Source organism: Hyperolius riggenbachi, chromosome 12 (genome assembly GCF_040937935.1).
Source record: "Hyperolius riggenbachi isolate aHypRig1 chromosome 12, aHypRig1.pri, whole genome shotgun sequence".
NCBI classification, from domain to species: Eukaryota; Metazoa; Chordata; class Amphibia; order Anura; family Hyperoliidae; genus Hyperolius; species Hyperolius riggenbachi.
Genome location: NC_090657.1, coordinates 219,458,889 through 219,530,977, shown reverse-complemented (window position 1 = coordinate 219,530,977; position 72,089 = coordinate 219,458,889). Strand labels below are relative to the sequence as shown.

The 72,089-nt window shown below is 46.8% G+C and overlaps 2 protein-coding genes across 3 annotated transcripts in view; both read right to left on the bottom strand.

Annotated features, from left to right (window-relative positions):
• MAFG (MAF bZIP transcription factor G) overlaps window positions 1-23,457 on the bottom strand; it is a 25,107-nt gene extending 1,650 nt beyond the window's left edge. Inside the window, exons 1-3 of the mRNA XM_068263991.1 lie at window positions 23,123-23,457; window positions 8,071-8,134; window positions 1-1,718 (exon numbers count right to left, since the gene is read on the bottom strand). The exon at window positions 1-1,718 is cut by the window's left edge and continues 1,650 nt beyond it. Of these exons, the coding sequence (XP_068120092.1) occupies window positions 1,257-1,718; window positions 8,071-8,109 (501 nt within the window). The 5' untranslated portion in view covers window positions 8,110-8,134; window positions 23,123-23,457 and the 3' untranslated portion in view covers window positions 1-1,256. The remainder of the gene's footprint in view (window positions 1,719-8,070; window positions 8,135-23,122) is intronic.
• Window positions 23,458-29,574: 6,117 nt separating this feature from the next.
• On the bottom strand, window positions 29,575-71,528 carry PYCR1 (pyrroline-5-carboxylate reductase 1). 2 transcript variants are annotated; one of them, XM_068264402.1, is made up of 8 exons: window positions 71,446-71,528; window positions 63,837-63,968; window positions 61,569-61,639; window positions 49,918-50,097; window positions 45,085-45,306; window positions 40,821-40,913; window positions 33,968-34,131; window positions 29,575-29,906 (listed from the first exon to the last, which is right to left on the bottom strand). In XM_068264402.1, exons 2-8 carry the CDS (start codon window positions 63,901-63,903, stop codon window positions 29,744-29,746), a joined length of 960 nt encoding a protein of 319 aa, XP_068120503.1. In that variant the 5' UTR covers window positions 63,904-63,968; window positions 71,446-71,528; the 3' UTR covers window positions 29,575-29,743. The 2 variants fall into 2 exon arrangements, with proteins under 2 accessions (XP_068120503.1, XP_068120502.1); XM_068264401.1 differs by lacking the exon at window positions 71,446-71,528 and adding an exon at window positions 70,609-70,796.
• Window positions 71,529-72,089: the final 561 nt, after the last annotated feature.

Genomic DNA, 72,089 nt, shown 5'->3' with positions numbered 1-72,089 from the left:
GTGTGTGTGTGTGTGTGTACAGTGTGTGTGTGTGTGTGTGTACAGTGTGTGTGTGTGTGTGTGTGTGGTTTTAGCATGTTTTTGCGTGATAAAACAGTTATCACGCACAAAAAACACGCTTGCGCATTAACGTGAATTTTTCGTGCGTTAACGTTCGCGAGATAATATGAATTTCTCGTACGAACGTGGATTTTTGCGTGCGATAACTGTTAGCAGGCAAAATTTTGCGCGAAGCACTTTTCACAGCGTGCTAACAGTTTTGTGAATCAAGCCCCTAATGTTACCGGTGCGATGTGGTAAAGCATCGCTGAAATCAGCCTACATGTGAACCTGCGCCACGGTACGGCGATAGGGTCATACGCATAGCGCTCCTCCTGGCTAGTGACCCAAATGCAGATGGAGACCGTGTCTCACTCGTTGGGAGTTGCTTGAAGATCCGGCATGTCAGATCTTTAAATCGGACCTGAAGATACGTAAAAAAAATTCAGATTCACCTACCTGGCTGCTCCCAGCCCCTGCAGCTGTCCTGCCCCGCACCGGTAAGCAAAGACCCTCCGGTCCCCGCCGCAGCTCTGTTTTTCACCTCTGACTTACAAGTCGACGGCCACTGCACCTGCATTGCCCTGGCCGCGCCCATCCTTGTTCGCGCTCCCGTAGCTGGGAGTGTCCTGCACAGATGCAGTACAAGAAAATCTTTTAGTGCCTGCACAGGACACTCCCGGCAACTGGTGTGCAGACGAGGACACGAGCAGCCAGGGCTGCGCAGGCGCAGTGGTCGGTGACAGGCAAAACAGAAAGTGAGTCGTGGCGGGGGACCGGAGGACTGTTCCAGTGCGGCACAAGCACAGGCTGGCTGCAAGGGGCTCTGAGAAGCCCCAGGTAAGTGTCTCCTTCCAGACACTTTTATACATGAGGACCAGTGACTGTTCCAACAACGGAACCACGACTGGAAGCTGAAGATGGCTTTGTTGCCCCTCCTCTTTTTCCTGGCGCCGAATGGTCAGGCAGAGTGTGTAGAAGCCAGGATGTTGGAGGCGGGGTCAGGCCTAGGCATCGGATATCGCCTCCCCCTAGTTGTGAATCAAGAGACATCTTATCTTCCCCGCCACAGCACCTAGTTCATTCTCCTACAGATTATGTCATGGGGCACATGGTAGAATTGAATAGTTCCTTCTGTAGAGAGGGTAATCTTTGGGTACTTGTGCTTTGGGAATACACTCTGATGGGGGGGCAGGTCAGCCAGGATCCTCGCACCCCTAAGACCGCGCCTCTGTCTTGGATTTGACTATGGTTATGACGCTAGTGGCCCCCACTTTGCCAGAGATGAAAGGCCTGACGCCAGGAGTTAATGGGCCTCTTCCGGGGTTGACGGGGCTGATGGGGCTGCGTGCCACAGTCCTGGCAAAGTTCTGTAAGGCTTCGTACTTTGAGCGAAGGGAGTCCAGTTCCAGGCGCATGCTGGCGTTCTCCGAGGCCAGCTTCTCCACCTCCTGCTGCAGCTCCACCTTCTGCTTCTCCAGCTCCTCCTTCTGGGTGACGCGTTTCACTCTACAGCTGGCGGCATAGCCCCGGTTCTTTAGCGTGCGCCGGCGCTGCTTAAGTTGAATGATCTCCTCCTTGGACAGGCCGCGGAGATGCTGGTTCAGCTCGCGCACTGACATGGTGACCAGCTCGTCATCTGTAAGGCTTGTGCCATTCTCTCCTGGCTCCCTTTTTACCTGTACACAAAACAGTAATAAAACTATTAAGGGCCATTTCCAGAAAATAAAGAAAAAAAAACCAACCTCCTCAACACATAAATAGTAACCCCCCCCCCCCCTTTCCTTACCTAGAAGAAACTGATAAGGTGGCCATACATCAGCCAACTTGGCGGCCGATCGACCATCCCATTCTATTATTATAATCAGATTGGATGAAAATCAGTGCTGCTAAGAGCATGCCTGGCCAACACTGTGACCAATTTCAGGCCGAAATTGGTTGTGTGTATCGATTGGACATGATGCAAGATGTAGGGCCGACATATTCAATTGGGTGTACGGCGGTAACAGCGTGCCATATCAGGACGGCGACGGAGCCAGCGGCGGCCACCGCCGGGTGCTGCGAGGTGGTGGATGCAGCGTCACAAGGCCAATTCCCAAGAGATTTCATGCTGAATTCGATCAGGAATCGGCTTGTGGTGTATGGGCAGGCATCAGATCGCTCTCCGAGATTCATCTCTTGGTCGATTGGCCCTTACATCGTCTGATGTATAGGCACCTTTAATCACCAATCTTTAGCTAGAAACTGGTGCACAGCCACTCAGTTAAGGCAGGTGTGGAAAATAAGTATAGTACACATGCAGGAAGCGGTAACAACTTTACTGTACTGAAAACCGCATTCCAGACTAGAAAAGTAATGCAACTTGGGATTATTGTCAGGTTTGGAAAGTCATAGATGACTGCGATTGAAAATGGAAAACGTCATATTTCAAAAATATTACATTACAGAAAACATTTGTGGCACCCTGATATTTGTTTATACCACGTTTTTGACGAAAGTGCAATTTCACGTTAAAGAGGAACTCCAGTCTAAACAAACATACTGTCATTAAGTTACATTAGTTATGTTAATTAAAATAGATAGGTAATATAATCTCTTACCCACCCTGTTTTAAAAGAACAGGCAAATGTTTGATTTCATGAGGGCAGCCATCTTTTTGGTTGAAAGGAGGTGACAGTGAGCATGAGACACAGTTCCAACTGTCCTGTGTCCTGAACACCTCTCCCAGTTGCTAGGCAACGTGAACAACAACATAGGAAATCCCATCATGCTCTGCACAGCATCAGGGAAAAAAGCACGGGCTTTTTTGCTTTGATGGTTGGAGCTTAGCTAAAAATGCAGCTAAAAATTATGCTTTGGTAACAAAAACAAAGTTCTGATGCTGTGAAACTGTTAAAGAAACACCAAGCCTTTTCATTTCTGCCGAGTAGATTTTTAGTCCGGAGGTTCACTTTAAAGAAAAAAAAGTGATGACCTAATTATATTGAATCAGCCCCAAACTGTCCCTGATTAATTACACAGTTATACTGGTTATGTATATCTTAAAGAGGATCTGTACTATAAAAATATGCTTTCAGGGATACTTACCTCTGGATCCTAATGAGTCTTCCTCCGGTGTCCCGGCAATCTCCTGCTGCAGCCCCCCGAGTGCGGCAATGTAAATATTTACCTTCCGCGATCCTGCGCAGGCACACTCGTCGCTCTTAAGGCAGAAATAGTCGAACCCAATCAATCCGCTCTACTGCACAGGTGCGAGCCCTTTTGCGCCTGCGCAGTACAGCGGATAGGATCGGGCTCAGCTATTTCCGCGACGAAGAACTGCTACTGCGCCTGCGCTGGATCCCAGAGAGGTAAATATATCATCCCTTGTCAGGCTTGTCAAGGGAGGATTGCCGGAGGATACGAGGGAGCCAGCGCTGGATTGCCGGCAGCTACAGGAGTGGGGGAAGCCTTATTGGGACCCTGAGGCTTCCCCCTCCCGAGGTGAGTACCCCCCAGGGGATGTTTTTTTTTTATTACAGAGTCTCTTTAAGGCTCGTAAAAACAAGTACAACCTTTCCGCATGACCAACCTGACGACATGACTGACCACACAACCAAGCGATTGCACGAATTGTATTTTCCACGCCCCAACCTACTGAACAACCAACTCATATGCATACTGCGCATGCAAGCGAATGACAGACTGCACAATATGGCCGCAATCAAAACAAGTACAAGTCGTTCAAATGACCTGTACACACGTGGCTAACCGCAAGATATCAGCCTAATGCTGATCCCGCACTTCCCGCGTTCCCGCACTCGATTTCCCGCTCGATTCCCGTCGATTCGTTTATTTCCAACATGTCCAATGTGCATTTCGATGGATCGTTAGGTCGATTCGCATGTAAAGTATGCCAAATCGACCTAACGATCCATCGAAATGCACATCGGACATGTTGGAAATAAATAAATAGACGGGATACGAGCAGGAAATCGAGTGCGGGAACGCACCGTGTGTATCCAGCATAAGAGCCGTGTGAGTTGATCCCCCGTTTGGAACCCGGCAAATTGCCTGTTATCAGTCACACGTTCACACACCCAACTGTCGTCCAACAGACAACGTTTAGACAATAGTTGGGTGGTAAAGTTGCATGTGTGTACAAGCTTTTACCCCACATGAAATCTGAGATGTTGTCTTTCTAAGAATGGCTTGAGAGCAGCTGAATCAATCCAGCACATCCAACCACATCTGCGTGTCTGAGAACGGATTTCACAGTTTTGCCTTGCTGCAGCTCTGTTGTAGCAACTAGTCCTCCTTACTTAGGAACAGCCCTATAGCAATAGCTAATGAGGCACAGAAGCAAAGGAGCGGGGTGGTTTGAGTCTGCCCAGTGGTGTAGGGATCACCATAGCAGCCATAGTGACCGCTATGGGGCCCGGTGTGCATGGCTGGTAGCAAAGCAGGGATCTCCAACGGAGAGGTGCCGAGTAGCTTTAGCGGAACATTAGAAAAGTGACTCACCTCTTCAGGCTCCACAGGGGATCTACAGTCTCCAGGCATCCAGGGCAATCATAAAGGCAGGAATGCTTGGAGAAGGTAGATCATTGGTGGATCCTGGAGTGATGAGTCATTTCTCTCACGTGCTCTGCTCAAGCTACTCTGCATGGGAAGGAGGGAGAGGCAACATCTAGCTACCTAGACTAGGGTGTCCTTCTGCCCCCCGGCTACCTTATACTGGGAGGTGCTTCTACCTACCTACACTGGGGAAGGGGGGCTGCTATTGGCTACTTATACTGAGGGTACCTCTTCTACCTGTATTGATGGGGCTATCTCTCACTAGCTATACTGGGCGTGTACCTATACTATCCTGGGAGTAGTGGTGTCACTAGGGTTGATGTCACCCGGTGCGGCCGGTAACCCACTGTCACCCCTCTCTTCACTCCACTAAACCCCCCTCCCCCCGGGCCTTCCTCCATATACACTATCAATCCCACACCAGTAATGGGGAGGGGGGAGGGGAGGCCTTCCTTTGTACCCCCCAGGATAGAGAAGTGGATGTGCGTAATGCAGAGCAGGTTTTGCCATACCATATGGTCCATCCTCCACTCACAGCTGCCAGCCGGGTTCTCCTGTGATTACACAGCACATGCAGAAGAACCGGGAGGTGGAGACCCGGCTGCAGCTGCAGCAAGTGGAGAATGGACTGGATGGGAGACACGGCACGGTATGGCAAAACCGGCTCTGCATTACACACATCCTCTGCCCAAAGGAGGGGAGGGAGGAAAGAAGTTGTGCACTCCTCCAGGTCTGCATCCCTCCCCCTTCCGCAGGTCTCCTCTCCACTGCCTTAGTGTCACCCCTTCTGAGGTCACACCCTGGAGCGGTCCGCACCCCCGCATGCCCCTTGTGACAATACTGACTGGGAGGGCTATGTCTGGCTGCCTATACTGAGGCCTCTGTGGCTACCTATACTGAGGGGGCTACCTATAAAGGGGTGGGGGGGGGGCACTACTTCAGGATACCTATACTTGGGGGGGGGCTTGCCACCTATACTGGGGGGCTCCTGGAGCTACCCAATACTGTGGGCTAGAGTAAGGGATCAGAAATAGTTAGGCATCAGAAAGAGGTTAACATTGGGAGAGGTTAGGGGTAGCTGATGGCAAGGAGGAGGCTGCACTTTCCTCTGCACCCCACATCCAAAGTATTGCCCAATCCTGCAACTTCCAACTCTGCAACATCTCCAGGATCCGCTCCTACCTGTCCCCTGACCCCACCAAACACCTCATCCACACCCCCTTGTCATCTCCCGCCTAGACTATTGCAATTCTCTTTTGTCTGGTCCCCCTCTAACCGTATTGTCCCCCCTTCAATTGGTAATGAATGCGGCTGATAAACTCTTCTCATCGCAACGCCTCTACAAATCCCCTCTGTAAAGCCCTCCACTGGCTCCACATCTGCTTTAGGATCAATTTTAAAATCCTGTGCTTGGCCTACAAATCAGTGCACAAGACCTGCCCGACCTACATCTCTGATCTGGTCCACAGGCACATACCAGCCCGCCCCCTCCGATCCTCCAATGACCTGCGCCTAGTCTCAGTCCCATGCACGATACAGGACTTCACTAGGGCTGCCCCCACTATCTGGAACTCGCTCCCACCAGCCATCAGAATACCTTCAAACAAGCCCTCAAGACTCACCTTTTCATGCTCGCCTATCGCCCCCTGCATCAGCACCATAATAGGTTCTGCTGGGCACCCTCTCAACAGATGCACCTATTGTCTCCACTCCCACTCAGATTGTAGGCCTCTGGCAGGGCCCTCCCCCTTAGTGTTTCCAGCTTGATTACGGTATGCAGTTTCACTGTCTGACACTCCTCTTGTGGACTAGAACGGTCTCTATTTTGACCTAAAGCACTGTTATCAAATCATTTGTATGATCTTGTTTTGTTGTGAACTTCTTGTATGTCCCACCTTGTATGCTAACCCATTTATCTATTGTGCAGCGCTGCGGAACATGTTGGCGCTTTTAAAGTGACCCAGAGCCGAAGCATCCTCATGTATTTTACCACATATATCAGTGGGAACATTAGAGAAAACACCTACCCTGCTCTCTGTTTCATCCTTCACTGCTCAGCCTGCTTGTTATCAGCCCTGATAAAATCCCGACTGAGCATTCAGTCTGGCTCTGCTCAGGAATCATTACGGCTCAGTCTGTGTTCTCTCATGTCTTTTCAAGTCCAAGCCTGCCCCCTTCTGGCTCTGCTCAGGAATCATTATAGCAGAGTCATTATAGCAAAGCCAGACTGAATGCTCAGTCCGGGATTTTATCAGGTCTGATAAGAAGCAAGCTGTGCAGTGCAGAATGAAACAGAGAGCAGGATAGACGTTTTGTCAAATGTTCCCACTGATATATATGGTGAAATACATGAGGGTGCTTCGTCTCTGGTTCACTTTAAATACAATAAATAAAAATAAAGGAGAAAACTATTGGGGTGTGGGTGGCATTAGGAAAAAGGATAACTTTTTTTTTGGGGGGGGGGGAATAAGAGTTTTTAGGTTTAGTGGTTGGGAGCCAGAAGAGAGTACAGTAGAGTTACATAGTTACATAGTTATTTTGGTTGAAAAAAGACATACATCCATCGAGTTCAACCAGTATAAAGTACAACACCAGCCTGCTCCCTCACATATCCCTGTTGATCCAGAGGAAGGCTAAAAACCCTTACAAGGCATGGTCCAATTAGCCCCAAAAGGGAAAAATTCCTTCCCGACTCCAGATGGCAATCAGATAAAATCCCTGGATCAACATCATTAGGCATTACCTAGTAATTGTAGCCATAGATGTCTTTCAACGCAAGGAAAGCATCTAAGCCCCCTTTAAATGCAGGTATAGAGTTTGCCATAACCACTTCCTGTGGCAATACATTCCACATCTTAATCACGCTTACTGTAAAGAACCCTTTCCTAAATAAATGGTTAAAACGTTTTTCCTCCATGCGCAGATCATGTCCTCTAGTCCTTTGAGAAGGCCTAGGGACAAAAAGCTCATCTGCCAAGCTATTATATTGCCCTCTGATGTATTTATATACGCTAACTACCACCGTAAGGTAAGCAGTAGAGCACCATATATTAAAGCGGACCTGAACTCAGAACTTCCTCTCTGCTCTAAAAGATACGCAACAGCATTTGCAGAACCTTTACAGACCTGATAAAAATCCTGCAAGAAATATGCAGTGTGTCTACTTTCTGCTTTCACAAAAGCAAACATAGGGTTAACATCCTGTGTTTATCAATTAACTCTCTGCTGTGGCAGTCAGCTGACACAGGTAAGGGATCAAATTAAAACTTGTGGATTAGTCACAGATGAGGGGGGTTAGACAGGCTAAACTCTCTAAATACATACAGGGTGCATTTCTCCGTTTTCCTTCTGTCCTGTGCAAGAGTTCAGGTCCACGTTAATGATAATCAGTTTGCGTTGTCTTGGGCCAAATCTAACGGGCGACGGAAGCAAACGTAGCGCTCGTGGACACGGCTCTGGCCAACCTCCCCTTACCTTCAGAGCTTTGCTGTTTCCCTTGCAGAGAGTCGTCATGCCCTGGAAAGCGTGTGTCAGCAAACTACAGAGAGACAGGGAGAGAGAAAAGCCAATAGGTGACAATGAACTGCAAACACTCAGGGACAATCCGTTACCCCCCCCCCCCCTCTGTCTCTGCCCTGCACTCTCACCTAGTGCTGTCCATAAGCCTGAGGTCCTGATCACCACCCTCGCTGCCTGCAATAAGGTCTCTCTCTGACCACCAATAATCCCCGGGGATACCAACTTTAAAAATAAGCTGGGAGGGGAAGACAAGCTGGCAAGTCATGCTGAGTCAGCAGAGTCTGTATCTGAGAGCAGCACACAGTATCCTGTCTGTGTGTGCATATAAATATATATACTGTATATACACACATAAAGACACACACACCAGCATACATGCAGACGCATACAGGGGCTTAAGCGGTATTATACGGCACTGTGTCACTCAAAGATACTAAGGGCCTGATTCACAAAGCGGTGCAAAGTGTTTGCACGCCTGTGAAAAGCCCTTTATCACGCCTAAACTAAGGCGTGATAAGAAGTAACTCGCGCGAAATTCCCGTGTGCAATCGCGCAGTGCCCATTAAACCCTATGGGCGCCGCGCGCGCAAAACTTTGCAGCGGGACTTTGCGCGCGATCAAAAGCACAAAGCGGTGATAACTCTGCTATACAAAGGTTATCTGGGTTATCACCGCTTTGTGAATCAGGCCCTAAAACTCAAAAAAGAAAAATACCCCTGCAGGCGATACCTTTACCTAGAGCCAACTAAGGGCTTGCTCACACTGTGAGCTTTTTTTTTTTTTTTTTAAATCGCTAGCGTTCTTAAAAGCGCTCCAAGGCCTCTTTCACAGTGCGACGTTAAAGTCGCATGTTACAACAACATGTAACGCACAATAACTTACAGCAATGAAAAATCAATGGGCTGTTCACAGTGCACACGTTGCATTGGCGTCTAACGCTGCACGTTAAATGAAAGTGCTGCATGCTGTGCGTTATACGCGTTTTTAGCTGCGTTAGACTGTTTGCACATGCCCAGTAATGTTGTTTTTTTTTTAACGCATGCGCCATTTTCGTTCTATCACTGTGCGACGAAAACGGCGCACCAAACGCAGGGCTAAATAACCTCCAAGTTATAGTCTTTCAATGCGTTGCATTAGGGGCACGTTATGCGACCTTAAAGTCGCATCAAACGCAACGTCTTACTGTTTAACAGCCCTTAATGTGTTTGTGTAATGGTGCAAGTGTTCTCACATGAGCAATGAGCTTTCTTTCCAACTGCAAATGCGGGTTCTTCACCATTTTTTGAGCGTTTGCACTTCAAAGCAAGGTACAGGAAAATCCAAAAATCGCTTTAAAAGCGCTCGTAACAGCGATTTATTTTGTGAGCATTTTTTTAAAGCATGATTGCTTTAAAAGACACTGGGGTTGATTTACTTAAGTTAGTGCCACGTAACAGCGAGAGTTATCAGCTGCTACGCACGCTATAAAACTTCAGTGCCTTAATTATTGTCCTTGCACGCTGGGCACACTGTTGGCAGCGTAACATGCTTAATCTGGGAGCGGGCACTCTGCACACGCTCTGCTGCGGAATTGCAGCATAGGGAACGCTAATAACTAACGCAGCTACACTCCTCCCACCCTCATCACCAGCGGATCCAGACACATTAACCTCCCTGGCGGTAAGCCCAACCTCAGGTCAGGCTATGCCGCGCAGGAGGATATATCAGGCCCTGCTGGGCTGATTTGTATAATTTTTTTTTGGGTACACACAGCTAGCACTTTGCTAGCTGCGTGTACTTCCTGACTGCTGCCGCTCCGCACCGATTCCCCGCTACCTGCCGCACCGACCACTTGCGCAGCCTCGCCTATCAGCGCCAGGCAGCACTGAGGGGTGGATCGGGACTCCCGATGACGTCACAACGTTGATGACGTTAATGACGAGCGTCGCCATGGCGATGGGGAAGCCAAACAGGATATCCCGTTCTGAACGGTGTTTGCGCTGATGGGGGTGGGGGGATGCCGCTGCACAGCGGCTATCATGTAGCTAGCGCTAGGCTAGCTACATGATTAAAAAAATAAAATAAAATTGCGCTGCGCTGCCCTCTGGCGGTTTTAATAGACCGCCAGGGAGGTTAAAGGACCTGATCCCTGCACTCTGATTGGCCCAATAGGCTGCCAGGGCGGGAGGAGAGGAACTTTCCTTATTTGCAGTGAGGCAGCATAAGTTACTAGTGCTCGCTATGCTGCACTACCCGCAGCATAGCGTGCGCTCCTGTGATTACGCACCTACGCTGACAGTAGTGCGCGTAGCATGCAGCCCGCTGTGGAAATAGCACGAGTAACAGGAAGTTACTGACACTATTTTCTTTAGTGAATCCACCCCATTCAGTTCCAGGTCAAAGAGTGCACTTCCTGTCTGTCTGCACACTGAACATCGCAAATCTAAAAACAAAAATGCTTGCAAAAAAACAAAAGCTAACAAAAACACTTAGCACTTGCAAATTGTAGTGTGAACTAGGCCTAAGAGCTGGTTCACACTGCGAGAGCTTTTTCTGAGCACTTTGTGATGTGAAAAGCTCTTGCTAATGTAATGTGTGGGTGTGATCCCACTTGAGGGATAATATTTTATAAAAATCCTCCATAGCATTTCATTAGCAAGAGCTTTACAATCACTAGTACTAAAAAAGCTCTTGCAGTGTGAACCAGGCCTCCCTCATAGTATTTTTCAAACACAAGCTTTCAAAAGGTGTCAGTTCTCTTATTCAAAGGTGGCGCTATCCTCAAGCTAAATACGCAACTAACGGCGCAGGAAGACGGATCGCAGTAACATCCCCCAATGACGAGCATTCCACAACCCATATTCCTACCAGCTAATACACGTGACGTCACACAACAGCACATGAGCGTTCAAGTGATCGGGGTACTTTGAGGGGGGGTCGTCAGTGATCTTAAAAGATCCGTTGTGACGGTCGTTATCGCTGTGCGTCGCCATATGTCATTTGCGTAATTGCGCGTCTGTACCCACAACGCAAGAGGAAACGATCCCTCATAAAGTCGCCAGACAACAGAAAAATTGCGTAGTGGCTACGGGCCTTTAGGAGTGAAAATGTAATGCATGAAGAAGTCATCTGACTGTCCTTGAAATTTGCATGTGAAATATAATTACTGTGTATACTCGCGTATAAGCCTAATTTTTCAGCACAAAAAATGTGCTGAAAAGTTACCCCTTCGGCTTATATGCGAGTCAGTGGAGCAGAACGGATGGTGGAGCAGGTTTTGTTACTGGCAGAGGAGTGTAAGGATTGTGCACTAGTGAGCCTGCTCTTTCCAGCTGGCTCCCTGCTGTGTCTGTGCCCACATCCCCCGCAACATGGTGTGCAGAGTGTGCTGTTCAAGGCTACCTGTGTCTCCTGGCTTGTGGAGGGAAGCTTGCAAGTAATGTGTCAGGGGTGCAACCATTGGGGATTCTTTCTGTGTGGCAATCACTGTACCTCATATCTATGACACCATCTAGTGGTGTCTTGAGACACAGCTGTATCATTCTTAGGGCACTTTTGGCTACTGTGGAGGGGGGCTTATACACGAATAAATCACTTTTTCCTGGTTTCTGAGGGAAAAGTGGGTACCTCGGCTTATATGCGAGTATATACGGTATTTAGACAATTAATACCCACTTACAGAAATAGTTTTTTTTTTTCCTTACCCAGTTTAATGCCTGGTACACACAATGCAATTTCCTGTCGTTCGTCCAATCTGCTTCTGATAAAGGGATCAATTTTGTGCAGTACTGAATTAAAAAATTGATCCCTTTCTCGATTGGACATGCTGGAAATGATCAAACAACTGGAAATTTCCAGTCAATTTGAAGAGAAATGTGTGGCTGAATAGAGTACTGGTTAAGGGCACTGCCTTTGACATGGGAGACCAGGGTTTGAATCCTGGCTAGGGTCAGTACCTATTCAGTAAGGAGTTCAAGGCAAGACTCCCTAACACTGCAGAGGGGCCTATAGAGCGTGTCCCAGTGGCTGCAGCTCTTGAGTTCTTTGAGTCCGACAGGAGAAAAGCGCTATATAAATGTTCGGATTACCAGGCATTAGAGCAGTTTAAATCGATTGGAGGTGTGATCAGAATCATTGGAAAATTTCTAAAGCACAAACGACGGTGAAAGGCTTGTAAGGGATCAACAGTCACAATGTTCTTCTACATCGAGCGGGACAAAGCTAGATTTAGATTTATGCTGAGATCTGAGTTTGCGTGGAAGAGACTCTATCACTGCCCAATCGATCCCCAGTTGGAGGGATCAATCGATTACCATATTAGGCTGATATTGGTCAGCCTAACAACCCCCCTCTTATGCTGGGCATACACGGCTCGACGCTAGCTTATCAATCGAGCCGCTGATGGCTCGATTGATAATATCCGACGTGTCTGATCACCGCGGGGATCGATTCCGCGCTCGATACCCGCGGCCGGACAATAGCGGCGAATCGAGCGGAAGATAAAAAGTGCCGGCGGAGACGAGCGGGAATCGATCCGGGTGCAGCGAATCGGCCGCCGGAACGACCCGTGTATGCCCAGCATTAAAGGGGACCTGAACTCAGAACTTCCTCTCTGCTCTAAAAGATAGGCAACAGCATAATAACCTTTAAAGAAAAATATTTCTTTTGTTACAGCTAATACAAGTCCTGCAATACATCTGCAGCGTGCCTGCTTCCTGCTTTCATGGAAGCAGACATAATGTTAACATCCTGTGTATACCAGTTATCTCTCTGCTGTGTCAGTCAGCTGACACAGGGAGAGATCAAATTACCACTTGTGATTAAACACAAATGAGGGGGAATTAGACAAGCTAAACTCTCTAGATACATACAAGGTGCATTCTCTCTGTTTTCCTGCTGTCCACTTTAACGTGACATCCTTATGCAGATAAAGCTGAGGATAAGGAGGCGCTTAGAAAGCGTAAAGCATTTAGAAAGCAGCGTAAGTGTTGGCTCACCTCCAAACAGATGACACAGCAGTTATTGCCAGAAGTTTCTTAAAGCTGACACAGCAGTAGTGCTATGATAAACCTCTGACAAATAACAGCTGTGTCATCTATCTGGAGGCAAGTCAACACTTACACTGCTTATTATATTATTATAACCAACCTGAAGCCAGGAAACTATACTTACCTATGGGGGGAAGGCTCTGGATCCCACAGATCAGGGGTGCCCAATGCATCCATGGCGACGTACCATTTGATCGCAAAGGACTACTGGGTAGATCACGGTTGCGCATGCAGGCTCCGAGCGAGAATCGGCTCTGTTTTACTCACCTGTAAGCACCGCCGGGATGAGGACTGGGACAAGGTTCTCCAGCACCAGAGGCAGAGAACCAAAGGTGCGCTCTCCTCCCTCTGTCCAAAGCCCCCCCCCCCCCCAGCAGTGTGCGGCAGCGCGCTCAGTCATGCTCCCCCACTCCCCCGCAGGGGAGGCGGGGGAAGAGTGAGTGAGCGCGCTGCCACACACTGCTGGAAGGGGGCCAAGGACAGAGAGGGATAATATCGGTAGATGTCGGTCCCCCTCCCTGTGCCATCATAGCCTCGCGCTCAGAGGCTGGTGCCTGTCCAGCCTCTGCCTCGGCCTGGCTCCGGCCGGGATCATTCTTCAGCTCTGTCTTATCTCTATGACACCCTCTAGTGGCGTCTCTCATTCCCTGCTCAATTGAAGGGGTCAGAGATGAGACTATGCGTCAGTCAGGGCTGAAGAAGAATCCTGGCTGTACAGACTGGTAAGTAAAGCATTCTCTGCTGCTCTGTATATTGGGGGAGGGAGGTGGTATAGCACGGGGTTGTCACACACGCGCCCCACGTGCAATATGCCGATATGCCTGAATGCAGGAATAGGGCACTCAGTGTGGACAGGTAAAGTATAACTGCACAGGCACCCGAGAGGAGGGGGGGACATTAACCCATTCAGGTTCCGTCGTTTTCATGTGAGAAATGTTCACCTCCCATTCATTAGCCTATAACTTTATCACTACTTATCACAATGCACTGATCTATATCTTGTTTTTTCCGCCACCAATAAGGCTTTCTTTGGGGGGTACATTTTGCTAAGAGCCACTTTACTGTAAATGCATTTTAACAGGAAGAATAAGAAAAAAATGGAAAAATTCATTATTTCTCAGTTTTCAGCCATTATAGTTTTAAAATAATACATGCCTCCATAATTAAAACTCACGTATTGTATTTGCCCATATGTCCCGGTTATTACACCGTTAAAATTATGTCCCTATCACAATGTATGGCGACAATATTTTATTTGGAAATAAAGGTGCATTTTTTCCATTTTGCATCTATCACTATTTACAGGTTTAAAATAAAAAAAATATAGAAATATTTCATCTTTACATTGATATTTAAAAAGTTTAGACCCTTAGGTAAATATTTACATGTTTTTTTTATTTTTTTTATTGTAATGGTTTTTTTTTTTTATACTAAAAATTTTATTAGGGTACTTTTGGGAGGGTGGTAGGTAAACAATAGATTTATAATGTAAATGTGTGTTAATTCTCTGTTGTTTTTTTTTCCAGGTGTAGTATTACTTTTTGGCCACAAGATGGCGGCCATGAGTTTGTTTACATGACGTCACTCTAAGCGTAGCACGCGCTTAGAGTGACGCATCAGGAAGAAGACGGCCAGAAAAAGCTCAGCTTCCGAGAGAAGCTGTCGCTTTTTCAGCGGGGGAGAGGAATCAATGATCGGGCTCCGTAGCCCGATACATTGATTCCTTGGCTACCGAATCCGCGGCCGGGAGTGCGCGTGCACGCGCACGATCGGCCGCGGGGGCGCGCGGTAGCGCGCATGGTTCCTGGACGTAGAAACTACGTCCAGGAACCAAAATAGGTTAAACATTAGGGGGGATAGCGGCCGGGGGTTTCAGTCGATCACGATTATCGCCCGCCATTACCGAGTGTGATCGAGCATGCCTGCCTGAGATTTTCCAGCATGTCCAATCGATACATGCAACCAATTTCAGGCTGAAATTTGTTGAATTGTCGATCGGGCATGCACCGAGATTCAACAGATTTGATAATGATTATTATATCTGATGGTCGATTGGCTGCCAAGTCTACAGATATATGGCCACCTTAACTTTTTTTATAGCTCACTTTGATCGCTTTAACTTTTTTTAATAATTATTTTTATGGTTATTTTTGCTGGGTGACTCCTCCTCCTCAGTTCTACGCATCGCCCTTTGTTTGGAGGGAGACATTTACGTTATCACTGTAAAGGCAACTACACACATACAATCTTGATTACCACCTCCATGTAGTATGCGGGCCAACAGGGTTTGAATACTTTGTACAGATTGCATAGGTGAGCTCTCTAATTCTAGGTACACACCATACAATTTTCTGGCAGATCTACCTGCCAGATCAATTATTTCCAACATGTCCAATGTATCTGAATTTTGATCGATTTTTCAAATTTTTGATTGTTTTTCTGATCAATTTTCCAATCAATTTCCATGGCTGTAAACGGAAATCGATCGGAAAGACAATTGGAAAAAGGATCGACATTCAAATTAGACATGTGGACATGTTAGAAATAATCGATCTGGCAGGTAAATCTGCCATAAAATTGTATGGTGTGTACCTACCATTACTACATGGAAGGGGTAGAATTAAGGTGGCCACTAACGGTCCAATTTCTAATGAAAAAATAGTTCGAGCGATCAGAAATTCTGATCGGATGAAAAATCGTTCACTACACCATCACCTAACCAATCATTGCTTCCTATCTATCACGACCACCAAGAAAATCCAAATTCTGGTTCGGACGAAAATTCAATTTTTTATAATCGTTCATTATCGATTGTGCCCATCAACTGAGATTATTTACAACCAATCCGATCAGAATTTCTGATCGCTCAAATGATTTTTTGCTTTAAATTGGACCGTTAGTGGCCAGCTTAAGCCAATCAGGATGAGATGTGTGTACTTGGTTTTACACCGGCAAGGGACCAACACACCGGCAAGGGAAGGTAACAGGTGGCACCATTGTCTATTTATCTATGATTGACCATTACATGCGCGCTAATCTTCCGAGGTTGCCTGTTTATGGGCCCCGTATGTGAGTTATTGTTTTTATATCTACTGCCTTTTAAAGAAATTTTATCTAAATAAACGGGTTACGCTTAGATATTGCCGTTTTTGTTTTCCTATATAAATTCCTGAAACTTTACCTCCATATGTCCACTGGATCTTCATGATGCCTGATGTTCCCTGGACGTTATCTGTGACCTGAGCCATTTTACAACCTTATAATGTGGGTTGTTGGGAGCTGGTAAGCCTCTTCTTGTTTTGATGTTTGGCGGATACCTACCTCTGAGCATTTGATATATTGTGGTGAAGAATTTACCATTCCCTACATACAATGATTTTCTAAACCTGCGCTGACCTTTGATGTATAAGGGACCAACACACCTGACTGTGCACGGGTGGATTCTCACCACCTCCTTACACAGTGGTTACTAGCTGGAGACTCTGGTTTATTAGTACTCCCCCACATATTTGTTCTATTTCCATTTCAGCACATCTTACACTACTGTATACCGGCTCTCGGCCCTTCCCGTAAATAGATGTGGTAAGATTGTATGGTGTGTCCGCAGCTTGACTGTGAAAACCCAGTTATGGGTTGCGGGATCTTAGCTGTAGCGTTGAAGACCAGCACTAGACAGCTGGAAATACAACGTGTTGCCCTCTGGTGACATGGGGGGCCCACTTGAGCTCTCTCTAGTGACTCGACCAAAAACACTAGATAAACAAGGAGTCTCTCCTACGCAGATCTGCTGATGATAAAGGACTTCGAAAAATGCACACAGCTCACTGTTTCTCTGAACTATCTTTAGCCTGCTAAAAATAACCAAACAACAATAGTAACTGGATAATAATGAGGTAGTCCGTGAGAAGTATTGGTGTGGTGTATAGGCACCTATGCAGCATAAGTTCAGGCCTCAGGGGGTACTTACCTTACCTACTCTTTTTTCCTTTCTTTTTTTTCTCCTTCTCCTACTTTCTTCTTTTCCCTTCGATTTGCTTTATGTTGCACTTTTCTCCGTTACAACTCTGAAGAGAGTTGACTTGTTATCTTCCCTCGGACTTTTTTAGGCCTTGGCCTACTGAACACGTATGTGGTGACTTGTGTAAACTGATAATGGAGCTTGTCTAATTATTATGACATTATCTTGGTGTGAAAAGCCTCTGGAGTAGTATCACCAGGCTCTAATATAAGATCTAATGTGATGAATATAAATTACCCATCTTTTTTTTTTTTCTCATACGCATTGTGTGTACAGTCCATTTAAAATCTTGAACTCCCGTTCCTCCTATGGTCCCTTCGTTCCAGCGCTGGATCACCGGTTAGCAGACTCTGACCGATGGGTCAGAGACTGCCCACTGCCGCAGGTTTCGGAAGTCAGGCCTTGTTCACATTATAGGCGGTTTTGTAAAATTTTAAGCGCGGGCAATTTTCAAAATCGCCCTGAAAGCACGTGTGCAATGATTCTCTATGAGAGAGTTCATATCAGAGCGGTTCGTTTGCGATCCGCTTTGAAAAACGGTGCTTGGGCCAATTTTGAGGCGATTTGCCTCAATGGGAGGTATAGGAGAGACGCAAAATGCTCACAAAATCGCTTTGGCAAGCGATTGCGTGAGCGCTTTAAAAAAAACAAAAAAAAAACATTCTATGTGTTTTTCTGGATTTCTCGTGCACACTCACACATGCGCAAGCACGCTCCTCGCCCACACTCACACATGCGCAAGCACGCTCTCATGCACACTCACACATGCGCAAGCACGCTCTCGCGCACACACACATGCACAAGCACGCTCTCGCGCACACTCACATGCACAAGCACGCTCTCGCGCACACTCACATGCACAAGCACGCTCTCGTGCACACTCACACATGCGCAAGCACGCTCTCGTGCACACTCACACATGCGCAAGCACGCTCTTGTGCACACTCACACATGCGCAAGCACGCTCTCGTGCACACTCACACATGCAGAAGCACGCTCTTGCACACACTCACACATGCGCAAGCACGCTCTCGTGCACACTCACACATGCGCAAGCACACTCTCGTGCACACTCACACATGCGCAAGCACGCTCTTGCACACACACACACACACATGCGCAAGCACGCTCTCGTGCACACTCACACATGCGCAAGCACGCTCTCGTGCACACTCACACATGCGCAAGCACGCTCTTGCACACTCACACACGCGCAAGCACGCTCTTGCACACACTCACACATGCGCAAGCTCGCTCTCGCGCACACTTACACATGCGCAGTACAGAGCCTCCTGTCTTCAGGGACACTCGGGCTTCCGAAGACTTCCAAAGCTGGGGGATTTGAACTGGAAGACTCTATAGGACCAAAAGCCTTTCCTCTCCTTAGCTAAGAATTTGTCTTTGTTTTATTTTTATTTCGCTTCAGAATCTTTTTACACAATGCAAAGTCCTGCTGATCCTCTGCCCCTAAAAACGGCCATACATCTAGCGATTTTGGCAGCCGATCAACCAAGAGACAGATCTCTTTCTGATCGGAGAGAGATCTGTTGGCCGCCATAAGCCGCAGGTCAATTCCCAATCGATTTCAGCATTAATCTTCCAGCAATCAGCCTTGTGATGCCGCCCCCCGGCCGCTGTCCCCTAATGTTTTATGCAGTGCCTGTGCAGTTTTTTTTTCCATTCCACTTCAATAGTTTGGGATTGGCTGTTATATTCATTAAAAACCATCCAAACGACAATCCGTTTTAATCCCAGGTAGTAATTTGACAAAACAGGATAAACAGGAGATGAATGAATTCGCACATAGTGATGCTCATGTCATGGAGAAGCAGGTGATTTGTTTGATCACCTGATAGATTTGCAAGGCTCTGATTTGCTGTGATCACATCCTGCTTTACCACATGACCTTGTTGCTATGGGCAACAAGCACTGTAGCTGTGCTTGCTGCCCATAGCAACCAGTCACATGTCACCGAGAAGGCCAAATGCAGGGCACAGACCACCTCTGCTCATATTTGCCTGTGGGAGACTGAAATCAGGAATTAGGGTGTCTACAAACCACAAATAAGAACGTATAACAGGCAAATGCTTATCATGACCCACTAAATCTGTGCATACATCCAGCACGTTTTTCAACACACGTTTATTTGAAAGAGAAATTCCATTGTAATCCCTTCAATTTAGCTTTAGGATTAATGGCATTTCACAAGGCATTTCATACTGCTTACGTCATATACAGTACAATCTCATTATAGTAAACTCTGATACACTTCTGGCTATAGTGAACTTACTCAGGCCCCCTGTATGAATACACAATGTATGACCAATTCTTATACAGTAAACTTCTGACATAGTAAACTACTTTGCTAGGTCCCTTGGAGTTTACGATAAAGGGATTCTATTGTAATTCAATTCAAGTACTCAGCAGCACAAAATTGTCTGGACCAGAGTTTGCCAACACTGGAACATCCAAGCTTCCAGCCAGCCATTCAGTTTATACAGGTGGGGAAAACAAGCAACAATTGTTCCTGGTTAGTGACGGTCATGTCTAGGAGAACTCATGGAGAAGCATGTGAGCAGTTTGGTCAAGTGATATGTAAGTCAAATCTATCAGCTGATCATACAGATCACATGCTTCTCCAGTTATCCTAGACCTAGGCCATCCCTAATCCTGGTCTCTGTGGCCAATCACTCCTACAAGGAGAGGAATGCAACTGCTCTGTCTGTACTGAAAATCGGTGGAAGGTTGAGTTAAGCGGACCTGAATGCAGAACTTCCTCTCTGCTCTAAAAGATAAGCAACAGCATTATAACCTTGAGGCAGGGAACACACTTGTATTTCAGTTTTCTGCGCGCCTTTTTCTGCGTACGTTTTCTGCGTATGTTTTCTGCACACCAAGTTTGTTTCTATGCAGAAAAGTGTGCGTGTTTTTTTCACAGCAGCTGATGTAACTGATACAGAAAACTGACAAAATGTGCAGAATCAGGATGCAGAATGTCAGTTTTTTTTCTACACGTGAAAAACAAATTAAGAGTAAACTAGCCCATTGATTAACATGAGTTCTCAGTTTTTCTGTGCAGAAAACGCGTATGAAAACTGTCAAGTGTGTTCAATGCCTAAACATTTTTATTTAATTACAGCGGACAGAAATCCTGCAATACATCTGCGGTGTGTCTACTTCCTGCTTTCATGGACGCAGACATATTGTTAACCTCCCTGGCGGTTCATTTTTTTTTTTCAAATGGCCAAAAATCTTTTTTTTTTAATTTTTTTTTTTTGTTTCATGTAAAGCTACCAGAGTGGTAGCTACATGAAACACCACTAGAGGGCGCATGTGGCCCTCTAGTGCGATCGTCGCCGGCACTAATAGCAAACAGGGGAGCGCGTATATAACACGTTCCCGTTTGGCTTCTCCTGTCGCCATGGCGACGATCGGAATGACGTCATGGACGTCAGCCGACGTCCTGACGTCAGACACCTCCGATCCAGCCCATAGCGCTGCCCGGAACTCATTGGTCCAGGCAGCGCAGGGCTCTGGCGGGGGGGCCCTCTTTCGCCGCTGCGTGCGGGCGATCGCCGCAGAGCGGCGGCGATCAAGCTGTGCGCGCGGCTAGCAAAGTGCTGGCTGCGCGCACAGCACTTTGAATGGGGCGAATCGCCCCCAACAGAGCCGGAGAAATCCTCCTGCGCGGCATAGCCCGAGCTCAGCTCGGGCTTACCGCCAGGGAGGTTAACATCCTATGCAGAGATTCAGAGTGCATGCAGTATACCCTCAATAACTATATATTAGTGTCCTAAGTGTATAGAAGGGTAACATGAGGCAGAAGTAACAGGATGCAAGCTATGTAAGGCCCAGTGCACACCAAAAACCTCTAGCAGATCTGCAAAACGCTAGAGGTTTTTGAAGCAGATTTCAGAGCGATTCTAGGCATGTTTAGGATCCGTTCTCACTTGAGCGGGAATCAAGAGAATCCCACTCAAGGCAAGTCTTCTCACTGCCGCGTTTGCAGTTAGCGTTAACCGCAAAACGTGTTACACGCAGCGGTTTGCTGGCGATTAGCAATCACAATTAGCATGCATAGCACCGCTAATCGCGATCACTCTGAAAACGCTGCAGTGTCCAGTGATTTTTCCGCGTTAATCGCTGAAAAATCACTCTCGCAAAACGCCGGCAGTAATCGACAGCGTTTTTTGGGCTTTAGATATGAATGGGCCCTAAGGGCCTGAGCCCACTGACGCAGTTGTGTCCGCTTTTCAGTTAAACATCAATGTTAGAGATGCTGAAAAGTGGACAGAAGCGGCTACAGCTGCATCAGTGGGCTCAGGCCCTTAGAGAGATTTTCTAAACATACATTTTTTGGAGCGTTTTTGTGTAGCAGATTACAAATATTGTTACAGTAAAAGCTGTTACTGAACAGCTTCTGTAACAAAAACGCCTGGAAAACCGCTGTGATCTAGCGTTTTTCAGAGCGATTTTCCACTTTCCTATACTTTAACATTGAGGCAGAAACGCCTCAGAAATCTAAAAAATGCTGCAGCCCCGAGTTTGCAATGATTCTCTATGAGAGAGTTCACATCTGAGCAGTTTGTTTCCGATCCGCTCAGCGAAGCGCTGCCTGTACCATTTTTGAGGCGATTCCGCCTCAATGGAAGGTATAGGAAAACCGCAAAATGCTCACAAACTTGCATCAGGGAGTGAATTAAAAAAAACGCTTGGGAAAAGCGATTAGAAAAGCGTTTTTCACTAAAAGGCATCGCCCACCCAAGCGCCGGGAATCGGAAATAAAAATTGCATCAAAAATAAAACGCTAACGTGAACGCAACGTAATGGGAACGAGGCCTTAGGGAATGTAATGGGGGTACTAAGGGTATAGGAGGGATTTCGTTTATATATGCTATTTGGGGTGAGAATATTGGTGTACAGGAGGGTGTAGAATATTTTGGGAAAGGTGATGGGAGTACAGGTTATACAGGAGAGGGTAATAAGAGTTACAGGAGGGGTGCAGGTTCTCTAGGAGAAGGTGAGAGGTACAGGAGGGGTATGTATTATATTGGGAAAGGTGATGGGAGTGCAGGTTATATAGGAAAGGGTAACAGAGGTACAGGAGGGGCGCAGGTGCTATAGGATGGGGTGAGAGGTACAGGAGGGGTGTGTATTATATTGGAAAAGGTGATGGGAGTACAAGTTATATAGGAAAGGGTAACAGAGTTACAGGAGGGGTGCAGGTGCTATAGGATGGGGTGAGAGGTACAGGAGGGGTGCAGGTGCAATAGGATGGGGTGAGAGGTACAGGAGGGGTGTGTATTATATTGGGAAAGGTGATGGGAGTGCAGGTTATATAGGAAAGGGTAACAGAGTTACAGGAGGGGTGCAGGTGCCATAGGATGGAGTGAGAGGTACAGGAGGGGTGCAGGTGCCATAGGATGGGGTGAGAGGTACAGGAGGGATGCAGGTGCTATAGGATGGGGTGAGAGGTACAGGAGGGGTGTATATTATATTGGGAAAGGTGATGGGAGTGCAGGTTATATAGGAAAGGGTAACAGAGTTACAGGAGGGGTGCAGGTGCTATAGGATGGGGTGAGAGGTACAGGAGGGGTGTGTATTATATTGGGAAAGGTGATGGGAGTGCAGGTCATATAGGAGAGGGTAACAGAGTTACAGGAGGGGTGCAGGTGCTATAGGATGGGGTATTATTTTGGGAAAGGTGATGGGAGTGTAAGGTTATATAGGAGAGGGTAATAATAGGAACTGATAACAGAAGACATTATATTATAATATCCAGGCAGCTGACGGAGTCATGCAGGATATATGGGGAGGCAGCACAGGAGGGACACACATTGGAGAGGACACAATGACGTCACAGTTCCAGGGCTGATGAGATGATGCAGCCATTACACACAATGCAGATCATACACCCCCTCCCGCCACTCTGCCCCTCATATGCTGGACAGTGGACAAGCACCTGTCAATCACAGCTCCACCCCTTCTTCATGACCGCATCTCTTCTGTGACGTCACACTCCGGCGGTGGGCGGGGCCGTCAGGCCCGGGACAGGTACTAATGGGCGCGCTCACGACACGCGGCACAGGACCCCGGGGCACGGAAGCCGGTAAGCCCCGAGCCAGAATCCTCACGCCGGTGAAAACGTCACCGTTGTTTGGTCACGTGCGACAGGCGGAGTTGGTGACGTCACTGCAGAGTGGGCGCTCTGGCGACACCTAGTGGTTGGGCTGCGCTCTCTCAGCTATGTATACCTGTTGATGCTCTGCTTGCAATGATGTGTTTCCAAACTTTTTTTTCCCCACTTTTCTTACCACACAGCCATTGCATGGGCCATGGGGTCCCTAGGGACCCATTCACACTAGGGGCCCTTTTCCACTAGCAGTCGCAATCCCAAATGCCAGCAACTGCAATTTTTCATTTATTTTGTTACGCGATTGCGATTTTTCATTTACATTGCATTATCACTCTAAAAATCGCTCCAGGAAGCAATCACGATTTGTAAATCGAAACACTATAGTGGAAAATACTTTTCATAATTTCTATGCTAATGTAGCAACCCTATCGATTCAAAAATCACTAGCGATTTGCAATTCAGCTGTTGAGTGGAAAAAGGCCCTTTCCACTACACAGCTGAATCGCAAATCGCTAGTGATTTTATAATCGATAGGGTTGCTATTTTATCATAGAACTCATGAGAAGTATTTTCCACTATAGTGATTTGATTTGAAAATCGCAATCGCTAGCATTCGCGCTGAACACTAGTGATTGCGATTCAGCAAAGTAACAAATTTCCCTTGGCGTTTGCAATCACGATTTTGCTATGCACTGGACTGTATAGCATAATCGCAGCAAAAATCGCTCCGCGGCGCGATCACGTTTCAGTAAAAAACAAAATGCGGTGGTGGAAATTACCTACCACGATTCCTATGTTAAAACACAAACTGTAGCGATTTTAAATTTACTAGCGGTTTGCGACTTTGCGATTCAGCATCACAATCATCGCTAGGAATTACTAGCATTCGCACTAAACGCTAGCAATTGCAATTCAGCAAAAGTACAACATTTCCCGGCAATTTTCCAACGTTTGCGATCGTGATTTTGCTATGCTATGCACTGCATAGCAAAAATCACAGCAAAATTCGTTCCGTGGCGTGATCGCGATTTAGTAAAAAAACGAACTGCGGTAGTGGAGATTACCTACCGCGATTCCTGTTATTTAGCAAACTGTAGTGATTTCAAAGTCGTTAGCGATTTGCGATTTTGCGATTCAACAGTCACAAACAATGTAGTGGAAAAGGGCCCTGGAGGGATAAAGCAATGCAAATGAAAAATCGCAATCGCATAACAGAATTAATGAAAAATCGCAATCGCTGGCATTTGTGATTGCGATTGCTAGTGGAAAAGGGCCCATAATGCCTGATGGGTGTAGTAGTTGCTGATTAGTCCAAGTGTGTATTAACCAAATCACCTCCAAGGGTTTTTCCCCTTAAAAAAAAAAAAAACAGCAATTTTCACCCTGTCAGCGTGGGCACTGTGAACAGCCCATTGATTTTTCATTGCTGTGCGGTGGGCTGCGTTACAGGCTGCACTAACCTGCGCCTGTAACGTCCCACTGTGAAAGCAGCCTAACACACTGCCTACAGAATGTAACCTAAATTTATGTACCTTTACCAGGGGCGTAGCAATAGGGGGTGCAGAGACTGCGACCGCATTGGGGCCCTTGGGCCAGAGTGGCCCTCTCTCAACTGCAGTATTAGCTCTCTAATGGTCCTGTGCTCATGATAAATCACTTCTATACTTTGAATAGTGGAAACTGCTCCCCACCCCCTTCTCGCACCTCTGACACTGTAGTTGCCATTGGCAGGTTTTGGTGCGGCATATCAATTGTTATGTATAGAGTGCCATGTAAAACTTGCATCGGGGCCCACAGCTCCTTAGCTACGCCACTGGCCTTTACGATAACATTATTTGGATCCAACCATAATCTGATATGATGATGGCCACTCACATGGGGCCCCTTCATTTATTCTGCACAGGGGCCCACTGTCGGCTTTGTCTGCCACTGGTGCAAGCGCAGAATGCTCCCAGCCACGGCAGCAAGATGAGGGCGCACAAAGCGACACATGCAGCGTTTGGAGGGCCAGAGCAGCTGAACCGTGCAGTGCTGAATGATGGCCACGGATAAGAACTGCAGGAGGCTTACAGGGAGGTTCTTAAAGGGATACTGTAGGGGGAAGGGGGGGGGGGTCGGAGGAAAATGAGCTGAACTTACCCGGGGCTTCTAACGGTCCCCCGCAGACATCCTGTGTTAGCGCAGCCACTCACCGATGCTCCGGCCCCGCCTCCGGTTCACTTCTGGAATTTCTGACTTTAAAGTCAGAAAACCACTGCGCCTGTGTTGCCGTGTCCTCGATCCCGCTGATGTCATCAAGAGCGCACAGTGCAGGCCCAGTCTGTGTCTGCGCAATACACTCCTGGTGACATCAGCGGGAGCGAGGACACGGCAACGCAGGCGCAGTGGTTTTCAGACTTTAAAGTCTGAAATTCCAGAAGCGAACCGGAGGTGGGGCCGGAGCATCGGTGAGAGGCTGCGCCAACACAGGTTGTCTACGGGGGATCATTAGAAGCCCCGGGTAAGTTCAGCTCATTTTCCACCGACCCCCCTACAGTACCCCTTTAAAGAGAGAGAGTGTGCCCTGGGGCATTGGGTATATTGTGGGGCTTCTTCCTTGCCCCATCTGTATGCACGCTGCCATTTTCTCCAGGAGACCAGTTGCAGCGGTTTGAGGCTCCTGCAGTGTTGGCGCTTGCTACCGGCTGCAGCAATGCATGCAGGGAGATGTAGTCTTCTAATGCAAGTTCCCACCTTGCATCTAAAAATGTTAGTTTTCCATGCAGTAATCGCCCCAGTGGATTGCCATTTTACAAAATGTTCAGTAAAATCAGTTTTCTGCTCTTCTGCATGCTGTAAGTCTTAGTTATTTGAGCCATTAAGAGTAACAGTAACCAAGGATTGAACTTCATTTCAATCAGTGGCTAATATACCCTTTACCACAAGAAATCTTTACCTTTTCTCAAATAGATCATACGTGATGATGATGCATAGCCGGCGAGCAGAATGCTGCAATCATCCGCAGCAGGAGGCAGACCTGACGACTTCAGGCCAAAGTCCTCGTGAAACCGGAGCCGGGACGGAGCCAGGACGACACCGAAGAACCTTGCGGCCTACGGTGGGCTGGAGGAAGCCTCCGGTACGTGTAAAGTCTGTGGGGGGGAGTTTACCTGTTCAGTATCCCTTTAAAGTAGATCCAAGGTAAACTTTTACTCATTGCATAATTGTGTTCCTTTCATATAGTTTATAGGGCATTTCTCAAGCCAAATGCTTTTTTTGTTTTAATACTCTAATTCCCTATAAACTAAACAAGCCTCGCCCACAGCTTCTCCAGTGCCTTGGCACTCTCAGACTCATGTAGCAAAGGCTTATAGGAGCTCAGTCTGAGCAGGAGGAGGTTAATAGCCAGAGATTTCAGAGGCAGAGGGGAGTAAAGTTTTCACAGGCTGAGGGCTGGAGATGCAGAACAGCTTGCCTGTGTAATGATTACAAGCAGAACATGGCTGCTCTCGTAACACAGGAAGAAATAATCATAAATTGTTGAAGCTGTTTGCAGCTAGATTTACTGTGTAAATGATCTAAACTTGAGATAAAAAAAATGAACTATAACAAGTAGCGTGTCTATAGATCTTATCTCAGATCCGCTTTAATTCCCTTGGCGTTATGATTCTTTCCAGATTTTAGGTTCTAAAAGCGGTGCAATTTTTTGCACCCTTTCAGACCCTAAAACCTGGAAAAATCATGCTGCCAGGGAGATCTGTAGCAGTTTTTCTATCACTCACCTCCCTGGGCTCCAGCGCTGCAGTTATGCCTCCGTCCTCCGGGTGGCACTGCAACTCTAAAGTGAAATTGCCGGCTGTCGTCATGACAGCCAGCGATCTCACCTGCAGGAAGCAGAGCTCCGGAGGAGAGGAAGAATGGCAGCCGATATCGGGACTCCCCCCGGGAGGTATGTAGAAACACCCGCTGCACGCTGTACTCTGCACACAGCCTCCAGTGGCTACCCTGAGCAGAGGTCGGGATTACCGCTCTTAGCTGCGGTTTTCCACCCTGACCCTAGCTTACCGCCAAGGAGGTTAAAGTGCCAAATCTCACCGATTTTCTGTACAGCATCAGAACTCAGTGACTCTCTGCAAAGTACCAAATCTCTCTGCCTCTCTCCAGAGCAACACATCTCTGCCACCCTCTGTAACCACAGTAGATCTGTGAGATGCAAATATTTCCAAGGTGATGCAAATTTGGTTGCAATCTGTATTAGATCAATCAGATGCAGTCACCCAACTGTTAACTGTCCAATTTTAACCTGCATATAAATTTCAACCAAAATCTGCATCAACTAAGAAAAATTAGCAGTAAATCCATTATCTCTCTAACCAAAGATGAGCTTTTTCTGTTGTGCTTTATTGCTTTCCGTCAGCATCTTTTACATTTGCATAAAAATTCATCTTATTTTCACTGGCTTTCATTTCAGACCGGTGCAAATTTTATGCAGCCAAGACCGCTAACAAGGGATCCAGCGCTGGAACGGCGGGGAGAAGGGGGAGGCTCTATAATACCTCTCCTTAGGTGAGTATTTTTTTTTCCTTTTTAGATTTCACTTTGAAGGAAACCAGAGAACAAACAGTTTTATACATACCTGGGGCTTCCTCCGGCCCCATCCGCACGGATCACTCCAATGCCGCCGGCCTCCGCTGCCTACAGCTCTGGTACCGGGTCCCATTAGTTCTATCAGTCACGGCCAGTCTGTGCAAGAGGAACTGTGACCTCTATGTATCTCTCCGGCCACTGGAGACATATGTAAAGAGCGCACTTCCTCTTGTGCAGACTGGCAGCAACTGGAGGAAGTTACGGAACCTGGTGCTGGAGCTGCGGGCAGCGGAGGACGCCGGTGTGGGAGCAATCAGAGCGGATGGGGCCGGAGGAAGCCCCAGGTATGTAAAAAATTTAGTTTAAAATCTCCGGTTTCCTTTATACATACCTGGGCCTTCCTCTGGCCCCCATCCGCACAGATCGCTCCCACGCCGCCAGCCTCCACTACCCGCAGCTCCAGTACCGGGTCCTGTCACTTCTGTTAGTTGCGGCCAGTCCGCGCAAGAGGAAATGCGCTCTCTATGTATCTCTCCAGCGGCCGGAGAGATACATAGAGGTCGCACTTCCTCTTGCAAAGACTGGCCGTGACTGACAGAACTAATGGGACCCGATACCGGAGCAGAAGACTGAGGACGGCAGCGTTGGGGTGATCCATGCAGATGGGGCCGGAGGAAGCCCCAAGCATGTATAAAATTGTTTGTTTTTGATCTCTGGTACACTTTAAAGAGGCACATTATTGACTGTAACCTAATGTATAAAAATACTTTTTTTTTACAATATCACTTTATGAATTATTAGTCCATGCTTGCTCACTGTAAAGTCTTTCCTCCCCCCTGATTTACACTCTTATTAATCACAGGTGATGAGATCTGTACTACTGGCAGGTGCATCACGGCGGAATATTTGTTGTGTCTTCCCAAATGAGCATGACACCTGGGCCCGTATGCAATTCACTTTTTCTCATAGGAGATGATTTTCAATTCCTTTATAAAATACCTTTTTTAGCATTTTGCTAATGAAAAAGTAGCAAAAAGTACATGAAAAGATACTATCAAAAAATTATTTGGAGTATTTGCTCACTTGTTGGAGGTACCTATAACAGGCCTTTTATTGACAAGTTTTCAAAAATATCACTCAGGACAAAAAGTCAATTACATATGGGCCCTGGTCTCTCAAAGTGCACTGGGAGGTGAACGCTTTAAAACGAAATAGCCTAGGCTAATCATCTCTGGCTGCAATATTTATTTACTTTTAAACAATGAAGTGAGAGGCATATTGAGGGTGCCATATTCATTTCCTTTTAATCAATACGGTTGCCTGGCAGCCCTGCTGATCTTTGGCTGCAGTGGTGTCTGAAACACACCTGAAACAAGCATGTGGCTAATCCAATAAGACTTTACTCAAAAAAAAAAAAAAAATATGAACTGCATTGCTTGTTCAGGTCTATGGCTAAAAGTATTAGAGGCAGAGGATCAGCAGGACAGCCAGGCAATCTGCATTGATTAAAAGGAAATAAATATGGCAGCCTCCATATCCCTCTCACTTATTTATTATATTTATAAAGCGCCAACATATTACGCAGCGCTGAAGGACTCACTTCAGTTGTCCTTTAACTCATGAGCAGCAGTGCTGGTGAGTAACCTCAAGGCAGCAAATCACTGATTCCAATTTAAATAAGCTTAAAAAAAATGAAAAAAAAAAAAGAAGAGTACATGTTTCCAAATCTATTTGGAGGTGTTAAAAACGCTAAAAAATAACCATTAGAACAGGAAGGACTAGATATCCGCACACGTCAGTTTCCATGCACTCTGCTGCACCAGTCTATACACACACGCGCTGCTGGTCCCCCGTGCTTCTCAGTGGTACAGTCCGGAAGGCTCAGAACTTCCTCCCTCCCGGAGACTTGCTGTGGAATAGGCTGACTTTGGCTCCCTGAGGAGCAGTGGAAATGGATGGCGATTCTTGCTGCACTTTGCTGAGGGTGGTCTTCTTAATGGCGGCAGCTGGGATCTTCTCCTGGTCCGCAACAAACTGGAGCTCCCTATCAGGCAGAAGAATTGTCTTTAGCAAACATGAGCATCAATTCACTACGCATTACCGCATTCGGTAAGGCACAAAACAAATAACAGTTGATTTTACTGATCACCTTACCAAATGCCAATTCACCAAACTTGTTAACGCACTGAAAGGAAAACTTACCGACTAGTGAGGTAAATTACCTCAAGAAATGTCAAGAAGTTGCAATTCACAAAGATTTACTGAATGCTTTAACCCTTTCACCCCAAGGCGGTTTTTACCCTAACGGACAAGAGCGATTTTCACCTTTCAGTGCTCATCACCTTCATTTGCCAATAGCTTAATCACTACTAATCACAATGAAATGATCTAGAGCTTGTTTTTTTCACCGCCAATTGAGGTTTTTGGGGATATTTGTTTTCAGTAATTACTTTATTTTCTCTGCATTTTAAAGGGAAAAACCAAGGAAAAATTGAAAAAATACACTATTTCTCCAATTTCATCCCCTATAGTTTTAATATACCGGTAAACACCGCTACTGTACATAAAACTCACACATTGTATCTGCCTATTTGTTCTGGTTATCACAAGATTTTAGTTATGTCCCTAGTACAAAGTATGGTGACAATACAGTATTTGGAAATATAGGTGTATTTTTTGCTTTGGTGGGTTTTTTTGCACAGCAGCAGAACCATCTGATTTATAAAAACGTCCTGGAGCCATTAAGGCCCCTTTTCCACTAGAGCGATTGTGATTGCTGAATCGCAAAATCGCAAATCGCTAGTGATTTTTAAATCACTAGAGTTGTTACTTTATCATAGAAATCACAAGAATTATTTTCCACTACAGTGATTCGATTTGGAAATCGCTAATCGCAAATCGCAATCGCTTGCTGGAGCGATTTTTACAATGATAATGCAATGCAAATGAAAATCACAAATCGCAATCGCATAACAGAATTAATGAAAAATCGCAATCGCAGTCGCTGGCGTTTGTGATTTGTGATTGCGATTGCTAGTGGAAAAGGGCCCTAAGAGGCTCTAGCACAGGGGTAGGGAACCTATGGCTCTGGAGCCAGATGTGGCTCTTTTGATGGCTACATCTGGCTCACAGTTAGGGGTTGACTCACTAAGCTACACTACGCAAGCAGCACAGTGTGACAGCACAAGTAAAATTTTCAAAGTAGGCGTGCTACTGCTGTAGCATGTACTACTAACTTTCTCGCTCTCCCCCCAAAATGAATGACCGCGCCAATTGTCCAACTCTGGACCCTGTCAGGTCCAGTGACTTTGTAGGACGAGATCCCCACACTTTGATTGGCCCAATAGGCTGTCACTTGACAGGCAGCCTATTGGGCCAAAGTGCGGGGATCTCGTCCTACAAAGTGAATCAACTCCCAAATCAGATAGCTAATTGTACAAGCTGTTAGTCGGCATTTCTCCTGTGTGGCTCTCGGGGAAATTGCTGATGTTGCTGAAACCCAAGAGAAGCTGAAGACGTGTCCGACACTTCCGCTGCCCAATGATCAACTGCATACACATCACCATGTCAACATGGATGTGAGCCCTCTGCTGCGCATGCGCACTGTGCCAGTTTGAAACATATTGTATGGCTCTCACGGAATTACATTTTAAAATATGTGGCGTTTATGGCTCTCTCAGCCAAAAAGGTTCCTGACACCTAATCTAGCAGGACATTTTTATAAGTCAGGTTGTCATTAAGTGGTTTAAGTGTTCAGTATCTTCCTCCAGCTCTGACTGGCCGGTAACATATTGAAAGATGTAGCAGACAGCCAATGGGGAAAGCCACATAGCCCTGCCTCTAATCCTATTTGATCCGATACTCTGGAGGGTGGGACTTCACAGGACACATTTAAAAAGGCTTTTCTGTATCCCTTTAGGTGTGAATACCTATATACTGGTATACAGAAGAGATCCCTCTAAAGGTGGCCACACACGACACAATAAAATTATCCGATTTTACAGTAATTCGATAACAACGATCGGATCTCCCCAAAAAAATCTAAAGCTTTTTTTTTTCCATTCGACTGAAAAATATGATCGGATTTCCCATTTTTTTCGATTTAAATCGATCCGGAATGCCAGATATTTCTCTTCAATTTCTACTAAAGATTGTATGGTGTGTTTGAATTGTTAATTTATTAATTTACACACCCTTGCAATTTTCTCTGAGTTTCCAATCATTTTTATCATAATTGAGGAAAAAAATTGAACATAGGTGTGTGGTACATTGGTCATATTTTTGAAATGTTACAATCAGTCAGAAAAATTTAATGCAATTCTTAAATTGAACAGATATTTAAAAAAAAAATGTATGGTATGTGGCCACCTTTAGGCTACTTACACACCAGGACGTTGCGTTTTAGGGGACGTTATGGTCGCATAACGTGCCCCTAACGCAACGCCTGGTGCTCCCTGCTTTGGACTTCAGAGTGAGCCGCGTTGTGCAGCTCACTCTGGCGTCCGTGATGCTGTGATGCGCACTCTTGGACGCATGCGGCATCACGTGGTCCCGCCGGCCAATCGCCGTACAGAGCGGCCGCTCCAGGAAGTAAACACTGCACGTCACTGAGTGCAGTGAATATTAATTAGCCATGTGCCTGGCCGCTCTCCGCTCCTCCCTAACGTTACTGAGCATGTGCAGACAGTCTAACGCGGCTCTGCCGCTTACATAGTACTGCATGCAGTACGTTATATTATGGCGCAGCGTTACAATGTAACGCAACGTGGGCACTGTGAACAGCCCATTGATTTTTCATTGCTGTGCGGTGGGGTGCGTTACAGGCTGCTCTAACGTATGCCTGTAACGTCCCACTGTGAAACCAGCATTAAGGTTCAATTTTCCCCCAATTATGATAAAAATGATTGGAAACTGAGAAAATTGCTAGGGTGTGTACATTAATAAATTGTCAATCTAACACGCCATACAATCTTTAGAGAAATTGAAGAAAAATATCTGGCATTCCGGATAGATAAAAAAAAAATCGGAAAAAAAAAAAGGGAAATTTTTCAGTCAAATGAAAAAAAAAAAAGGTTTGATTTTTTTCGGGAGATCCGATCGTTTTTATCGAATTGCCGTAAAATCGGATCATTTTACTGTATCGTATGTGGCCACCTTTAAGCGGGACTGCATAAATCTCCTTTGGGAAAAAAAAAAAACCAATCATGGAAACTGGAAACAGTCTGCAACTTCCAGAATTAATGGCACATCTTGCTCACAGTCTGCAGTATAAAGGTTTGTTTTAACCCCTTCAGGACCGGCTGCCAACCCCCCCCCCCCCCCTACTTTAACAAACAGGCATCGTACATGCAAGGGGGGGGTGTCAGGCAGCCGGATCACTACTGTGGGCGCCTAGGTATGGTTCCCCCCCCCCCCCCCCCCCGGGTAGCCAGGTGTCCCCCGTATTGCTTGCAGCCTTTCCTCACCTCCCAGGCTCCAGCGATGAGCAGCTGTAGACACCTCCGCTCTCGCTGACTTCACAGCTCGTACTGACGCCAAGCCCCGGGTCGCGGCTTGATGATGTCAACAAGCCGGGACCCGACACTTAGCGTCAATACAGCAGGGATCCCGGCCAGAGCGAAGGGGAGTGCAGATCGTCGGGGGAACGGCAGGAAGGTGAGTGGATCCTCTTCTCTCCCCCGCAGCTCTGTAAGTGATCACTATGATCCGCCGGCGATCATAGTAATCACGGGATCAACAGCCATACGCGATGATCACTGAGGGGAGATGTCAGCTGTCATGTGACAGCCTAATCTCCCCTCTCCGGTTCGCACAATCGCGTCGGGATGGTTCGTTAGCAGGTACGTTGAATCAATGTCCAGTCAGGGCAGCAGCACCACCTGCTGGACGTAGATTCAAACTACGTCGGTCCCCAAAAGGTTAATGACACAGATGCTGATTTATCAAAACAAAATGTTGCATAGAACAACCAAACACATTCCTTCTGTCAGACAACTGGCTCGAGGACTGGCTGCTCTGGTCACTTTTCTGGGCACCTGTCTTGGTAAATTAGCATCAGCGAGTTGTTTCAGCATTGAATGGGCCTGATGCAGACACATCACTTACCTGGTCCTGATGCAAGAGGCCTCCACAGCATTGATGAGTAGGGAGCGGAATCCCCCGCTCTCCAGGAAGTGCAGCGCATGGATGGTGGCGCCCCCTGGGGAGCAGACGTTATCCTTCAGCTGCCCGGGATGCTGCTCTGAATCTAGGAGCATTTTAGCAGCACCCTGGAGGAAAAAAACAAAAAGAAAAGAGAAATGGTCTGAAATAGATGTGAACAATGCCATCAATGGAAAACTGGAGCAACCCTCTCTTAGGGCTGGTGCTAGCGTTTTGCTAGCGTTTTGCGGATTGCTGCTGCGGTTTTCAGTATAGTAGATTTCATATATTGTTACAGTAAAGCTGTTACTGAACAGCTTCTGTAACAAAAACGCCTGCAAAACCGCTCTGAAGTGCCGTTTTTCAGAGCGGTTTGCGTTTTTCCTATACTTAACATTGAGGCAGAAACGCATCCGAAATCCAAAAAATGCCTCACCCAGGCATTTTTCGTTTCTGCAAAACGCCTGCCGCTCTGGTGTGCACCACCCCATTGAGATACATTGACCAAGCAGATCCGCAGCCGCAAGCGGATCTGAAAACGCCCAAAAAGCCGCTCGGTGTGCACCAGCCCTCAATGGGGAAGAGAGACTTCAACGCCATTTATTATATATGTTACGGCCAGAACCCGAAGTTTGGCCAGAACTAGAAGTGGCCGGCCACTTCGGGTTCTGGCCGGCCAATGTGCGAACTGGCCGCTGCGCTGCGGCCAATGTGAGAAATGCAACAATTCCTGTAAGGTTAATGTGATGTTGTGGCCGCAGCGCAGCGGGCAAATGTATCACACATCTTTACTTTATTCAATGACATTAAGCCGCCCGGCTTTTTCTCTGCCTCTCTCCTCCCCCCCCCCCCCCCCGCCTCTCTCTCCTCCCCCCCCCCCCGCCTCTCTCTCTCTCTTCTCTTATGGGCAGCCGGGCGGGGGACACGCGTGTCCCTCCGGAGTCGTTCGTCGCGGCAGGGGAATCCTGCCGTTCTTGCAGAGCGGGTGCTGGCAGAAGCGATGTCTGCAGCCTCCCCGCTCTGCTCTCCTGCCGCGACGAACGACTCCGGAGGGACACGCGTGTCCCCGCCCGGCTGCCCATAAGAGAAGGAAGAGAGAGAGGCGAGGGGAGGAGAGAGAGGCGAGGGGAAGAGAGAAAGCGGGGAAAAAGCCGGTCGGCTTAATGTCATTGAATAAAGTAAAGATGTGTGATACATTTGCCCGCTGCGCTGCGGCCACAACATCCCATTAACTTTACAGGAATTGTTGCATTTCTCACATTGGCCGCAGCGCAGCGGCCAGTTCGCACATTGGCCGGCCAGAACCCGAAGTGGCCGGCCACTTCTAGTTCTGGCCAAACTTCGGGTTCTGGCCGTAACATATACAATGCTGTTTTTAAAGTACCCCTGAACTGAGAGGGGATTTGATCAAGCACCGCCGCACAACTCTCCTTCTCCTGGAGCCGATCGCTGCCTTTTGCGCCTTGTCAGCGCTCCCGTTCTGTCGCCATGTCCCCTGTATCTGCCGGCATCTTCACTGTAAGCCGCTGGCCCAGAAGTAGTTTCAGGTCACTTCCGGGTCAGCGCGGTGAAGATGCCGGCAGATCGGATCCAGGAGTAAGGGAGTTGTGGTTTTTTTTTGGTTTTTTTTTACAGGTCTAAAACAAAGTACAGGAGTACTTTACCCTCCTTGCGACCCCCTAATGCCAATTGACAGTGGCAAGGTGACAGTCCTAGGACCGCGCAACGGCAACTGTGAACTGCGGGGGGGGGGGGGGGTGTTTTGCTGGTGATCGCGCATGCCCCCTTGAGTGACAGAGCTCTGCCATCAGTCTACCAGCGCCGTTCGACGCTAGGAGACTGTTAGAGGGTGCAGTCTATTTACACTGTACAGCGCTGCGATCTACGGCAGCACTGTGCTGTGGACAGCCGTGTCACTCAGTTGTCCTCAGGGTGATCGGCTCTCATAGGTTGATGTCTATGAGAGTTGATCGCTGTGATTGGCTAGGGGGGGGGGGGGGGGGGTACATAAATAAAGAAATAAAACATTTGAGCAGAAACCACCACCAGAAATCTCTGTTTGTGGGCAGAAAAAGGGCTGGGGGGGGGAATTCATCTGGGAATTTAGTTGTATGGCTCTGTAGCGAGCTCTTAAAGCTGCAGAGCCCTGAATTGTAAAAAAAATAGCCTAGTCACTAGGGGATGTAAGGGTGTGGTCCTTAAAGGGAACCAGAGACAAAGCACCCTCATGTATTTTACCATATATATCAGTGGCAACATTAGATAAAACACCTACCCTGCTCTCTGTTTCATTCTGCACTGCTCAGCATGCCTCTTATCAGCCCTGATAAAATGCCATACTGAGCATTCAGTCTGGCTTTGCTCAGGAATCATTATAGCTGAGTCATTATAGCAGAGCCAGAAGGGGGCAGGCTTGGGCTTGATAAGACATCAGAAGACAGACTCGGCTAGAATGATTCCTGAGCAAAGCCAGGAGAGTTGATAACAAGCAGGCTGAGCAGTGAAGAATGAAACAGAGAGCAAGGTAGGGGTTTTCTCTAATGTTCTCACTGATATATATGGTAAAATACATGAGGGTGCTTCGTCTCTGGTTCCCTTTAAGTGGTTAAGGCAAAAATCTCAATACTGCAAATCAAAGTTAGATCTTAAAAAGAGCCCCTGTAGTGATATATAGCAGAATACAGTAAATGATTCAGGATACTCACTTCTATGGTAATCGTCCTGGTTTCAGTATAACTAGTAGTATAACTAACTAGTAGTAGCAATAGGGCAGTGATGGCTAACCTTGGCACTCCAGCTGTGGTAGAACTACAAGTCCCATGAGGCATTGAAATACTCTGACAGCTTTATGCATAACTCGGGTAGGCAGAGGCATGATGGGATTTGTAGTTTTGTCACAGCTGGAGTGCCAAGGTTAGCCATCACTGCAATAGGGTATACAGCAGAGTCCCTGTTATTGGGAACTCAAGCAACCGGAAGTCTCAGCTAAGCAGCATGCCTGATGGATAATGAGGATCTTGATTTCGGTGGGTTTTGAGGCTTTTTAAATACTTACCAAGCCTCCAGCCACGTCTAGCAGCCTTCCTGCAGCACCTAGCCCTGTAATGTCTGATTGCGCTGCCCGGAAGCTCCCTTCCACACTGAGTAGCACGCACAGAGGCGGGACAAGGTCCTTCGGCACCCAAGGCTGAGACACCAAAGTGCGCCCCTCCATCCCTCCCACCCCAGCCGTCACACACTGATTGCTATTAGACTAATAGGTGCCCCAGGGCCCCCAACCTCCCCAACACCTTAATCTCTAGTTATCTGGCTTGCAGTCACTGTCATGTATCCCCTTTTCTTATTTCTTTCTGCTTCAAACACAATTGGGAATGACAGCTGAATGAATTGTGCGCCCCCTCCTACACTGCGCCCTGAGGCTGGAGCCTCTCCAGCCTCTGCCTCGGCCCGGCCCTGAGCACGCATGCTCAGTGTGAAGTTAATGATGCTGCTGGTGGTAAAATACTAAGGCTGCATTTCCACTTGTGCGGTGCGAATCGCCGCGGTAAAAATTCGCATGCGGATGCGAATTTCGCATGCGGGTCCATGCGAATTTTCATGTGAATTCGCATGGATGACGATGTATGCGAATTTCACCATGGCAGTGCTGGTGTGCTTTTCCATTGTTTCTATGCGAATTCGCATGAAAATTCGCATGCCCAAACCTCATGCGAATTTCCGATTAAATACATTGTATGCGGTTCGCATAGCGGTATGCGAATTCTGATGGCTCTGCCATGCAAATTTTTTCTGCACAGAAAAACGCAAAGGAATCCTGACAAGTGGAAACCGTCCCATTCACTTGTATTGGTATGCGAATTTGCATGCGAAAAACGCATGCGAATTCGCGATAGTGGAAATGGGCCCTAAATATCTCCGCTTCCACACATCATACACTCACCAAATTTTCAGGGTAGGGAGAGGACCCCCAGAACTACCTCTATACCAAATTGCAGCCCCCGAGCCCTCCTGGTTCAGGAGATAGATTGCAGAAACCTATCTCGGGAACCAGCGGGGCTCAGGGGCTGCAATTTGGTATAGAGGTCATTCGGGGGATCCTCTCCCTACCCTGAAAATTTGGGGAGTGTAAGAGGTGTGGGAGCGGAGATATTTAGTATTTTAGTAGTCTCCTACTGCGCATGCGGGGCAGCGCAAATCATCAGGCAGCACAATCAGACACAACACCGGCTCCTAGCAGGTTCCGACGACCATGCATGCAAGTTGGCCCGATGTGTGTCACGTGACATGCTGGCTTGCGTGCACAGGGGAAGTCAAAGAGGCACTAGGAGCTCAGGAAAGCAGCTAGATATTGCTGGAGGCTTGGCATTTTTTTTTTTTGGGGGGGGGGGGGGGGGATGCTTTTGTTGGCTGGTTAACTCAAGCATCCGGCAAGCACATGTATCCAGCATCAGGTGAGCCCCACCGGTTCCAGATACTTAGGACTGTGGTGTATAGCTGCAGAGATCACCTGCCAGTTCTAAAGATGCCGCCACCTGTAATACGTTTCAGAATGTAAATCAGGGTGAGGAAGGATTTTACAATTGCCAAACACTGACTGAATTGTTAATGGACAACTGAAGTAAGAGGTATGTGGAGGCTGCCATATTTATTTCCTTTTAAGCAATACCAGTTACCTGGCTGTGCTGCTGATCCTCTGCTTCTAATACATTTAGCCATAGCCCCTGAACAAGCATGCAGCAGATCAGGTGTTTCTGACATTATTGTCCGATCTGATAATATTAGCTGCATGCTTGTTTCTGGTGTTATTCAGCAACTATTATAGCCAAATAGATCAGCAGGACAGCCAGGCAACTAGTATTGTTTAACCTCCCTGGCGGTATCTCCGACACAGTGTCTGGCTAGCCGCCGCAGGGGATCACAACGCCCCGGGAGGATTTTTTTTAAATAAAATGTGTTACATTGTGTTAAGCTAGACCTTTGCTAGCTAACTATGCTGCCCAAGTCGCTCCAGTCCCCTCCGATTGCCCACGATGACCTCCGGTATACAGTACATACCCCCCAGGGATCCCGCGATGGCGCAGCCTCCCAATCAGCACCCGGCTTCGCTATGGGGAAGATCAGAACTGCGCATGACGATGACCGATCAGAACTGCGCTTGTCCGATCGTCGCGATAGCGACGAGTGATGCTAATTGGGAAGCTGCGGCTCTCGCGGGATTGCGGATGGGTGAGTGTTGCCAGCGGCAATTGGGGGAGTTGGAGAGGTGTCGGGGGACTTGGTTAGCATGGGCAGCATGGTTAGCTAGCCTAGTGCTAGCCAACATTAAAAAAAACAAACGCAGGCACTTAAACTGCATAACGCCAGGGAGGTTAAAAGGAGATAAATATGGCAGCCACCATATAACTCACTTCACTTAGTGCTTTGTATAAATCTTTTTCAGGGAATGTCTTTATAAAGGCCATGCTGAGAATCCCCTATGGAGAGAAGGACTAGTCCAAAACCTGTCATTAATGTCAGATTTCTACTACTTACTGTAATTGCCAGCAACATAGGTGTTGAAGATAAAAACAGACTTCTAAACAGCTTCTATCAGCCCCCTGTAGCAGTAATGTCCCACGCCGTCGGCCCTGGTCTAGTGCCGCATGCCATCCAACTGCGGCTGCGTGTCATTGGAAGCTTTACTGCGCAGGCACAGTACAAGAAAACTTCGTAAGCTTCCGATGACGCAAGCGGGCGCACGCATTATTCGTTTTGTTAGACGAATAATTGTCCGGTGATGCACGCCCCCCCCACAGAACCCCTTTAAGGGAAATAATATGCTGGCCCTCAAGGGGTTAAATACTTACAGACCAGCATCCATTCTGGCAACATACTGTGCGTCCTTATTGTAACAGCAGAGAGAGGAGGAGATCCTCTGAATCAAGGTTCTATCAAATCGAAGATTATGGAACAACAGAGAGCAGGGACCCTGGGGTATACTTACATTTAATACTAACATTAAAACCCCATTCTCAGATCTGGGGTACTTTAAGGACGCAAAAAATGGCGACGATTCAAGCTACCACGAATCTTTTGGATATAGCATAACCTGTATGAATTAGAAGGAAACGTGCAATGATTCAGCTTTAAGTAAATATCTGTGGTTACCCACAATGCACCACTACTGTATATGCAAATGGTCTCTTTTTGGTCGTTATCCAGGCTAGCATCCAGAACCGCTGGTGTATAGCAAGCCTATAGCTTTAAATTTTAATAAAACTACAGGCTTGCTATACACCAGTTGTTCTGGATGCTAGCCTGGCTTACAGGGGCAAAAAGAGAATTTGCATATTCAGTAGTGGTGCATTGCGGGTAACCAGATATTTACTTAAAGCTGAATTATTGCAAATCATACCAAGCATTGCTTATTAGTAGGAGGACTTTTGCTTGGTTATTCTGCTGTATAAATTAGAGTTCTTACACAGGCATGCACTACATGCTCCCTATAAAGCATCAAGACACCACTGACTGCTCTGGTGGATGTAAACTTATATGAAGCAGAGCTTTCTGTCATGCTGCCCCTACCCTTTGGAATTCCCTACCACACCCAGTAAAGACAGCCCCAGCCCTGGAGCTGTTAAAATCCAGACTGAAAAGCCACCTGTTTAGCCTGGCATTTGCGGACTTGTAGAATTCTTCCTCTGAAACAAAATTTACCAATCAACCAATTACTGGTCTGAGCCAAGCTTATGCGCTTTGAGTCCTACAGGAGAAAAGCGCTGTACAAATGTTATTTGTTGTGGATGATGCAAAACCGGTAAAAGGAAACAATACTCACCAGCATGGCCTGAGCTCCAAGACGAACCGCCAGCCGCCTGGGCAGCCCCATCTTCACTCCCCCGTCAGCCAGAGCATCCAGGGCGGTGAAGGCCTGAGAGGATACGGCAAATATCACACAGTCAGCATGATAACAGAAACACGCTAAAAGCAACGTACCGTGACAGCGGCCAATCACAGTCAGCTAAAGTTAAAGCGCCCTTCCAGGCATAAAAATAAAATACAACTAGTCCTGTATAAATAAAATATTGACTGGAAAGACTGATCGAGTAATGTTTGGGTACCCTTATACTTTAGGTTAACCTCCTGAGCGATAATCCCGAACTGAGCTCTCACGCCCTGGTGGGCCGATTTGCATAATTTTTTTTTTGTTACACGCAGCTAGCACTTTGCTAGCTGCGTGTAACTTCCGATCGCCGCCGCTCTGCCGCTACCCGCCGGGCCGCGCAGCCCCCCCCAGACCCCTTGCGCAGCCTGGCCAATCAGTGCCAGGCAGCGCTGAGGGGTGGATCGTGACTCCCTCTGACGTCACGACGTCCATGACGTCGGTGACGTCATCCCGCCCCGTCGCAATGGCGACCGGGGAAGCCCGTTCTAAAAGGGATTTCCTGCTTACTCTGATCGCCGAAGGCGATCGGAGTGGGTGGGGGGATGCCGCTGCGCAGCGGCTATCATGTAGCGAGCCCAGGGCTCGCTACATGATTTAAAAAAGAAATTTTTTTTTAAAAAAAGTGCTGCGCCCCCTCCTGGGCGATATAATTGTATCGCCCAGAGGGTTAAACACTCATGGGGAAGTGACAGAGGAACTCTAAGGATTGTTCACACTATGAGTGTTTGCGGATTTCTTTAAGCGCTGGCGATTTTAGAAATCGCCCTAAGGGCCCTTTTCCACTAGTGCGTTGCTGAATCGCAAAAGCACAAATCACTAGCGATTTTAAAATCGATAGGGTTTGCTAAATAACATAGGAATCGCGGTAGGTTATTTATATTACCACGGCTCGATTCTTACACAAGCGCAATCGCGCGGCGGGGAGATTATTGCCGCGATTTTGCTGTGCCCTGCAGTGCATAGCAAAATCGCAAACGCTATCGGCGGGAAAAAAAAGGATTTTGCTGAATCACTAACGCTAGCGATTGCAAGTGGAAAAGGGCCCTCAAAGCGCTTGTGCAATGATTCCCTATGAGAGTGTTCACATGAAAGGGTTTCAATTTTCAGAAAATCGCAAACGCGTTACATGTACCATTTTCTGAGCGCTATTGCTATAATTGAAGGTATAAGAAAAGCGCATAACGCTTTGGAAAAAAGAATAAAAAATAAATAAATTAATCGCCTTGTATAGCGATTTCCCGAGCACTTTTAAAGGACATCCGAGGTGGGAAAAAAAAAAAAAAAAAAAAAAAAAAAAAGATACATTGTATCTATCCTCCTTTTCCTAAAAATGACTTTTAGTTATCCCAGTTTTATTTTATATTTAAATGTAATTTTTACGTTTTTTTCTGTTCCATGGCCTCTTCTCAATGACTCCTTTATTGAAATATGCCAGAGCTCAAATCGATGAATTATTGACCTTTTTTATTTATTTCCTGTTTTCAGAAGCCATTTTACTAACAGAACAGCGTTTTATGGCTGTAATTTATCATTGAGGGTTTTCTATAGTATGACCCAGTCCCGACCCAGACAGAAACTGCCACTTGCATACCTGATGTTTAACTCTTTCAGGCAGAGGAATAAGAATAAAAATAAATAAATAAAAAAAGGGAACTCAGCCTAGTTATTTGTGTGCTTGGCACTGTACATACCCATGTCTATCTCATCAGGTCACCTCGGTTGTCCTTTAACCTCCTTGCCGGTTATCCCGAGCTCGGGGTAACCTGCGCAGGAAGGATTTCTCAGGCCCTGCTGGGCTGATTTGCATAATTTTTTTTTTCCTACACGCAGCTAGCACTTTGCTAGCTGCGTGTGGTACGCGATTGCCACCGCTACCCGCCGCGCCGAGCCGCCCCCCCCCCCCCCCCCCCGCGCAGTCTGGCCAATCAGTGCCAGGCAGCGCTGAGGGGTGGATCGGGAATCCCTCTGACATCCATAACATCGGTGCCGTCATCCAGCCCCGTCGCCATGGCGACCGGGGAAGCCCTGCAGGAAATCCCGTTCTGAACGGGATTTCCTGCTTACTCTGATCACCGGAGGCGATCGGAGTGGGTGGGGGGATGCAGCCGCTCAGCCCTGGGCTCGCTACAAGATTTGAAAAAAAAAAAAAAAATTTAAAAGTGCTGCGCTACCTCCTTGCCGGCGGGAATTGGACCGGCAAGGAGGTTAAGAACACATTGTATTATTATACTCTTTCCGGGTCAAAGAGTTCACTTCCTGACTGACATCAGGAAGTGAAAATCTCAATCGCTCAGCAAAATCGCTATTCTAAAGCTCAAAGCGCAGGGAAAATAGCTTTGAAAAAAGCACGATAAATCGCTCAGCGCTTGTGATAGCACTGGCGATTTAAAATGTGAACAAGGCCGACAGGTGCCCTGACATCTAGCGATGTATGGGCAGATCTACCAAAAGACAGATCTATCTCTGACTGAATCTGATTGGAGAGAGATCTGGCTGGCTGCCTAAACACCACAGGCCGATTACCGATCAATGTCTGCATGAAATCTCTCAGTAATCTGCCTTGTGACACTGTATCCACCGCCTCCCTAATGTAAAATGCACCCCCCCCCCAATGTAGTACACTTTACCTGTGTCCTACATGATTGCCGGTGTACACGTGGGCGACGTCACATGTGCGCGCACGTTACAGCAGCAACCACGTGGGGTGTGTAGGCGGCCGGAGCCAGACGTGTAAAGTATACTACACTAGGCACCGCAGGGGAGAAACATTTTATATTAAGGGGGGACAGAGCCAGAGGTTTCATTGCGTTCATCCCAATATTGCATTTAGTAACCGCCGCGCATCCAATCAAGCAAGTCAGCCCTACATCTTGCAGCATGTCCGATACATGCCACCAATTTAGGCCAGAAATGGTTTGCATCGTTTGGGCATGCTCTTGGAGGCACAGATTTTCATCCGATCATAATAATTTAAATCGGATGGTTGATTAGCCAACCAACTCACCTGATGTATGGCCCACCTGAGAATTGGTCAGTGTGAGATTAGCTAGTCAAGAAGCTTCTATACAAATACAGACTCTCTGGGAGATCATCTGTGCTTAGAGTTGGGCTATAAAGCACGCTTGAAGTGAGAGCGATATGGGTGTTGACATATTTCCTTTTAAAGGACATCCGAGGTGAAAAACAAACTGATGAGATAAATCAAGGTATCTATTCTATTCTCCTTCTCCTAGAAATGACTTTTTTAGATATCCCACAGTTTTATTTTATATTTAAACCTACTTTTTAAGTTTTTACTGTCTTTCGGTCTCTGATCAATGACACCTTCATTGAGGTATGCCAGAGCTAAAATTTATGAACTATCGATTGACACTTTATCTCTTGCCTGCTCTCAGAAGCAATTTTCTCCTAGGAAAGTGTTTTATGGTTGTAATTCCTTATCACTGAGGGTCACACTGTAGTCCGACCCAGACAGAGACTGTCAATTACATACCTGATTTTTAAACCTTTCAGGCAGAGAAGGAAAAAATAGCAACATAGCCTGGTTATTAGTGTGCTATGCACTGTACATACGCATGTCTAGCTCATCATGTCACATGTCACTTCGGGTATCCTTTAAAGAGAGTCTGAAGGTATTTTAAAAACTTGTTTTTACCTGTTATTTAGCTTAATGAATATGGCCAGAGCTAAAATAACCCCCAAATCCTTGGGGCAAAAACTGGGGAGCATTACCTGGTAGAGGCAGAGCTTTCTGCTGCAGCTCTGCCTCTACTCACGTCGATCCCCGCCTCTCCTGACCCTCAGGTCTTCCTTCACTGAGAGGGGTGGGGAGAGGCGGCGGTCAGCAGAGGATTGATGCTAATTGAGGCAGAGCCACAGCGCTAAGCTCTGCCTCCCAAGGTAGCAAAATCCACGTCTTTGAAAGTCATGGATGTTTGCCCCAGGATTTGGGGGGGGGGGGGGGTGTTAAAAAAAAAACCTCGTTCTGCCGTAGGAATGCGGCGTTTTAGCACAGATGCTACTGCAGCCCAAGAGATCAGCAGGGCTGCCAGGGAACTGGTATTGTTTAAATGGTAACAAGTATGTCAGCCATCTCCCTCTGACTTCAGTTTGTCTGTTAGATACTTAGTCCCACATTACTATTCTGCAGACTCACGTAAGCAGGTCCGCTTCCGCTCAGTCCAGTGACGGCATCAATCAGGTCCTCCTCCACCTCTGTGCAGAACCCCACACTCTCCATCAGCTGCTCCAGAAGCTTGCCATCCTCCACCTCAGCGTGGGTCCCCGTGGCGTACACCGTAGCCCCTTCTCGTACGATCACAGGGGTGTTGGTCATGCAGCGGATCACCTTGGGGGCTGGGTGAAAGGCGCTCAGTTTCTACGAGGGAAGAAAGGTTTGTAAATCAAGTTTAGTGACACACAGACACACACACACACACAAAACCACATTACCAGCAGTGCAACACACACACACACACATACAGACAGACCACCACACACACCACATTACCAGCAGTGCAAAACACACACACACCCCACCACCAGCAGTGCAAAACAAACACACACACACACACTAACAGCAGTGCAACACACACACACACACACTAACAGCAGTGCAACACACACACACACACACACACACACACACCACCACATTACCAGCAGTGCAACACACACACACCACCACATTACCAGCAGTGCAACACACACACACACACACACACACACACACACACACACACACACACACACACACACACACAACCACATTACCAGCAGTGCAACACACACACACACCACCACCACCACCACATTACCAGCAGTGCAACACACACACATACACACACCACCACCACCACATTACCAGCAGTGCAACACACACACACACCACCACCACCACATTACCAGCAGTGCAACACACACACACACCACCACCACCACATTACCAGCAGTGCAACACACACACACACACACACACACACACACACACACACACACACACACACACACACACACACACACACACACACACACACACACCACCACCACCACCACATTACCAGCAGTGCAACACACACACACACACACACACACACACCACACACACATACATACACACACACACCACCACCACATTACCAGCAGTGCAACACACACACACACACACCACCACATTACCAGCAGTGCAACACACACACACACACACACTACCAGCAGTGCAACTCTCTCTCTCTCTCACACACACACACACACACACACACACACACCACATTACCAGCAGTGCAACACACACACACACACACACACACACTAACACACACACACCACCACCACATTACCAGCAGTGCAACACACACACACACACCACACACACACACACACACACACACACACACACACACACACACACACACACACACACACACACACACACACACAGACAGACAGACCACCACACACATATTACCAGCAGTGCAACACACACACACACACCACCTCCACCACATTACCAGCAGTGCAACACACACACACACCACCACACACACACACACACATATTACCAGCAGTGCAACACACACACACACACACACACACACACACACCACCTCCACCACATTACCAGCAGTGCAACACACACACACACACACACACACACACACACACACACACACACACACCACCTCCACCACATTACCAGCAGTGCAACACACACACACACACACACACACACACACACACACACACACACACACACACACACACACACCACCTCCACCACATTACCAGCAGTGCAACACACACACACCCACACACCACCTCCACCACATTACCAGCAGTGCAACACACACACACACACACACACACACACACACACACACACACACACACACACACACACACACACACACACACCACCTCCACCACATTACCAGCAGTGCAACACACACACACACCACCACCACATTACCAGCAGTGCAACACACACACACACACACACACACACACACACACACACACACACACACACACACTATTAATTCGCTGAAATTAGTGTTCCTGATCATTTTGGCCAGAAATATAAAGTACATATAGGAGCCTCCTCAAGTTACTGGCCTCCACTACAGAAACCCACCCAGTTAGGGCTCCTAAGGGTGTTTTCAGCCTTTTTTCAATCGCAGGCGATTTTCATCGCCCACAATACGCTTGTGCAATGATTCTCTATGAAAAGGTTCATTTTTGCGCATTTCAGAGCGCAAAGCGGTGCCTGTACCATTTTTGGGGCAATTTTGCTCCAATGGAAGGTATAAGAAGAGCGCTAAACACTCACAAAATAGATTTGTGCGGCGATTGCATTCACCATGTCAAAGAGTTCACTTCCTGACTAGCGTCAGGGAGTGGTAAAAGAAGAAAAATTGCTCTGCAAAAGCGCTAAAAAAAATAAATAAATAGATAAATTAAAAAAAAAAAAAAAAAAAAAAATGCAGCTCGCAGGCAAGCGCCAGGGGACGCTAAAATGAAAAAAATTGTGCACAAAATTGCAAAACAAGCGTTTGCGATTTTTAGATATGAACAGAGCCTCAGACCGCTGTTCCTTGCTGGAATTTCAAAGAAAGTGTGCGCTGCGTGAAACAGTTTTTGCATCTCCCCCACCATAGCACAATACACACAGCTCAACCAGGAGCCAAACAGTGTGTCTGTACAGTGATCGCTTCAAAACCGCCAGCCAAACCGATCTGCAAATATACATTTCAGGTGACCAGTTCTTCAGCTTTATGCAGGAAGGAGATTAAGATTAACAGAGGATGTTTAGCCCAGAGCTAACATTCCACTTTTTTTTAACATTACTTTAGAACAGGGAAATAATAGGTTATGGTTGAGCGGACAGCGGAGATGCAGAAATGTTTGCACCACAGGCTTATAAGAGGATCCGGTTTCCATACTCTCTACCTGGAGAAGACACACCTCCAGATATACACGAGGAGAAGACACACCTCCAGATATACACGAGGAGAAGACACACCTCCAGATATACACGAGGAGAAGACACACCTCCAGATATACACGAGGAGAAGACACACCTCCAGATATACACGAGGAGAAGACACACCTCCAGATATACACGAGGAGAAGACACACCTCCAGATATACACGAGGAGAAGACACACCTCCAGATATACACGAGGAGAAGACACACCTCCAGATATACACGAGGAGAAGACACACCTCCAGATATACACGAGGAGAAGACACACCTCCAGATATACACGAGGAGAAGACACACCTCCAGATATACACGAGGAGAAGACACACCTCCAGATATACACGAGGAGAAGACACACCTCCAGATATACAGGAGGAGAAGACACACCTCCAGATATACAGGAGGAGAAGACACACCTCCAGATATACAGGAGGAGAAGACACACCTCCAGATATACAGGAGGAGAAGACACACCTCCAGATATACAGGAGGAGAAGACACACCGCCAGATATACAGGAGGAGACACACCGCCAGATATACAGGAGGAGACACACCTCCAGATATACAGGAGAAGACACACCTCCAGATATACAGGAGAAGACACACCTCCAGATATACAGGAGAAGACACACCTCCAGATATACAGGAGAAGACACACCTCCAGATATACAGGAGAAGACACCTCCAGATATACAGGAGAAGACACACCTCCAGATATACAGGAGAAGACACACCTCCAGATATACAGGAGAAGACACACCTCCAGATATACAGGAGAAGACACACCTCCAGATATACAGGAGAAGACACACCTCCAGATATACAGGAGAAGACACCTCCAGATATACAGGAGAAGCCATACCTCCAGATATACAGGAGAAGACACACCTCCAGATATACAGGAGAAGACACACCTCCAGATATACAGGAGAAGACACCTCCAGATATACAGGAGAAGCCATACCTCCAGATATACAGGAGAAGACACCCTGCCAGATATACAGGAGGAGACATACTGCCAGATATACAGGAGGAGACATACCTCCAGATATACAGGAGAAGGCACACCTCCAGATATACAGGAGAAGAAGAAACAAATATGCTGAAAAACAGCAGACAACAACTTCCTATATGCTCTAAAAGAGGAGCAGCAGCACAATAACCTTACAAGAGAACCAGAGATGTATATTACCATATAGATCAGTGCTAATGATATACAGTGGTAGATATAAGTCAGACTGAATGCTCAGTCGGGATTTTATCAGGGCTGTTAACAGGCAGGCTGAGCAGTGCAGAATGAAACAGAGCAGAGTAGGTGTTTTCTCTAATGTTCCCACTGATCTATATGGTAAAATACATGAGGGTGCTTCATCTCTCGTTCCCTTTAAAGAAAAAAACATTTCTTTGTTACAACTGATACAAATCCTGCAAAAAAAATCTGCAGTGTGTCTACTTCCTGCTTTCATGGAAGCAGACAGTTAACATCCTGTGCTTACACATTACTGCTCTGCAGAGGCAGCCAGCTCACAGACCAAATTACAGTTGTGATTAGTCACAGATGAAGGGGAATTAGACAGGCTAAACTCTCTAAACAGGGTGCATTTCTCTCTGCTTTCCTTCTGTCCTGTGCAAGAGTTCAGGTCCACCTGAAAGGGAACCTAAACTGAGAAGGACATGGATTTTTCCTTTTAAAGTAATACCAGTTTCCTGACTCTCCTGCTGATCCTGTGTCTCTAATACTTTTAGCCACAGCCCCTGAACAAGCATGCAGATCAGGTGCTCTGACTGAAGTCAGACTGGATTAGCTGCATGCTTATTTCGGGTGTGTGATTCAGCCACTACTGCAGCCAAAGAGATCAGCAGGACTGCCAGGCAACTGGTATTGTTTAAAAGGAAACACCCATATCCCTCTCAGTTAAGGTTCCCTTTAAGGGGTTAAAAGAGAGAGTTGGAATACAAGCCAGTGATACGTAGTGTGATCGGATATCTGCATTGGCTCAGCATACCTTCTCTATGGAGCTGATGGTGACGCCGGCTGCACAGGACACGACCATATGACGGTCCTCGATGTCAGAGCCAATCTCATCCAGCACGAAAGGGATGATGGGAGGTTTGACGGCCAGAAAGAGGACATCACTGTTCTTCACGGTATCCTTGTTGCTGGTGGTAAAATTTATGCCCAGTTTCTAAAAATATAACGAAATTAAGAAAAAAAAAAAAAAATCATGTTTTCTTTAACTACAGTCTGATTCTAAACAGGGGTTGCTGTACTGCATCCAATGATAACTGTACCTGTGCAAGTACTTTGAAAAAGTGCACTGGACCCACCATCCTTTTTTTCCTCCCTGGTCACCTTTTCTCAATCCCGCTTAGAAGATTTCTCTCGATCCTCTCCCCTCCTCTGGAACACCCTCCCTCAACACATCCGCCACTCACCCACACTTACCCTTAGGTGCAAGCTGAAAACACCTCTTCAGGCAGGCATACTCTCCTAACTCGGACACTTCAGCCACTGACCACTATTTATACCATCTTATACAGAGATTCCCAACCGTCATATCCCTTAACCCTTTAGACTGTAATGCCTGGTACACAACATGCAATTTCGTGTCGAATTGATAATTTCGACAGGTTAGATCCGTTTCCGGAATGTTTTTCTGATCAACTTTGTACAGAAGTGATTGGCAAAATATCAATCAGAAAAACGATCAGGAATCAGAATCCTGTCAGAAATGATCCGATTTGGTCCGAAATCTGATGGGAAATTGCATGGTGTGTGCCAGGCATAAGAGCTTTTGGCCAGAGCTCCCTTTCCCTTTTGTCTCACAACGTTGTGAAGTTTGTGTACAAACCTCCCACCCCTGTGTAAAAATAGGTCGTTGATTTGTTTGCTGCATCCCCACCACTGTCTTGGTGGAGACCTGTCCTGGTACTCCACTGTTGTCTTGTATTGTTATACCCTGCATGCTGTTGTACAGCGCCACAGAAGATGTTGGTGCTATATAAATTAACAACAATAATAATTTGGTCCCAGTGCCCGGGTACCACCCCATATGCCCTGTGGGTGGGGTCTACACTGGTAACTGGCCTTCCAAAGTGATTGCCATAGGTGGCTGTGATGTATGAAGTCACAGCCCTGCTTTCTTAAATACATTAAAAACACACCTGAGGTGAGAGGGATATGAACATTGCCCTGTTTATTTCCTTTTAAGCAACGCACGTTACCTGGCTGCCCTGCTGATCCTCTGCCTCTAATACTTTTAGCCAGAGACCCTGAACAAGCATGCAGCAGATTAGATGTTTCTAACTGAAGTGTGACTAAATTAGCTGCATGCTTGTTTCAGGTGTGTGATTCAGACACTACCAATGCCAATGAGATCAGCAGGGATGCCAGGCAACTGGTATTGTTTAATAGGAAATGGCCGCCACCATATCCCTCTTACTTCAGGTGTTCTTTAAAAAAGGTAGTATCAAGCATAAATGGACATGGGGGGGGGAAATTCCAAAGAATGGAGGGCAGCCCTAGAGAAGTCTTAAAGCCATGCACAGGAATACGTTCTGAGGGCTGGTGCACACCGATCGCCTTTTTCAGCGTTTCTGCAGCCGCTTGCGGCTGCGGATACGCTTGGTCAATGTATCTCAATGGGCTGGTGCACACCAGAACGGGAGGCGTTATGCAGAAACGGATACTCCCGGGCTGCTGCAGATTTTGGATTGCGGAGGCGTTTCTGCCTCCAATGTAAAGTATAGGAAAAATCGCAAACCGCTCTGAAAAAACGGCAGTTCAGAGCGGTTTTGCAGGTGTTTTTGTTACAGAAGCTGTTCAGTAACAGCATTACTGTAACAATATCTGAAATCTACTACACCAAAAACGCTTCACAAAACCGCAAAATGCTAGCTGAAACACTACAGAAAAATAAGAAAAAAAAAAAAAAAAAAAAAAAAGTTTCAAAATCTGCTAGCATTTTGCGGATCTGCTAGCGGTTTTTGGTGTGCACCGGGCCTCAGTGAGGAAATCTGACATGTAGGGTGGACTTACCCTTTTCCATATTAAAGTAAACCTGAACTGAATATAGACTTATGGGGTAACTACTGTAACTGTATATTTAGTAGTTATGGTAAATGGAACTTTCCTGGACTCTAGAATATTCTTATTTTCAGTTTAAGGGCTGAAATTATAAACGTGAACTGTAAACAACAGCCATGACAGAGACCTAAAATCTGGTTCATTTAGCTCCCACACAGAGAAATAATGATACAGTCTAGTCTCTGTTATCCAGCACGGATGAGGATCGGCTGATGCTGGATAAGATAAGTGTGTGTTTCCTGTTTGTTTAAGTCTCAATGAAAAAAATCGGACTAGCTAATACAGTACTACACCCCACTCCATATACATATCATGAACTCTGTATGAAATGCTAAAATACAGTAATTGTAAGTATTTTTTTTTTTAACAAATCATTTTTTATTTTTTTTAAAACAAGAACCATCACAGGGTACACAAGAAGGGAAAGAGAAACATACATAGTATAAACTACCATGCTCCCACATGTGGGAAATTATAACAGCATTATTATACATATGTTACATTCTTCCAATAACCCAGGTAATAAGTACCAAACACTCATAGTTTCCCCTTTTTGGGGTGCATTACTAGGATATTTCACATGCAGGTACCGTCATATCTACAAGGAGCCGACCATGGTTTAGGAGTAACACATGAATATACATTGGGGGCACAGTAAACAGAAGAGGGTTAAAGAAGGGGAGGAAGAAGGAAGAAGAGGGAAAAAAGAGGAAGAAAACGAACGACTCTGGGCCCACCTCCCGGCCACACCTCAGGTAGCCGCAAGTAGTCCTGCTCAGTATCTGTAAAAGATCAGGAGGATATGTATCTTACCCGTTCACCTCGTTCGAGCCTGTGGTTTGTACATTATCAAGGTGTCCAAATTTTGTAGAATCTTTGTGGGCAGTTACGGTTTTTATATGTTAATTGGTATAGTGGGAGGGCTCAATTAACGGTACGCTTCCACATACTTAGGGAGGGAGCGGCATCTCCCTTCCAAACTCTTAGGATCTCTTTGCGCGCGTAGAAGCAGAGAATACGAATTAGGTATTGTACGTACTTGTTGCATGAGGGTTCTTCAAATACTCCTAACAACGCTAGCTTGGGTGTGCGATCAAAGTGTGCCTCTGTTATTTCATTTATAGTCGCGAATATATCTGTCCAAAATATCTGTATTTTGTCACAGCTCCAGAACATGTGGTAGAAAGTACCATTCTCGGCAGAGCACTTCTGGCAGAGCGGATCATTATTATCACAAATATTGTGCATCCGGACAGGAGTTAAGTATGTTCTGTGGAGAAATTTAACTTGGATTAACCTGTCCCTAGCTGAGATTGGAAGTTTTACAAAATCCTCCAGGACATCTTCCCAATCTGTATTATCTAGTCCTGGAATGTCGATGTTCCATTTTTCTTGGCAGCAAAGGATTTTTTCGCCATTTTTGGATAAGAGGGCTGAGTATAGCACTGATAAGGGTTTATCTAGGTGTGCTGTGAGAAGAGTATTCTCAAGAGTATGTACACCCAACGTTGGGGCTCCGCCAGAGTACTGCGCCGAGAACGCATGTCTTAGCTGTAGGTATCGAAAAAACATCTTATTTGTTAAGGAGTACATTTGTTTCATCTCGTTAAATGTTAGGGCTGGTTCAGACGGGCGTTTTTCTGGCATTAAACGCAGCGTTTCAAACGCAGCGTTTTTTGGGATCTACTGCCATCCCATGCAAGTGAATGGGAGCGTTTAGAGCTGGCTTTTGCAGGCTTTCATGAAAGCCTGGCAGTAGATCCCAGCGTTGCGTCTAGTCTCAAAAGCAACATGCTGCTTTCAGAGGCAGTAAACGCCAGGAAACAATAGCAGAGACCAGAATTGCTAGCCTTGAACGCTTTTCAAAAGCTTTCAAAAGCTAGCTTTTAAACGCTGGCGTTTAAACGCTGGCGTTTGAACGCAATGCCAAGCAAAAGTTCAGCAGACGCCCGTCTGAACCAGCCCTTAGGAGCGACCCGTCTTTTATAATATGTTGTAGATGTTTAATTCCCGCCCTGGCCCAAATCACAGGCTCTGGTAATTGTGGAAAGTGTGGAAGATTAGGATTATCCCAGATAGGAGTATATGGAGACACACTTCCATCCACACCCAAAAACTTAATTGCATCAGACCACACCCTGCACACCGTCTGCATCGGGATCGTACATCTTTCGTCGTTTGTGGTGCCTCTATATATTAGGAGGGTAAGCCTTGCACAGGATCCCAGGCATGCCGCCTCCACCACTACCGCAGGATTATAGCTGTCTTGGCCAAGCCACCATCTAACTGTGACTAATACTGCAGCATAGTAATATAGGTGCATATTGGGAAGGGCCAGGCCACCTTGATCTATGGGCAGTTGTAGAGTGCTAAGGGCAATTTTAGGGGTCTGGCCTGTCCATATGAAGGTTGAGATTAAGGAATGTAAATTTTTAAAGAATTTTTTAGTAAGAGTAATAGGCATGTGTCGGAGAACGTATAGAAATTTTGGTAAGAAGATCATTTTAAAGATGTTAATTTTCCCAATGAGCGAGAGCAGTAGGTGCTTCCATGCCTGGGATTTTTTCCGGAAGGACTCCACTACTGGCTTGATATTAAGAGTGTAATAGTCAGATATAGAGTTTGTCACCCCTATGCCTAAATATTTGAATTCAGAGACCCATTGCAACTGACTAAAGGAGGTATTAGGTCGAGATTTGTTCAGTGGCATGATGACAGACTTATCCTGGTTAACTCTAAGGCCCGAAAACAAGCCAAATGTGGTGATTATTTCCAAGGCCCTGGCTAAGGAATGCTCGGGATCATTTAGGTAGAGTAAGGTATCATCTGCATGAAGTGAGATCCTTTCTTCAATGTTTCCCACAGAGATTCCCAGAATTTGATCTGAGCTTCGTATAAGAATGGCCATAGGCTCAATGGCCAAAGCGAAGAGATAGGGGGAAAGTGGACACCCCTGACGGGTACCACGATGTAATCGGAACGAGTCTGATATAGTATTTCCTGTTCGGATTTTAGCCTTGGGAGCAGAGTACAAGGCCTGAACCCATTTATTAAATTTAATGCCAAAGCCGTATCCATTCAGGGTCTCCCATAAGTAGGGCCATTCCACCGAATCAAAGGCCTTCTCGGTGTCCAGCGAGGCAACAATCCTACATTCGGACACCGAGGAGGATAAGGATATGTTGGTAAAAAGCCTGCGCAGATTTATATCTGTGCCTTTGTTGGGCATAAAGCCAGATTGATCGCTATGTATTAAGGAAGTTATTATTAGTTTAATTCTATTAGCAAGTATTTTGGCTAGAATCTTGGCATCTGTGTTGAGTAGTGAAATTGGTCTATACGACCCACATCGGGTTGGATCCTTCCCTGGCTTCAGAATCAGTACTATGATTGCTTCCGAGAAGGAGGCAGGCAAGGGATGACCCTCCAGAACGTTATTAAATAAGGAGCATAATTTGGAAGCTAATATGTCAGCATAGCACTGATAAAACTCTGAGGGTAGGCCGTCTGAGCCAGGAGTTTTACTGGGTTTGAGGTCAGCTATTGCTGCTTGAACCTCTTCGATAGAGATTGTTTTGTCGAGGGTGGTTTTGTCTTGTTCCGACAGGGAGGGAATGTCGATATTAGTCAGGTATACATTTAGTTCCTCTTGAGAGTAATGAGCCTTGGAAGAGTATAGCATTTTGTAGAAGGTCGTAAAGGCCTCATTTATCTGTTCTGGATTGATCTGAAGAAGGTTATTATGATCAAGGATTACCGGGATAGCAGTGGGAATACCGGTGTCTTTGGACAGCCAAGCCAGCAACTTACGATTTTTATCCCCAAACTCAAAAATACGCTGCGTTTGATGTAGCAGGGCACTTTTGGTTAGCGATATTTGAGCAAGTCTCCATTGTCTGACTAGTTGTTGCCAGGACCTCCATGTTTCAGAAGTATTTAATTGTATAAAGACTTTTTCAGCTTCCTTGGCCTGTATCTCCAGGTTTAGGATATGCGCTCTAGAATTAGCTTTGTAGGCCTTAAGTTCTGTCATGTACTGACCCCTGACAACCGCTTTCCCTGCATCCCAAACGATTGGATCTGATGTGGAGCCTGCATTTATATCCCAATAGTTACGCATGGCATGTGAGATTTGGGGCTGGATAAGGGGCTCGTTAATGTAAAACCTAGATATTCTCCACAGTCTATCTTTGGGTTTAGAGGAAACAGTCAGTGTAAGTAAGATGGGGGCATGGTCAGATATACCTGATGGTAGAATATCAATACCCTGAACCTGGGACAGTATAGGAGGAGTGGCAAAGGCCAGGTCAATACGAGACATGGAGTGGTGTGCTGATGAGAAACAGGTATATGCTTTCTCCAAAGGATGTTTCCATCTCCACAGATCATGTAAATGATTCCCTTCAGCCCATAGTTTCAAGTCACTACCATCCCTGGTAGAGCTACTAGTTCTGTCCAGCGAGGAGTCCATGGTTAGGTTAAAATCACCCATTATGATAAGTCTGTCACCATGCCACCTGGAGGATTTAGTCATAATATCATAGAGAATTTGTTTATTTACTGGTGGTGGTATATACACTCCCGCAAGTATATAGTCAAGACCATAAAGTTCAAAGTTAAGTAAAACAAACCGTCCCTGGTCATCACAGTATGGGTCTAGTATTCGCAGTGGAACAGACTTATGGATAAGTATAGAGACTCCTCTGGAATATGAGGAGTATGTAGAGTGATAATACTGTGAGACCCATGAACGCTTAAGTGACATGATCTTATTACCTATCAGGTGTGTTTCAAGTAGAATGCATACATGTGGAGTGTACCGTTTAAGATAATTGAAGAATTGTAAGTATTTTAAAGGGAAGGTTCAAGCAAAATAAAAAAATGAGTTTCACTTACCTGGGGCTTCTACCAGCCCCATGCAGCCATCCTGTGCCCTTGCAGTCACTCACTGCTGCTCCAGTCCCCCGCCTCCAGCTAGTTCTGCTTCTACCAGCCCCATGCAGCCATCCTGTGCCCTCGTAGTCACTCACTGCTGTTTCAGTCCCCCGCTGGCAGCTTGCTGACCTCGGAGGACGGCGGGTCGCATTGCGTACATTTTTACGCATTCCCGCTAGTGCAGGAACATTAACACATATATTTTTACGCGTTACTGGTTCAATGCATAAATTTTTACGCATTGAACCAGTAATGCGTAAAAATGTATGTGTTAATGTTCCTGCACTAGCGGGAATGCGTAAAAATGTACGCAATGCGACCCGCCGACCTCCGAGGTCGGCAAGCTGCCAGCGGTGGACTGGAGCAGCAGTGAGTGACTACGAGGGCACAGGATGACTGCATGGGGCTGGTAGAAGCCCCAGGTAAGTGAAACTCATTTTTTTATTTTGCTTGGACCTTCCCTTTAAACATGGGGGAGTCATGGAACCCAGTCTTAAACCACAGCAGAGTCCACAAAGAGCCTTAGAAATTGCCCTTCACCACTGTGAGGACTGCCGGCGATTTGTGCTGGTTGGTTGAGACTGCTGGTCAGTTGAGTTCCGGATAATGGGGGCTCTACTGTATTTAGAACGTTTCAACATTATCCTGTCATCAGGAGCGTTTGTTCAGCCAGTTGCAAGTGTTTTGGTTTCTAATTAATTTTCAGGAGAGCTGACATTGCAATGGAAAAAAAAAAAACCCAAATAGACAGGGGCGTAACTAGAAATCACCGGGCCCCCCTGCAAAAATTTGGATTGGGTCCCCCCTCCCAGGGCTTGCTCAGGGCCGTTCTGGGGGGCAGGAGGGGGTCACAGCATGAGAGGAGAGCATGGCCACCCTCCCCTCGGGCTCTCCCCTAGCACTCCCCCTTTCAGCATCAATCAGTGGCAGCAGGAACATATACCTCCATCCACCGCAGAGGTCCGATCTCTAAGTGCCTCATGCTACTTCCTGTTTAAACAGGAAGTAGCATCAGACTCTTAGAGAGCGGAACCTCCGGCGTGGTTTCCTGCCTGCCGCTACTGATTGATGCTGGAGGGGTTAAGCTGAGGTGAGAGTCCGAAGTGAGGGGGGGGGGGGGGGGGGGGGGACTCGGGGGAGTGTCCCCCCCTTCCCGCTGATGTGTGGCCATGCTCTCCCCTCGTGCTGCGACCCCTCCTGCCACCCAAAACGACCCTGAGTGGACCCCCCCCCCCCCGCGGATGCGGACTTGCAGACCCTATTGTTACGCCACTGCAAATAGACAAAGACAAGTTCTAAGTGGAATACTACACATACCCATTTTTATCTCATGTCACATATCAGAAAGATTTAACTTTATTTAGGATTTCCTTTATCCATTAGCTGCTAAAAAAAAATAAAAAAAAAAATATGGCGTTTTAAAAACAAACCATTTCCATGGGTGTGCTTACCTTTTCACAAGAGCGTCTTTGTGACACGCGCTGATGATCGGACATTACATAACTGAGTAAGACGTGGGTAATCTGGGAAACTTGTACTTTGTGCAGACAGTAATAACTGCTGACCTGACCTGCACTGCCTCCCTATCTCCTCCATTTACTTCCCCAATAAAGGGATTAGCCTGGAAATGACCCTGTCTGGAGATTAGTCACTTTATCACTTGGCTTCAGAAAGAAAATTCTTAGAAATGCAGACTGTTTGCCAAAAAGAAATCTGACAGTTTAAGAAGGTAAGGCGGTAAGGCTACAGCTCACCCTCCCATACAGGACAATTGAGGCGACATGATGAGATAGAGATGTGTATGTACTATGTACAGTTCCAAGCACACAAATACCTAGGCTGTGTTCCTTTTTTCTCTTTCTCTTTTTGGAAAAAAAAAAAAAAAAGTATGCCGTGTGTACGCGCCTTTAAACATCATGTATGCAAGTGAAAGTTTCTGGCTGGGTCAGAACCGGGTCAGGCTACAGTATAGCATAACCCTCACTGATAAGTAATCAGTCATAAAACACTTTCCTTAGCTTCTGAGAGCAGGAAAAAGATAAAAAGGGTCAATAAGTCACAGATTTGAGCTCTGGCATACTTCAATGAAGGTGTCATTGAGCAGAGACAATGAAACTGTAAAAACTTAAAAACTAGATTGAAATATAAAATAAAACTGTATGGTATCTATAAAAGTTTATTTTCACCTCGGGTGTCCTAAAAAGTGAAGGACCGAGGTGAATAAAACTCAAAAATCTACTTACCTGGGGCTTACTCCAGCCCCTGGCAGCCGTCCTGTGCCCTCGAGGCAACTCCATTCCCCACTGGTGGGCCGGGTTCCCCTCTGGTAAAAAATGCCTACTGCACTTCAGCGTGCAGCTCACAAAGTCGCGCTGACGTCATCCCGAATGTACTGCGCAGGCGAAGTATTTTTGCGCATGACAGTCTGGATAATGTCCGTGCGACGCACAGTAGTGCAGTAAATGTCAACCTGGGGAGGTGGGCATTTGCACCAGAGGGGACCGGGAGCTGAAGCAAGGGCACAGGACGGCTTCCAGGGGCTGGGGGAAGCCCCTGGTAAGTAGATTTTTGCTTTTTAATCACCTCGGACCTTCCCTTTAAGGAACATTGCAAAAATGTAAGCAATCCTTAATGGCATCTAAGAACCTAACACCACCCAACCCCCCCCCCCCCCCTCCTAGATACTAACTTAGGTAGAGGGATCTTCCAGAGGCTTTCAGCGTACTCCTCGCCCCTACCTGGGACCCTCTGGAAGTTCACAGCTGCACTGGCCTGCATGCACATTCGGCCCATGCTGTACCCACGCTAGTACAGCCACGCCTGCACAATAGCACTGAGCCCCTCCTGCTAACGCAGGCGCAGTACTGCCACGCCGTCAGGATACACTATTAAGGCCTCTTTCACAGTGCGATGTTAAAGAGACTCCGTAACAAAAATTGCATCCTGTTTTTTATCATCCTACAAGTTCCAAAAGCTATTCTAATGTGTTCTGGCTTACTGCAGCACTTTCTACTATAACAGTCTCTGTAATAAATCAATGTATCTTTCCCCTGTCAGACTTGTCGGCCTGTGTCTGGAAGGCTGCCAAGTTCTTCAGTGTTGTGGTTGTGTGATGAATCTCCCCCCTCTAGGCCCCTCTGCACACTGCCTGTGTGTTATTTAGATTATGGCAGATTCTCTCTTATCTTTTACAAGCTGGATAAATTGTCCTCTGAGCTGGCTGGGCTTTCACATACTGAGGAATTACAGACAAGGGCAAAGCTGTTTGCAGGAAGAAACAAGCAGCCTGACACTTCAGTGCATGAGAGCAGAAGGGGGAAATAAACACACAATGATCTCTTGAGATACAAAAGGAAGGGTGTATACAGCCTGCTTGTGTATGGATGTATTTTCTATGTGTGGACATGCTGTACATCAACCTACTTCCTGTTTTGGTGGCCATTTTGTTTGTTTATAAACAAACTTTTTAAAACTGTTTTTAACCACTTTTAATGCGGCGAGGAGCGGCGAAATTGTGTCAGAGGGTAATAGGAGATGTCCCCTAACGCACTGGTATGTTTACTTTTGTGCGATTTTAACAATACAGATTCTCTTTAAAGTTGCACGTTAGAAAATGTTTTAACGTGGACTAACGCACAGCAATATTAAGTCTGTGCGACATTCACAGTGCACACGTTGCGTTGTGTGTAACGTAGCAATACTTAGAGAGTGCTGCATGCCGTGTGTTTAGCAATAAATCTGCTGCGTTGTGTGTGTTGCACATGCTCAGTAATGTGTTTTTTGTTGTTGTTAATGTAGCGCATGCGCCGTTTTCGTTTCATCACTGTGCGACGAAAACGGCGCACCAAACGCAGGGCTAAAGAATGTACTATAACGTCCAAGTTAGTCTTTCAATGCGTTGCATTAGGGGCACGTTATGCGACCTTAACGTCGCATCAAACGCACCGTCCCACTGTGAAAGAGGCCTTAGACTTGTGTTGCGCATAGAAACCATGTAGATATTATTGTTCAGGTCTGCTTTTAAAGGGGAACTGAAGAGAGAGGTATATGGAGGCTGTCATGTTTATTTCCTTTTAATCAATACCAGTTGCCTGGCAGCCCTGCTGGTCTGTTTCTCTGCAGTAGTATCTGATTAAAACCAGAAACAAGCATGCAGCTAGTCTTGTCAGATCAGACTTATAAGTCTGAACCACTGAAACACCTGATCTGCTGCATGCTTGTTCAGGGGCTATGGCTAATAGTATTAGAGGCAGAGGATCAGCAGGGCTGCCAGGCAACTGGTATTGTCTAAAAGGAAATAAACATGACAGCCTCCATATACCTCTCTCTTCAGTTCACCTTTAAGTTTTAAAATGTATGGAAAGTAACCAAAGATAAAATCAGCATAGTCTCCACCCCGCACACAAGATATAATTAACAAGAGTAGCGAGAGGGATTGTCTGACCTGCTCTCTCAGCAGCTATGCAAGCTGTAGTTTTGTGTCAGCCAGCACAGCATAAGAGAGGTTTGCAGCACAAACAACAATTTCATCATCTTAAACAAGGACACACAAACGATTGCTGGGGTTTAGCCTGGCCATACCGAAACAGGACAGTTATGTGGCTGGTAATACCCTCATTTTTTTGTATATCTTACCCTTAGTCCAGACACAGTGAGCAGGTCTGTGTCCGGGGAGCTTGCTGTGATCTTATGTGCCGCCAACACACCTGCAAGCAGAAGACAGAATATCCATTACAAACTTGCAGATTCTAAATTTACGTTTATCTTAAAAAATAAAATAAAAAACCATTATGCCCATTTAGTTATCAAAAATGTCGTTGCCATTCAAATTTTCAGCATGCAGCAATTTTCTAAAAATCACCAGAAGTTCCAGTGTCCCTTCTATGCCACAGTAAACGGTTTGGAATACAGATATCGAAGTGTTAAAATCGAAATTGGGCGTGTGTATGTGCCCTAATGCCTGGTACACACAATGAGATTCTCTGACAGATTTACTGCCAGATCGATTATTTCCAACACGTCCGATCGATTTCCCGATCAATTATCCAGAGACGTGCACGGAAAAATTGATCGGAAATAAGACCGGACATGTTGGAAATCAATCTGACAGTAAATCTGCCAGAAAATCTCATCAATTGTGCCAGGCATAAAAAATGCCCATAACGATTCAATTTCCCAAACAATTGACCATTCAATCAGATTGTTGAGATCGATTTCAAATGATTGTTCATGCCTATCAACGGAGAGGAAAACGATAAGCAATTGTTCTGAAATTCAGGATAGATGGTACGATTGATAGAGTGAATTGTTTGTCATCAAATCGGCAGCAGTTTCAATCAATTATTACTCTGAAAAAGGCATTGCACATGGCGTGCAGGAGAAAGCTGCCAAATCTAAAAATCACAGAAAAACGCCAATGTGCCATTCCCGACCAGGTCATTTAAATCACTGGCCAGTGCAGCAGTGCAGGTTTTACCACATGTAGCAAAACATGTGCAAATCCAACAAGTGTCCCTCCCGTCAACTGCCTGCTGTGCGATTGGTTCCTGTGGCTGCAAAATTAAGGTGCCCATACATCAGAGGATTTATGGGCAATGCCACCAATAGACAAGTCTCTCTCTGACTGAGGAGAGATCTGTTACTTGCCCATACACTGCAGGCGGATTCCATAGGCCAATGGTGCATTCACTTTTTAATGTGTAAAAACGCTGATAAAGTTGCACTTACATCAGTGTAGTGGTAACAAGTGTGTCTAAGGCCTTCTTTTTTTAGGCGCTCCAAGCTCTGCACCTTGGCTACCCAGACACTGCTTTATTCGATCTGAGGAAGCGGACTGTGCTTCGCGAAACGAGTTACCATTTTCATGTCTGATTATTAAAATTGTATTTCTTATATTGGCATTGCCCCTTCTTAGAGCCGCCACGTCACCAGAAGAAGGCGTGGTTAAGTGCCGAAACATGTAGTGACGTCAGATGGCATCAAGTGACAAACTCCCGCCCACAGACCGTCCCTCACGGCGTGACATCGCATCTCCGACCTCTGGCCAAGCTCGGATGCTGTGAGAGGACTAGCTGGTGGCTTTAGACACGCTTGTTACCACTACACTGATGTAAGTGCAACTTTATCAGCGTTTTTACATATTAAAAAGTAAATGCACCATTGGAGCGCACCCTTTTCTTTTGTTTTCACTTCAGACTACTGGCACCACCCAGTAACGGGAGCAGCTCCTGGAGAAAAGGACTTTATCATCATCATCATTATTATTAAAGGGCCATAACAGTGGTTACTAAGCGCAAGGTTATAGCTATCTGACTCCATAGGCCAATTCCTCATCAATTTCAGCATGAAATCTCTCGGGAATTGGCCTTGTGGCTCTGCATCCGCTGCCTCGTCAGCCCAACGCTGCTCCCCAATGTAAAATGCCCCCAAATGCAGCATTCCTTTACCTGTCCGTGCCCACCGCTAGCTTTATCTGTAATCTACATCCACGCGCCCCATGTGGTTGCCAGGGTAATGGGGGCGTGTGTGACATCGCACACGCCCACCTATATGCCGGGAACCACATGGGGGGCTTGTGTATGCAGTTTGTGGATGGAGTCTGGCACCAGCGGCGCACATGGACAGGTAAAGTATACTGCACCACGCAGGAACATCACAGAGGATATCACTTGCCGTTACTACCGCGCACCCGATCGACCACCACAGCCCGGAATCTTGCAGCATGTTTGATTGATACATGCAACATCATCATCGATCGGATTATCAAATTGGATGGTCGAATGCTGGTCAAGTCAAGAGATGTATGGCCATCTGTACTCTTTGCATCACTGTAATAAGGAGTTTGGTAATCTTCAGGTAGGAAGACCACAGTTTGCATGACCCTCCCACCCAGAAACAACCTACCTGCCGCAGTGAACCCCCTCACCAGGGCATAAGTCAGCTGACCGGCTCCTATGAATCCAACGCTCATGGTGGCTGCTGGTCGGGGCGTACAGCACAAATGCGGAAGCAGGGAACAGCGGACAATACAGGCGGCTGAAAGAAAAGATGATGCATAGTCAGAGCACAATAAATTGTTAGGCTAAAGGTAGCCAGGTAACATATTCAGTGGTACTACTTCTGCCTACCACGCATGAGGTTGTGAGTTTCGACTCCCGCCTCCACCCACTGGCTTAACCCATGGCTGGATTCTAGCTCCAGTCGTGGGCTTGACCTATATCTCAGATTGCCATGGCTGGAGCTGTGATGTTTACGTGTGGCCAAAGGCGTACACCTCCTTGTGGGGTGAGATGGTATAACCTACTCCTCCTGGCCTAATTTTCATGTCGCATGACTTGAACAAGAATACGCTTCATCTTGTAAAAAAATAAATACATTCTCAAAAATTATTTGCTGCAGTTTGTGTACCACAGGAAGTCAGGGTAACTAGTTACTGAGATGCAAAGTGGTCACAGAAACTATGGAGGGGGAAAGCAGTGTCTGCACTAGTTATGGTGGGAGAAGGGAGGGATTAAGGTAGGTGTACTTGTTATAGGGGAATGGTGGCCACACACAAAGGGAACTTGAACTGAGAGGGATATGGAGACTGACATATTTCCTTGTAAACAATGCAGATTCCCTGGCTGTCCTGCTGATCATCTGCCGCAGATCCTGAACAAGCATGCAGATTAGAGGTTTTTAAATGAAGCATGACTGGATTAGCTGCATATTTGTTCCAGGTGTGGGCATCAAGCACTACTGCAGCCAAAAATATCAGCAGGAAAGCCAGGTAACTGGTATGGTTTAAAAGGAAATAAATATGGCAGCTTCCAGTTTAGTTAAGCTTTAAGGGAAGGGGGGGAGGGGGGGGGAGCTGGTCAAGGTGTCTGCATTTATGACCCCAGTATCAAAGGGACAGGGGTGGGGGGGAGGGGTGACGTAAGGAGACAGTTCCCATCAAAGTTTCACTGAAGGGTATTGAGGCCCATTCAAACTAGGGACCACAAAATACTAGCAAAATTGCTAGAGTTTTGCGGCGGCCATTTTTTCCCCGATATAAAACGTATTTTTAGTGTACATTTTCGCAATTCTTGAGCGTTCCACTTTTTTTAACATTGTAATCGCGATCGCTCTAAAATCACGCAGAAGCGATACATTCACCGCAAATTGCTGACGATCGCGGCAGTTAAATCACTGCCATATACTTATTATGACACTTGCATTTTTAAAAAGTGCTAGCGATCGCCAGCCATTCGGCAATCAGCGGTAAACGGCTGCTAACTGCCCCGGTTTGAATGGGCCCTTATAGCTTGTAGTTGTCTACTGCCTGGTACACGCCATGCGATTTCCTGCCAGATAAACGGGTTGAATCGATTATTCTCGACAAGTACAATCTGATTTCTGTTTTTCTGACCATATAGAAGTGATTAGAAAATGTATCTGAAAAAACGACTGGAAATCAGATCAGACCTGACAGAAATAATCGTTTAGACCAGTCTATCAGACACAAAATTGCTTTGCGTGCACCAGGCGTCAGTGCCAAAATCCCCAGAATCAACTGACTTCATTTGCTGCCAAATCTATCCTACTCCCTGACAGCTCCGGCTGTAATGAGATAATATTAATGTAATTTGCTTCACCTGTAAGTGGCGTTAATGTTGTCGCTGATTGTTGTAGACTGCAGACATTAAAAATGGCCTTTTTCCCTCATCATTCACCTGCAGGAGTGCACACGCGGGTCCTGCCCTGTCTCACACAAGGTACACGCCACACGCACGCCCACAGCACATGGACACCGCCAGAAACCCTCACACAGCACTTTCCAGGCAAGTGCAGCTGAGGTCAGTAATCTAAATGATGGCTATAGACCTCATCTGCCAGCAGACAGGAATGCAGCCAGCTCCTGTCACAGAGAATATACGTTGTGCCTATCCCTTGGAGGCACATACCAGCCAACAATGAAAGGTTTCGCACTTAGAGCAGAACTGTAATTACACAAGAAGGCACAGTTGTGTTTACAAGTCACCAGCATAAATCTAAACTGGACCCTCTACCTGATGTCCAGAGCTGGTCACTGAGGCCTAGCCCTCTAATCCCCACTGGTAGTTGTAGTGATGTTATGTCTTGTCTAAACACAACATGAGGTACACGTCAGATGGGGCTTCTGACGGCCAAAGCTGTGAATGCTGCCAATAAGGACAGGCAATGTTGTCAGGAAATGATCAGTACCGTGAGACTGAAAGAGGAGGGTGGTGGTTTCAGGTGCTGCTTCCTGTGCAAGACAGCATCTAGAGCAGGGGTGTCAACTCAAATACAAAGTGGGACGGAATTGTACACTGGGACCAAATCGCGGGCCAACCTCAATGTCTACTGGCCACCTTCCTCCCTTATAAAGTTCCTGGTGTATCGTGGTCCTCCCTCCTAGTTTAAGTAGTCCTTCATAGTAGAAGTTTGATGGGGTTGCCCAATGTTCATACCCCTCCCCTTGGTGTCCCTCTCACAAGGGTCATAAAACTAGTGCAGCCATCGTGATCTTTACACCCATAACAAGTGTAGCTGCAAAACTCCTGATCTGAAGTATAGTCCCCTGCATCGGAGGAAGGGAAGGTTAGTAGTTTGGGCCAGGGCTGTGGAGTTGGAGTCGAGGGGTCAGATTTGGAGCAATTTTGGGTACCTGAAGTTGGAGGTTTCATAAACTGAGGAGTCGTATGATTTTTGTACCAAATCCACAGCCCTGGTTGGGGCCTCCTTACAACTCTAGGCCCCCCTGCGATCGCAAGGGCTGATCCCTTCTAGTTACACCCCTGCCCCCCACCTCCTCGGACCCTATGCAGAGTATTAGGGCTTTTTCATAAATTCAGCTGCTCTCTTGCAGCAGTCCGATGCTCAGTAAAGGACAGACGGCATCACCATGAAGTCACTTCTAAGCGTAGCCGCAGCCATGCTCAGACGTGACTTGCCACGGTTCTCTGCTGCTGGGTAATGCCACCACGTTTCAAGCACTGACACAGATGCCGTTACAACGGCTGGCATTCGGCTGTATTTTAATTGCAGATGAACGCCGTTTGTGGGCGGCAGACGGGACACTGAACTGCCTGACAAGCGAGCAGTCTAGCCTCCCATCGGAAAGAGGCCTTAGCGCAGTGCTCTGACACTCCACTCTGCAGCCAGAGCACTCCCTCCTCTGTGCTGCCACCATCTCCCGATGCCCGCAGTGTGCCTGCTGATGTACATGGCCAGGTCACACGGATACTAGGGGCATCAGGAGAGGATGGCAGCACACAGCGAGCAACGATAATGGGGAATCTGGTCCTCAGCCCCACTGCATACATTCCATTGCACCCTCGCTACGCTTCCAACTGATCAGCAGAAAAAATTCCAGTCCGATCGGGAATGTCGGTCGCTTTTTGCTAGTAATTAATCAACGTTACGATTGGCTGCAACAGTCTTCAGCAGTGATCAAATTTGCTGAGTACTGTCTCATACTGTATAGTCACCCTAATGGTGGGCATACATCAGGCAACTTGGCAGCCGATCGACTATCCAATTTATAATCGAACTGGATGGAAAATCGGTGCCGCCAAGAGAATGCCTGATCGCCGAAGCCATGTATGGACTGGGCATGCTGCGAGATGCGTACCTGATCGAGCATGTTGGCCTTACATCTTGCAGCATGCCCAATCGATACATGGCATTGCCGATCGGACATGCTGCAAGACGTAGGACCTCTATCATGTGCGCGCCCCGATGCAGTAAACTATACCTGACTGTCGCTGGCTCCGTCCACAATCTGCAAACGCGTGACGTCACACACACGCCAACATATACGCCGGCAACCACGTGTGGCACATGTATGCGGGCATCACAACATTTTATATTAGGGGGTACAACACAGGGAGCAGCGTTCACCCTGAAATCAATCAGGAATCAGCCTGCAGTTTATGGGCAATGCAACAGGTCTCGCTCCGATCAGAGGGAAATCGGTCTCTTGGTCGATCTGCCCATACATTGTCTGAAGTATAGGAACCTTAATACCTAGTACACACCATAGAATTTTCTGTTAAGCCCCCTCTACACCATGCAATTCCACATGCGACCAATCGAATTCAATTGGATCGATTAAATCCGATATGTCCGATCAGGATTCGATCGGTAGTGTGGTCGATTTTGCATTGATAACTATGCAAAATCAACCACACTAGCGATCGAATCGCTATCAAATCCCGATTGGACATGTCAGATTTAATCAATCCAATCAAATTTGATGCGGAATTGCATGGTGTAGAGGGGGCTTCAGATTATTTTTTGTAGAGACTGGTCATTATCTTTGGTGCATTGCCTTCTGGTTATCTCCTGCTGAGTAGAACTATGTCTAATTGCTAGGCACAGTGATCTGCAAACTTGGCACTCCAGCTGTAAGGAACTACAATTCCCACAATGCATTGCGGGAGTCTGAAAGCTACAGTCATGATTCATAAATGCAAATGCATTGTGGGACTTGTAGTTCCTTAACAGCTGGAGAGCCAAATTTGCAGATCACTGGCTAGGCTGATAGATGGTTAGATAGATAATCTCCAACATGTTGGAAATGATCTATCTGGCAGGTAAATTAACCTCCTTGCCGGTTATCCCGAGCTGAGCTCGGGGTAACCCGCGCAGGAGGATTGCTCAGGCCCCGCTGGGCCGATTTTCAAAATTTTTTTTTGTTATTGCACGCAGCTAGCACTTTGCTAGCTGCGTGCAGAACTCGATCGCTGCCGTTCGCTGCTACCTGCTGCGCCCCCCTCCCTCTGACCCCTTGCGCAGCCTGGCCAATCAGTGCTAGGCAGCACTGAAGGGTGGATCGGGACTCCCTCTGATGTCACGACGTCAGTGACGTCATTGCGATAGTAGCCACGGCGACGGGGGAAGCCATGCAGGAAATCCCGTTCTGAACGGGGATTTCCTGCTTGCGCAGATCGCCAGAGGCGATCGGAGTGGGGGGGGGGGGGGGGGGGGGTTGCTACTCAGCGGCTATCATGTAGCTAGCGCTAGGCTAGCTACATGATTTAAAAAAAATAAAAATAAAGTGCTGTGCTGCCCCCTTGCCGCAATAATTGGAACGGCAAGGGGGTTAATGCTGGGAATACACGGTTCGTTTTTTGAGCCATTTAGATGGCTCTAAAGATTATTTCCGACACATCCGATCTCCCGCCCAATCGTTTCGCCGCTCGATTCCGCATTGAACACAATAGAAAAAGATAAGAAAAACGAGCGGAAGATTAGAGAATCGCCTGCGGAATTGAGCGGGGAATCTATCGAGCGGGAGAATCGAGCGGCAAAATCGAGCGGGAGAATCGAGCCGTGTATGCCCAGCATTACAGAAAATATAACAGAAAATTGAATGGTGTGTACTTAGCATTAGGTCTATAGGCCAATCTGCCAACTACACTACAAAAGGGAATTAGCGTTGTTAAGGGGCCCATACACCTAACTATTTTCCCACCGATATACAGCAGATTCGATCACTGTGATCCAATCTGCTGTGAAATCGTTGCGCAAACACTGACAGAACGATCAATTTCCGTCCAAAATCAATCGTTCCTATCGTTCCGTCCGTGTGGAAGATTTTTCTCGATCGCCGGCGGGTCGAGAGTGTATCGACAGCTCCATTCGAATGCCCGATGCAATACATTACCTGTTCTGGACAGCGCGACTCCACCGGTCTCCGCTGTCTTCTTCTCCGCTCCGGACACCGGGGCTGCAGCTTCACTGAACTTCCTGTCCCGGGCAGGAAGTTTAAACAGTAGAGCGCCTTTTACTGTTTAAACTTCCCCTGGACAGGAAGTTCAGTGGAGCCTTAGCCTTGGAGCCCGGAGCAGAGAAGAAGACGGCTGAGACCGGGGTAGTCGCGCCAGCCGGAACAGGTAATGTATAGCTGGAGGGGGGCGGCAGCAGTAGCTGCACAGTTTGTGATCGGTTTCAGGCTGAAATCGATTCACAATCTGTTTGCAGTAAAGGCAGCCATACGATCCCTCTCTGATCAGATTCGTTCAGAGAGGGATCTATCTGTTGGTCAAATCTGATGGCAAATCGACCAGTGTATGACAGTGCTTGTCCTTTGATCTATATAAAAGTTTCCCTACTTTCTAAGCCAAAGTTACTACATATGACAGTGACGGTGTTCCAACATTTTAGCACACCCGACAGAATAGCATACAAATGCTACTGAGCATGTGCAAAGTCATGCAGGGCATGCATTAACCCCATAATACCCATCAGCAGCATTAACCTTTTCAACCCCAGTTAGCTGCCTGTGTGCTGATGTGCAATCTCCACTATCCAAGTGGACATAGAGTTAGAATAAAAAGTTGTCCGAGCGAAGCGAGGACCGAGCCCGCAGCCCAGCGAGCGAAGCGAGCGGGCAAGGGGACACTGATTCTACTAACAAGGGGTATATCACTTTAAATGTATGCTGTTTTGTCAATGTATGCTACTTAATTGGAACAACGGGCATCCTACATCATCTCTGACGTCACATGCCGAGATTTCTGCATTTCACTAATGAGTGAACTGTAAGACCCCAAAGTGGGAGCTGCCTCGTGACGTCATGAGCAGGCAGGCGTGACGTCACTGCCGCCTGTACAACAGCCCAGGCTGGCAGTGATGTGGCTGATGTAACACATGTGACACGTGTCCTCTCCCTCCAGCACGTTACCTCCCGGCTCTTCCTCTCTGCTCTTCTCCCTCTGCCGGGCGGACTCCTGTCTCCTCTGCTGCTGCTCTCGCCCCGCCGCGATGCTGCTGACAGCGGATTACCGGGAGAACCGAACAAGCCCCGCCCACTCCGCAACAAGGAAGCCGCTCATTAGAATAATCCTCTTACTTTCCCCCTAGCTCGGCGAGCCCGCCCCCTGGCGACAGATAAAGCCGCGCCCCCTGCCTCTCATAGGACAGCTAGTCTGGATGTCATACAACCCCGCCCTTTAGGTTCTGTCAGCCTGGCTCCCTACCACGCCCACCTGTATTTGTTAACACGCCCCCTAACATTTCCACGCAGGCCGCGTGGCTCGCTGGCCACACCCTCTACTAGAGATGGGAAGTTCGGATCTTTTCAATGATCCGGATGATTCGAATCGGATCATTGAAGAGATCCGGATCTTTGATTCGAATCTCGGATCATTTTACTACCGGAAACATTCGGGATGAAATGAACAGCAGGACAGGTCTGTGGACAGGAGAAGGGGAGGGAGTGGACACACAGAGAAGGGGAGAAGATGGACAGAGGGCAGGGAGTGGACAGAGAAGGGAGGAGGGACGAGCAGAGAGCAGAAATGTTTGCACTAATACCCACATGCGGCAATCATATGCTTTACATATATTTCACCTATATGCTCATCTGTACACTTTGAAAGAAAAGGTCGCACAGTGAAAGCAGGGCAGTTTCTAGGCTAAATTTCACCCAGTTCGAGAGTCAAAAAAAACGCCCCCCCCTTCCCCAAAATCAAAGCTGCTAAGTGAAATCATGTCAAAAGGCTTCTTGAAACCAACTCACCATTTTTATTTATTTTTTTATTTTTTTTCACTACCCCTCTTCCATGGGCTTGCTCCTGGCTGGCTTTGGCTTCCTGCGAGTCTGCTAGTCTCTGGACTGACTCAGGCTGAGAGGCTCTGCGAGTGCGACGCAGTCACACACTGCGTATTTATGGCTGCATGCGGCCACCCTACTCTTGCTCGCTGTCGTCGGCTCCTCCCCCAGCCCAGCCCAAGCGTGAGGTGGGCTGCCTGTATCTTTCCCGTTGCGCCGCGCAGCCTGCCAGTGTTGCCAACCTTTCACGTTATTTTTTACTGACAAATACCTAAAAAATTACTGACAAAAGATTTTTACTGACAAAATGTCTCCACTAAATGCACATAAGAGACAGCGTTTCACCAGTAAATACAGTATATGTAGCCAGGGGTATATGTGCCAAGTATATGTAGCCAGGGGTATATGTGCCAAGTATATGTACCAAGTACATGTAGCCAGGTGTATATGTGCCAAGTATATGTAGCCAGGTGTATATGTGCCAAGTATATGTAGCCAGGTGTATATGTGCCAAGTATATGTAGCCAGGTGTATATGTGCCAAGTATATGTAGCCAGGTGTATATGTGCCCAGACTTATGTAGCCAGGTGTATATGTGCCCATATTGTGTA

Bases quoted from the DNA above. Each gene is read 5' to 3' on its own strand.
- PYCR1 (XM_068264402.1), bottom strand. From the start codon at position 63,903: ATGAGCGTTGGATTCATAGGAGCCGGTCAGCTGACTTATGCCCTGGTG. The intron at 45,307-49,917 runs GTATGCTGAGCC...CTTCCCTCGTAG, and splicing joins CCATCAGCTCCATAGAGAAG to AAACTGAGCGCCTTTCACCC. The intron at 29,907-33,967 runs GTAAGTGATGTG...TCTGCCTGATAG, and splicing joins GCCTCTTGCATCAGGACCAG to GGAGCTCCAGTTTGTTGCGG.